At 41.0% G+C, this 61772-nt stretch overlaps 1 protein-coding gene across 2 annotated transcripts; it reads right to left on the bottom strand.

Moving 5' to 3' along the window:
* Window positions 1-34497: 34497 nt before the first annotated feature.
* Window positions 34498-58984, bottom strand: dgke.S (diacylglycerol kinase epsilon S homeolog). 2 transcript variants are annotated; one of them, XM_041577810.1, is made up of 11 exons: window positions 58851-58984; window positions 55218-55377; window positions 45247-45366; window positions 42655-42798; window positions 40620-40777; window positions 40475-40523; window positions 40223-40336; window positions 39889-39960; window positions 39445-39572; window positions 37059-37170; window positions 34498-36017 (listed from the first exon to the last, which is right to left on the bottom strand). In XM_041577810.1, exons 1-11 carry the CDS (start codon window positions 58967-58969, stop codon window positions 35820-35822), a joined length of 1374 nt encoding a protein of 457 aa, XP_041433744.1. In that variant the 5' UTR covers window positions 58970-58984; the 3' UTR covers window positions 34498-35819.
* Window positions 58985-61772: the final 2788 nt, after the last annotated feature.

The following is a 61772-nucleotide window of genomic DNA, read 5'->3' as shown; positions in this document are numbered from 1 at the left end:
TTGCCATCGAGTCCTAGTCCATAGCAACCATCATAATTTTACCAAAAATTTCACATAAATTTATCTCTCTTTACAATCGTCCTATGGCGTCGCTACATAGACGATATAATAATCGTCTGGAAGGGCCCCACTGACCTACTGATTGAGTTTGTCACAGGATTAAACAATAATGACTTAAATATAGAGCTATCTCTTACCTATAGTCATAAAGAAATTAATTTTCTAGACTTGACCATTTACCCAATAAACACACAACTGATATCTACACCTCTTTACTGCGCAGTATCCGTTAAACGTTCGTGAGTACCCCTCTATACAAATCCGTATGAACTAAAGTCTTGGATAGTGGATAATACGTTGGAGTGGATACAAGGGACACTTTTATTTATTGTATATGCTAATCACATAAAGGTGTGTGTACACATTTGGAAAATGCTACACCATATTGGCAGAAATCTCTCTTTTCTCTTTTATTCTTTCTCTTTTTTTCGTGGATCTGACCTCGTGCTGTGAGCGCTGGTTTTCCTTTTGAAACTTTGGATCCTTACAGGTGATACCAGCCTGCCTTCACCCTGCATACTCAAGTTAAAATCTGAGTATGGAAGTCGAACAAAAATTTAACAAAATCCCTCCAGTTTCTTCGTGTGATCAGCACAACATAATTTGCAGCTGTGCTTTTACTTGGATGGCCTTCAATGCCATTAGACCTGCGACTTTTGACACATGACCTTCATGACAGCCATCATGGGGTTTTCTTATCAGCTGTGGGGGCTCTTGCAGCCATCTGCTTTGATGGAGTGCCCTCTGACCTATGACCTTTGACCCATGACCATTGACCGTCATCATGAGGCACACTCATCTGCCATGTGGGTTCTTGCAGCCTTCTGCTTTGGTGGAGTGGCTTACGTTTCTTCTTTGGCACTCTTGCAGCCTTCTGCTTTGTCAGAGTCCCCTCTGACCCATGACCTTGCCGCCATCTGCTTTGAGGGAGTTACCCCTGATTCATGACCTTTTAACCATGACCTTTGACCACCATCATGGGGTTCGATATCTGCAGCCATATGCTTTGGTGGACTGCCCTCTGACCCAAACATTTGACCAATGCCATTTGACCCATGACCTTTGTCCCATGCCATTTGACACATGATCTTTGACCCATGAACATTGACCATCATCACGGTGGTCGGCTGCCATTGTTTTATGGGAACTCTCTATACAGGTTATGAGTAAACTTAGGCTCTGTTCCTGCTGAATTGTGCTTAGTACAGGGGAATTCCTATGCTGCCATATTTTTTTGAGATCTCTCTGTACAGGCTATGAGCAAAGTTTGGGAATGTTCCTGCTGAATTGTGCTTATTACAGGGGAATGCCTATGCTGCCATAGTTATGGGAACTCTGTTCAGGCTGTGAGCGAACTTATGTACTGTTCCTGCTGAATTGTGCTTCCCTATTTTTTGAGATCTCTCTGTACAGTCTATAAGCAAACATTGGAATACCTGAGCTGCCTGTTTTCATTGTTGTCCAGTTTGGATGCCAGGGTTGGGTTTTGGCTTTGTAGAGTGTGCACTTGTACCTCCAGGGGGTTGCACATGTCCTCTAATCTTTAGATCCTTCTCTCCGCTCCAGTTGTCCTCTCTATCAGTGTCTGGAGGTCAGCTTGTAGGAGGGAGAGGTCGGTCTTAACCTCCTATATTTTTTCAGATAGAGCTGGCCAGCAATCATTTATTGCGGTGCATAGCAGCTGTACTGCCTGGTCTTAAAGCATTGTGCCGCCATCTTGTGGAGCAGTCCAGTCATAGTGTTCCAGCCTGGAGGCTGCATCTGAGCATTCTCTCTGGGTCTTGTTGCCACCCATAGTGTGTAGTGGTGTCGGGGTATTTGGGATTCGGCCAAATCCCAGAATCCTTCATTAAAGATTCAGCTGAATAACATATCGAATCGGAATCTTAATTTGCATATGAACAGTGACAGGAATGTAAAAAGTGGAAAAAACATTTTTACTTCCTTGTTTTGTGACAAATAGTTACATGATTTCCCTTCCCACCCCTAATTTGAATATGCAAATCCTAGATTCAGTGCATAAAGCTTAGTTCAAAGGAATACCTATACTTTTTAAAAATGACTGCCTTTTTCTCTAATAATAAAACAGTGTCTTGTACTTGATGGTAACTAAGTTAAAGTTTATATGTTTTTAGCAGAATTAAGAGATGGAGATCAAAATCCCTTCTAGGGCTGGACAAGATTATACAGAAAATAGAATTTATGCAAAGCTCTCTCAAAATGTTTTCCCTGCTGGTAATAAAAAGTTCCTTAAGTTACCTGAAGTTGCATTTTGGGAACAAAGTGCCGAGTATGTTTTGCGACTGGCGATTTACTTTATTGCCGGTGGCAGAACAACCCGGATGCACCCAAAGAAGGAGAGAGCAATGGAGGGGAGGAGAATGCGACGAAGGGTGGGTAGAGAAAGCAACGGAGGGGAGGGTGACGAGGGAGGGGAGAGCAAAGGGGAGTAAGGGGTGGGAACCCGGCTAGGGGAAGGCAGAAGACATTTTTAAAGGTAGCTCCCAGCGCCCCCCTTTCATTGCGTCGTAGGACCTGCCTCTTCTGCCTGCTCCTAGTTCTGGCCCTGGCCAGTGGAAAAACATTTCAGGGATATGTTTCACCCATGGTTGCACAAATTGAAACGTGGGCATCATATCTCCCAGTGTGCCATTAGTCTTTAAAGGCATTCACAAGTTATTGCAGTGTAATTACCAACTTCTGCTCCTAGATGGCAGTGTAGAGTTGGGTTGGATCTATGTTAACTGTATATATAGTGTTTGGCCACTAGAGGGAGTGAGAGTAGTGAAACACATAGAAAGGGGTGGAGTTTAGAAGAGAATTGGAGACAAGCCACAGGGACAGATGTGCATCACAGGATGAACATCTACTGAAGAAGCCACCTTGCAGGAGAACCACAACCAGGACCCAAGTGAGTAGGAAGTGTGAGGCTCAGTTAGCATAGGTTTAGTTTTCTTATAGTGCACTGTAGCAGTGTAATGAGTCAGGTCAGGACAGTGAGCCAGAGGTTTTTGTGTGGGCTAAAGGGTTATGGGCTCATATTGGTGGTTGTGTGTATTTTGCAGAAAAAAAGTCTATGATTCTGTAGAGTGAACCTACAGTTAGTGGGAGTTTTGGACTTGGAACCTAAAGTATGTTGGTTTCTAAAGTGACCTTCAATTTGATCTTTTTAGCCTTCATTTTTTTAGTCTATATCTTGTTACAGAAATGGAATTGTACAAAAATTACGGCAGATTTGAAAGGTGTATGTTGTCAAAAAAAACCATAATATAGGTTTTTTTAATGGATTTTTTTACATACATTTGTCTTTATCAGGAATATACAAATAAGAAGGATATAGCAGAAGGGATAGAAGAGAGATCAGAAGACAGAGGAAGACGTTTGCCTGGGACACTCTCATGGTAAGTATTATGGCTTTGGTCGGTACAGAACATGTTTGTATTTAGTCCAGCATTGCTGTGGGAGATATTGGGGGGTTGATATTGTGGGTTATTTTTAGCATAGTGCCTATTTTTTAGGTTTTGAGTGTGATGTGGTTGGTGTGAAATTCTACAGAAGGTTGTTTTCATGTTATATATATATATATTGTGGTAGTTCTAGGATCATTTGCTTGAATTTTGTTTTACAGGTATGGGATCTGTAATCCAGAAAGCTCTGAATTTCAAGAAGGTTTTCTCCCATAGACTCCATTTTATTCTGAAGATAATATGGATTATCTTCAGAGCGGCTGGGAGGATTATCTTCAGAGTGCCTGGATTATTTTTTGAGCCTTTTGAGGATTATTTTCAGAGCACCTGGGAGGATTATCTTCAGAGCATCAGGGAGGATTATCTTCAGAGCATCTGGGAGAATTATCTTCAGAGCAGCTGTGAGGATTGTTTTCAGAGTGGCTTGATTATTTTACGAGAGTTGGATTATCTTCAAGTCGGATGGGAGGATTACCTTCAGAACGGCTGGGAGGTGTATCTTCAGGCTATTGACACGTGTGGATTTTCACAAAGGTTCGCGACGCGTTTTTTTTTAAAAAAAAAACAAGATTGAAACTGCTAGCGTATTTTTGCAGAGGTCAGCTTTTTTTAAAAACTGCACTGAAACTGCGCCGAACATCCGCACGTGTATCCATAGCCTCAGAGCTGCTGGGAGAATTATATTCGAAACGGTTGTGAGGATTATTTTCAGATTGGATGGGAGGATTATCTCCAGAGCGGTTTTTTTGGATTATCTTCAGAACGGCTGGGAGGATTATATTCAGGTCGGATGGGAGGATTTTCTTCATTGCGACTGAGAGGATTATCTTCATATGGACCGCAGTGCAGATTGGAGGATTATCTTCAGAGCAGCTGGGAGGATCATCTTCAGAGTGATTGAGAGGATTTTTTTTAAGAGAAATTGAGGATTACTTCACAGCTTCCGGGAGGATTATCTTCAGGTTGGATGGGAGGATTTTCATTGTTGTGATTGAGCGGATGATCTTCATATGGATTGAGTGAATTATCCGCAGTGCAGATGGGAGGATTATTTCCAGAGCGGTTGTGTGGATTATCTTCATAGCGGCTGGGAGGATTATCTGCAAAGTGTCTAGAACGATTCATTTAGGAGCGGCTGGGAGGATTATCTTCAGAGTGGCTGTAGAGGTAGGCAATTTTGGTGCTTTTTTTAAATTGGCACTTCCGAGGGGCCCAGCGCACAACCCAGCCTCCCTTTACAGAGGTGGTTTACCTTCAAACAACTAGTTGTTTTCCGATAGATCACCAGAAATAATGACATTTTCCAATGACTTTCTATTTTCTATGTGTCACAGTTTTTCTAATATTGAAGTATTTTTCACCTTCTGAAACAGCCCTGAGGGTCGCCGACCCTGTAAACTGTTCTAAATGGATACATTTAGTTGATACATTTCTTATCTTTGTCCCTGCTGAGCAGAATCTCTGGGTTTCATTACAGGCAGCTGTTAGAATTGATACAATAGTTGCTAATACTCCAGAGATGCTGCTGAGAAATATATCAACTTAATGTTGCAAAATTGTAACAGTTCAGAGTCTGCACCTGATTTACTGAGCTGCTAGAATCAAACACCAGAGACAGGAACATTCAACTTTCAACAGTAAAAAATAAATAATGGAATGTAATTCAAAAAGTTTTCATTTCCGGGGAACAATCTAAAGACAACTGAATTGAAAAAAGTGTTTGGAAGGTGAACAACCCCTTTACAGAGGGTCCAGTATATCCATTTAGCTGTAAATCTAGTGACATATTCAGGGGCTGTAGCTGAGATTTCCTCAGAATGGTATAATTCACTCATTTTGTTTATCCAGTCCTGGATTATTGGGGGCTGCAGCGATTTCTATCATGTGGGGATCAGCAGTTTTGCCACATTGAATAGATGAGGTGCTATAGTAGAGAGGGACGGTGAAACATTTCTGGGACCATATAAAGGAACAAGGATACAGGCTGAGTTATACAGGGAACAATGAGTATATTTTGTGTATTATAATGCGTAATGTACCCCTACTGTAAATTATAAGGATTTGAGAATCCATATAAAGGCACACGGCTGCGGGTGAGTTATACAGGGAACTATCACTGTATAACTCATGTATTATGTATTATAACAGAGACTGTGCACCCTATACTGTCTGTCATTCATAAGGATATTAGAAGTCATTGAGGGGTTCTGTGACAATATAAATGCACAAGACTGCAGGTTGAGTTACACTGGGGAATGTTACAAATGTATTATAGGGGATAATAAACCCCCATTGTAAATTATAAGGCTATAGACATCACATATAAATGCACAAGGCCACAGGCTGAGTTATACAGGGAACTCTGAGTATTGTGTATTATAAGGGATATTGTACCCCCACTGTAGATGATAAGGATATTTGTAGTAGGGCCCCTTGCCACAATTGTTTTTAGCTCTTTATGCCCCAGGTCACCAATGTTTTTAATTTTTAGGGCCCCTTTGTCACCAATGTTTTTACCTCTTAGGGCCCCAGGCGACCAATGTCTTCAACTCTTATGGTCCCAAGATATCAAAGTTTTTACCCTTAGGGCCCCAGGCCGCCAATGTTTTAACTCTTATGACCCCGGGTCACCAATGTTTTTAACTCTTAGGGCGCTAGGCCACCAATGTTTTTAGCTCTTAGGGCCACATGCCACCAATGTTTTTAACTCTTAAGGCCCTAGGCCACCAATGTTTTTTTAACATTTAAGATTTAAAGGAGGGGAAAGTATTTTCATGAGAATTGTCACCTGACAGTAGCACAGATTTCCCATAGGCAACACATTTCCTCGTTTACCATTGCCTTTATTCGGACCGTCGAGTGTTTGACCAAAGTATTTAACCCACTGCCTCATATTTACACATCAGAAATGCGGAAAAGTTCTACTAATAAATTTGATTTAGGTTGAGTTAGGTAACTGTTTAAAGAGTCTACCTTGACCAAAAGTTACTGTTCCAGGTTCATGTCCATGTGAACTTTGGTACTGAGTGGGGGGGGGGGGTTCGTGGATCCAGGGGCAGGGTTGGCCCAACTTGCCCCAATCCTTCCTTATTACCTCATCAAAGGGCTTCCTCGCCTAGCAAACAATGGAGTGTGTCATTGTGGGGGCAGGAAGAAATATAATACTCCTCCATCGCTTTAGCAGGAATCCCCCACCCCAAAAGGATTTCTCATAACCTGGAGAGAGTGGTAACCAAAAAACAAATCCAGCACAGGCATTCCCTAATATCAAGCACCTTCATATACTAAATGTCTGGTATAGTATAAATAGGCTTGTGGGAAGTGGATGGAATTCCAATATTGAGAGGGCAATGGACTTGAATGGAAATGCTTACATTGTGGCCTATGGAGTAAAGCAATTTTGTAGTTCCTTTCAATCATTTGAGATCAATATGTGTCCCTATGTCTTTCATCCCCATCAATGTACATATGAAGCAAATAACCCTGCAGAGAAATTAACCCATTCCCTTCATCAAATAACCCACTGTATCAGCACCACAACCCAGTTTTACCCTTACACTGCCATTTTGAGCAGCTCCCAGCAGTATTAATTGCCCTGTCACCCAACCGGTAGAATGAGGCACAGGAGCCCCTTCCCTCAATATACACCATAGGGATTAAAGAAAAACACAGAGACTTTTTTATGGGGAAACCTGTCGGAGAGCACAGGATTTATTAAAATGAACAGCTAATTTATATTTGGGCATCCCTAACGACCAATGATCCAGAGGAAGGCGAAAAACCCTAGAGTACTATGGGAACCAATCTGCACTGTAGGTAAAAATTCCTTCCTGACTCCTAGAAACGGCAGTCGGTTTTACACCCTGGATCATTTAGGATTCAGGCCATGGTGTTGGGTCGGCGGCAGCAGCAGCAGCAGGTGAGTCTTTGGGTGGAATGCTGAAAAGAAAAGATATAGAAAGTGTTGACATAAGAATAAAGACATACTTGTTTCCTTATGATATTAAAGGCTATAGGTCTAGCATCTCTAGATAATGGGTAATTGTCAGTAAATTGATACATTACCCAAACTCTCCGAAGCATCTTCATGATGGCCTTCCTGAACTGTTTTCGGAGGGTCGGCCTCTCCACCACCAGAGGGTCTTTTATGATTTCTTCCACCTCAGGAGCTTCTTCTTCTCCATCAACTCCCTCCTCTTTCTCCTCCACTGCAGGAGATTGCTCTTCCGTTGTCTTCTTCTCCACTCTAGGGGTTTGCTGTTCATCTGCAGAACCTCCTACTTCTGCTCCCTCTTCTTTCTCCTCCTCTTCAGGAATTTGCTGTTGTTCAGCGGGAGGAGCTGTTTCTTCATTTGTTGGAGCATCCTCCTCTTCTTTATCTTCAGCTCCTTCTTCTTTCTCCTGAGAGGCAAGAGCTTCCTCTTCTGCTGCTCCAGGAGCTGCTTCTTCCTCTGCTTGCTCCTCCATCATCTTCTCCTCCACTGCAGGGTCTTCAGCGGGAGCTCCTTCCGCTTCCTCTTCCTTGTCCTCTGTATCAAGGGCTTCCTCATCTGCTGCTGCAGGGGCTCCATCCTCCTCTTCTTCAGCTGCAGGACTGTGTGCTTGTTTCTTACTAGGTTTAAAGGGAAGAAAATGAAAAAAATGGGTCATTGTTGTAATTTGTTTCCAAAGTATTGCAACTACAATTGTGATCACTGGATGATTAAAATAGCCAGATAGCCTTGTACCTAAGAAATATCATTATACCTGCTACACACCTGTCCCTACTGTAACACATTGGGCAGTTACTGAGCTGAGTAAGTTCCATGCTAGACTTCCCCCAGTGATACATGCTGAGATACATGCTATGGTTGTAGGGACCTAAAAAAGTTCAACAAGTTTCTGTGCTATCAGTATGGCCAAAAGCACCCAGAGGTACGAGAAAACATCTATTTTTTTTTTTTTTAATATGTTATGTGCCAGTAAGTGTAATTGAAAGTGTTAATTGCAGAATACATACCCAGCCGCTTTCTTTAGCTTCAGCTCCCTCAAGAACTCATGGTGAAGCTGGGTCAGATGTTGGTTGATAGTCTGTGAGCGCAGGGGAGGCACAAGGATAGGAGCAAAGGGGAAAGAAAGGAGACAATTAGGATTATGCCTGTATATGTGCTGCTAATAGTACCTTTATATGCTGAGGGCAGTGAGGGTGTGGGATTCCCTGCCGGCAGCTGATGTTGTGATATTGTAATTTTGAGCATCAGCCTTTTCTCATCATAGGGAGAAAAAACCCCAAATTACCCCTTGTGCCGTTGTCCCGATTGCAATAGACCAATCAAAGTTCATTATCTAGCGGTTAAACACCCAAGAAAAGCATCAGGGACAGTGATCCCAGGTGAACTTACATTCTCCAGCCGCAGATACTCAAGCTGCTTCCTCCGGTTTCGCACTCGAGTTGGATGATCCTGTGGAAGAAGAGAGTCAATGTTAAGCGCTTCTTTGTACCAATGCCATTATTGTGGCCATGTGAACGCTTGTGATAAAACCATTTTTGTTTCTGGTGAAAATGGCACTTGGATGGGAGACTTTAGATGCCCCCAGGGGAGCAGGAGATACAATGAATGATAATGTTCTAGATTATTATAGAGACTCAAAGTGAATAATAACCTCTCCTATAATAATAATTATACTAGTGACACTTACAGGAGGCAGCTTGGCAGATTTCCTGAGGGCGGCATATTCCCTCTTGATCACTTCCTGTAACATAAAGAAAGAAGCAGCGTGAGATAAGAGCTGGCAATCTAATATCATTTGTTCCCTATTCATCTAAACATCTATTCTGCATTACATACCAGTGAGTGGAGCATTTTCCAGTAATGCATAATGTTCTCTTTGGCCCTCATCCTCGGGTCCACATCACATGTTAGAAGGAAGTGCTTTCTGAAAAAGAAAGATCACTGAATGTTAATAAAACATTTTCCAGCAGTATTGCCCTTGCAGTTACCCCTGGGGCAATAGCAAATGATTCCCAACATGTAACAAGTCCATTTATGTTTTACTTACAGGACGATGTTCTCGCCGAATTCGACCCGTAGTGATGTTCTGCAGGGAAAACACAATTCAGTTAAATACTGAGCTAAAGGGGGAAAGGAATTCACAAATAATAAAACAATGGCACAACCTTAGGAACTGATAAATAATAGAGGATTTTACCATAATAAGAAGCGAGGGCCTCAAAGTCCGTAAATTCCGCCCTGAAGTCCTTCAGGACGGAGTACAGCGTCTGTAAGTAAAAAGAAAAAGCATTAGGGACAGAATACTAAGTGGCTCTGGCTCTGAGGAGAATAGAGACAGAAAGGGGTTTGGGTTTTTATGGGGCAAACATGCCAGGAATAAGGGCATTTTATTCTGAAAATTTAATAAAAGTAGTGATTGGATTCCCTGGATGTCAGTTCTACCTGAGGCAAATTGTTTGGCAGCTCCAACACATATCTATATCTATATCTATATCTATATCTATATCTATATCTATATCTATATCTATATATATATATATATATATATATATATATATATATATATATATATATATATATATATACATATATATATATATATATGTATGAACAAACAAGCCGCACTCCAAGGACTTCATTTTGAAAAATAAAGGTGAAGTTTTATTTCAACGTTTTGGCTCCTTATCTGGGGCCGTCTTCAGGAGAGTCTCCTGAAGACGGCCCCACTTAAGCAGCCGAAGTGTTGAGAATAAAACTTCAACTTTATTTTTCAAAATGAAGACCTTGGAGTGTGGCTTGTTTGTTCACTGCATACTAATGTGTTGACCAGCACCCAGGAAGCGGTGGATTGTTAAGCGTGCAATATATATATATATATATATATATATATATATATATATATATATATATATATATATATATATATATATATATATATATTATATATATATATATATATTATATATATATATATATATATATATATAGAAGCAGACAGACAGCTGCTTAAGGAGAGCTTATATAGAAGAGTGAAAGGGAAACACCAGTTCAGATGAGAGAGGATTGTTTAACACTGAGGCATTACCAGAAGAGATGGATTTCTCTGCTTCTTGTCCATCGTTGAAACCTAGAGGGACAAATAGACATAATCAGCCAAAATGAAGTCAAGAGTTGTTCCCCTTTAAATGAACTCTTTGTATGATGCAGAGAATGATGTTCTAAGACAATTTGCACTTGGTTTGCCTTTTTTATTATTTGTGGGTTTTGAGTTAATGAGCTTTTTCTTCAGCAGCTCTCCAGTTTGCAATTAAAACCATCTGGTTGCTAAGGTCCAAATTACTCTAGCAACCATGTGCTGATTTGAAGAAAAGTAGCAATAACAATAAATGTGTAGCCTTACAGACCATTTGTTTTTTGATGGGGTCAGTGACCCCCATTTGAAAGCTGGAAAGAGTCAGAAAACTATCGAAAACATTTAATGAAGACTAATGGAAAAGTTGCTTAGAAGTAGCCATCCTGTTTTATACTAAAATATACATTAAAGGTGAACCACCCATTTAATTATTTCCTTATCTATATTCTCCCATTTGTATGAAACATTGTTCCAGTCAATGATTAAAGCCCATTATTAATGCTGTTGATGGATTGGCTTCTTATAAATACAATATACAGTAGCCGTATGGGCTCATATGCACAAAGCCACGTGGGACCCCCCAAGTGAATTGATGACAGACTCTCTGAAGAAGAAATCATGTGCTGAATCAGTTGAATTTGCAAGATTACCTGTTAATGAAGATTCTCCGATGGGAAAAAAAGTAGGGGGCGGCACAAGGCCGGGCCACCCCAAGGGGGGTCTCCCTAAGGAACCCCTGGCTCTCTTACACTGTTCAGATAAAGATGTAATTATATGAACAATGGAGAAGCCAGAAAAAAACTCCCAGGTGTTAATGGGCAGGTGTGAATCACTGAAGTTGCGGTCCAAAAATGCAGGAAAGGCACTGTAGCAATCTGTATAGAAAAGAGAATATAAAGGCAAGTTAAGAAATTTAGCGCTTAATATTTCCTATTTAATACAGAGGAAAGCAGAAATGTATTTTCCCCTAAACCTTGAGCTTTGTATCAGTTCCAGCAGGTACTGAGCCTCAGTCTCTAGAATGCTGGAAGTTTCCTCACACAGTCAATTAGCAGAGAGCCCTAAATAACTGCCAAAGTCTGTGTCTCCCAACCAGCACTAACATTAAAGGCTTCTCCCAAGCACATTTTAGGGGAAAAATCTCCAAATTCACTAAAATCAGGGAGAGGAGCAACATCTGCTAGTCTGAGGGGGCGTCACCCAACCTTTTCCCCTCTTGTTTTTAATATAGTAAAGGTTATTTGACAAAATATCTCTCAGAGGGAATATACACTTAACCAACGGACTAAACCAACTGTCAAACCCTAGGTATAAAGTCTCCTCTCTTCTATGGGACCTGCTGTATGTCCCCCACTCATCACCCCCAACTGTCCCCATGGCACGTGCCTCTGCTTCCCACCCCTAGTTCCAGACTTGGATAAAGGGAACATGTATTTAGCTACACTGTTGGTACATAAGAACAGGGCACATACCCAGGGGGCAAAGGGACAAATCTCTAAGGAGCCTGTCAGTACTGGGAACATACATTAAAGTGGACCCGTCACCCAGACACAAAAATCTGTATAATAAAAGTCCTTTTCAAATTAAACATGAAATCCAATTTCGATTTTTTATTAAAGCATTCATAACTGTTGTAAACTCATTTAAAAATCTCAGCTGTCAATCAAATATTGTCTGCCCCACCTCTATGCCTAGGCATAGAGGCGGGGCAGACAACTGCTTTCACTTTCCATTCAGCACTTTCTAGATGTCACTGCTCTCCCCACATTCCCCCGTTCTCTTCACCGTTTAATTTTGTAGCCAGGGCATGGGGATGGACTTCAGGTCCCCTATTCTGGTGCACAAACAAGATTCTGAGATGATACAAGGCTTGTCTTAATAACAGTGTCCACCTGCTTGTTATAATTATGAATTCCCAGACTGAAGGAAACAAGATTCTAATAATTTATATAGTGTAATTAAAGTTCATTTTGCTTGACTAATGTGATAAAATAGGATTTTGAATAATTTTTTTGGGTGACGGGTCCACTTTAAGTATCTTATGGTGTGCTACAGGGTCCCCAAAACTTTCCTTCTGTAGATAACTGCCAAATCCACAAAAAGTCTGTGTCTCCCAACCAGCACTAAGATTAAAGGCATCTCCCAAGCACATTTTAGGGGAAAAATAACCAAATTCACTAAAATCAGGGAGAGGCACAACACCTGCTCATCTCTGTGGGACATTGCCCAAATTCCCTCCTCTTTTTCCACTAAAATAAAGGTTTTTTGGCAAAAAATCTCCCAGAGGGAAAGTACTCTTACCTCTCACCACAGGGCCAACCAACGGACTGAACCAACTGTCACATTTCCAGGTGGAAGTCACCTCTGTCCCCTGCTCTTAAAGGGGAAGTGTCCCCTGTTGATGAGTGAGGATTATATGACATTTATTTCTAATTAGATGTGCAGCACATACACAGACTATTAAGTACACAGAGCATTGCTTTGTATGTGTGGCCTATTGAGTCAGTGCAGTTACTGCGCTGCCATATCTGTTGGGTCCATTCATTCATCAGCCATGGTTCCAATCAGTGCTGCTGCTGTTGCTCAGTCTGGTAGAACCGGGGGGTCCTTGGCTTGTAGGGGGTCCCTTCCTTAGCTTTAATAGTGGGTAGAGATGGTGGATCTCATTGTTCTTTTTATTTATTGCTTACTGAGCATTTTGTGATTATTTGGAATGTGTCCAGCCAATCTTGCTCAGGGATTGAGGTTTAAGTCTGTTTCCGAAGACTTAGTATAGTCCGGTAAGTTGGGGTGTTTGTGTTCCAGCATGACCTTGTACGTTAGAGAGAGTCCGTGTTGGTGTATTTATAGAGCTTTATGTTTCAAAGCTGGTTAGTGGTCTACACACAGTATTTCCTATTGATATAGACGTCATGTAATGTTTCAGCTGTCTGTACCTCCACTTGTCCCCAACTCACCGCTTTTCTTTGTTTTTTAGGAGCATGGGGATCTGGTGTTTTTCCATGCCTAGAAGGTGCCTCGATTGAAGATTCTGGAGCCCAAAAGCAGTTTTGTATCCCTTATGTTCAATCCCAGGTAAGTAGTCAGTGTTGTTTCTTATTGGGGTCAGTGGTGATGGATATGGAGCCAGTGAACAGTTTTTGTTTAGCTGGTGCCATATACTTAAAGGGGTTGTTTACCTTCCAAATTTTCAGTTCAATTGTTTTCAGATTGTTCCCCAGAAATAAAAACTTTTTGCAATTGCTTTCCACATTATATGAACAACATATGTCAGATTAAAAGCCATCTACATGTTCTTCTCTTCAGCTACCACCTAGCATCTGCAGTGGTCTCTGCAAATATTGGGGTCCTTGCAACACATTTGGGAAGGGAGTGTGGCTTTGGGATAGCAGCTATAGTAGGTAGAGATGGTGCCATAGTTTTATGGGATCTCTCTGTACAGGCTATGAGCAAACATAGGGGCTGTTCCTGCTGAATTTTGCCAAGTACACTGGAATACCTTTAATAATTGAATAATCAGCCAGTTGATTGGGTCAGTTTCTTAGGTGGCTATCAGTCTGTCTCCGTTTCATTAGGATAAGGGCCTTTGCAGTATCAACTGGAAGGAATCATTTTCTGTACAGGCTAGCAGACAGGGAGGAATCATTGTGACTGTGATTGAAGTGTCCGGGATATCTGTATCAGTAATTCCCTTGTAGTTGTCGAAGTCTAGGTGAGGAGAGAAAGTAGGATTGCCAAAGACTGGGATATGGAGAGCGGGGGCGTTAATCCACTTCCCAGTTTTAGAAAGAGTGTCCAGTAACGTCCCTGAACTAGTTGGCTTGTTACATTGTAGGTATGGTGGTGACCTCATCACCTCACTATACTTTGTATCACAGTGTTGGTCTCTAATTAGTTTCTATTTTGTCCCAACTTGCGGGGAAAGAAGTGTAGATTACACTGTCTAGTTCCATGTATCAATATATGTTTTATCTTGTTACCTAATAGTATGTAGCAGGTAAGATGCTGCAAGGTAGAAGTTATCTCCAAAATCGCCAAATTTAGTTAAGGCTCGCAGCTTGGTGCTTCAGAGTAGAAAGACATGCACACCCAATTTGGATTCAGGGGAATGTCTATTTTCTGAAAATATATTTTTTTGGGTGAATGTACATTTTTCTATCTTTGCCCCACAAATTAATGCTGTAAATGTGTTGATTTTGCAGTACCTGAAATGACAGACCATGTGGGGGGGTCTTCAAAGCTGCGAAAAGACCTGACGTCACGAAAAGACCCGAAGTTGAAGTCCTGAAGCCTCGAAAGGACCCAAAGCCAGGTAAGGAGTAAGGTCTACTGAACAGTGTGTTTTTTATTTTATTAAACCCCTGTATTATGTTAATACTATATAGGCCCCTGACCACCAATGTTTCTTTTAAACTTTTAAGAGGGGGCCATGGCCACCAATGTTTTTAGAAATGTTTTTGGGGAACCAGGTGCAAAGGTTTTTTTTTTTTTTTTAACTTATAGCGGGAGGGCCCTGGCCACCAATGATTTTTTTAACTTGTAGGGGGGTCCTCACCACCAATTTTCTTTTGAAAAAACAAACAAAAAAAATTGTTTTGGGGGGCCCTTGCACCAATATATTTTTTTATCTTATGGGGCCCTGACCACCAATGATTTTTTAAAAACTTGTATATGGGACCGTGGCCAACAATGTTTTTGTTTTAACCACCAATGGCTTTTTATAAATTATGTGTGGGGGTTAGTTTTAGCACTGATGTCTATGTGGGCTTTTTACTGTGGTGTGGGCTTGGCTGAATCTGGGGTGGGCTTTGGGCACTGGGCTGGGGTTCTATAACCATATAAAGGCTGCAGGCTGAGTTATACAGGGGACTGTCACTCATTGATTATAAGGGATAATGCACCCCCTTCTTTAAATGATAAGGTTGTTAGATGTCACTGACTGGCTCTGTGACCATATAAAGGCACAAGGCTGCAGACTAAGTTATACATTGGACCCCGAGTATTACACAGGTATTATATGGTATTGTGTCCCCTACCGTAAATGATAAGAATATTAGCTGTCACTGAGGGGTTCTGTCACCATATAAAGGCACAAGGCTGCAGGTTTAGTTATACAGGGATCTCTCTGTACAGGCTTTGAGCAAACTTACGGACTGTTCCAGCTAAACTGTGCTTAGTACAGGGGAATACATATGCTGCTGGGCCCGAGCCTGAAGGGGGGCTGGCAGTGCTGAACTTTTCGAAAGAGCCGGGCCCCCCTTGCCAGTGCCGAAGCCGTGCCGCCTCATCCCGAAGTCGCGAACAGCCGAAATGCGGAAGTGCGAAAGTTATGAGCGAAAAGACCTAAAGTAGCCAAAAATAGCCAAAATTGGAGTCCTGAAGCAGCGAAAAGACCTGAAGTCACGAAAGGAGGCAAAGTTGAAGTCCTGAAGCCATGAGTTCAATTCCAACACCAATATCTATGAACAAACTTTGGGGACCGTTCCTGCTGAATTGTGCTTAGTACACAGGAATACCTATGCTGCCATTGTTTATGGGATGTCTCTGTACAGGCTGAGAGTAAACTTACGGACTGTTCCTGCTGAATTGTGCTTAGTACAGGTGAATTCCTATGCTGCCATATTTTTTGAGATCTCTCTGTTAAGGCTATGCGCAAACTTAGATAATGTTCCTGCTGAATTATGCTTAGTACAGGGGAATACCTATGCTGCCATCATTTTATGGGATCTTTCTATACAAGATTTAATCCAACGTCCGTGCTTTTCCTGCTGAATTGTTCTTAGTACAGAGGAATTCCTTTGCTTACATAGTTATATGGGATCTCTCTGTACAGGCTAAGAGCAAAGTTAGGGACTGTTTCTGCCGAATTGTGCTTATTACAGAGGAATTCCTATGCTTCCAAAGTTTATGGGATCTCTCTGTGCAGGCAATGAGCAAAAGTAGGGGACTGTTCCTGCTGCTTGTACTTAGTTCAAGGGAATACCCATAGTTGAATGGGATCTCTCTGTACAGTATATTTAGGGGATTGTTCCTGCTGAATTGTGCTTAGTACAGAGGAATGCATATGCTGCCATAGTTTTTTGGGATCACTCTGTAGCTGTTATGAGCAAACTTAGGGACTACTCCTGCTGATTTGTGCTTAGTACAGGGGACTACATATGCTGCAATAGTTTTATGGGATGTCTCTGTAGAGGACAGTGATCGGAGTTCCCTCTGACCCATGCAATTTGACACTTAACCTTTGACCCATGACATTTGACTACCATAGTTGTAGTCACTTATTTGCCTTGGTGGCTCTTGCCACCATCTGCTTTGATCGGAGTTCCATCTGACCCATGCCATATGACAAATACCATTTGACCCATGGCCTTTGACCTATGTCATTTGACCCATGATGTTTGACCACCATAATGGTTGTCACTTGTCTGCCTTGGTGGCTCTTGCAGCCATCTGCTTTGACAGTCTCCTCTGACCCATGACCTTTGTCCTCCACAGTGGTTGTCATTCGTCTGCCTTGGTGGCTCTTGCTGCCATCTGCTTTGAGGGAGTTACCTTTGACCCCTGACCTTTGACCCATGCCATTTGACCCATGAACAGTGCCCTCTGACCCAAGACATTTGACCAGTGACATTTGACTCATGACCTTTGACCCATGACTTTGACTACCATCATTTGGTTCGCTTATCTGCCTTGGGGACTATTGCAGCCATGTTCTTTGGTGGAGTGCCGTCTGATCAATGACCTTTGACCCATGACCATTGACTACTATCATAGTGGTCGCTTGTCTACCTTGGGGCTTTTGCAGCCATCTGCATTGGTGGAGTGACCTTTGACCCATGTCATTTAAACCATCATCTTTGATACATGAACTTTGACCACCATCGTGTGGACCTATTATCTGCCTGATGGATCTTCCAGCCTCCTGCTTTGATTGATTACCTTTTAACCCATGCCCTTTGACCCATGCAATTTACCTATCTGCTTTGGTGGAGTACACTTTTTGACCCATGACCTTTGACCCATGACCTTTGACCACCATAATGGTTGTCACTTGCCTGCTGTGGTGGCTCTTGCAGCCATCTGCTTTGTCAGAGTCCCCTCTGACCCATGCCATTTTACACATGACCTTTGACCCATGACAGTTGACCATTATCATGAGGTATGCTCATCTGCCCTGTGGGCTCTTGCAGCCATCTGCTTTGGCGGAGTGCCTTTTGACCCGTTACCTATGACCCATACAATTTGACCACCACAATGGTTATCACTTGTTTGCCTTAGTGGCTGTTGGCACCATCTGCTTTGACGGAGTTCCCTCTGATCCATGACCTTTGACCCATGCAATTTAGCCTCCATCATGGGGTTTGCTTATTCCTGTGCTAGACCATCCAGTCAGACCCCTAGCTTACTCTAATGGAGTGCTTTTTGAGTAAACGCCAATCTAAATTCTAGGTATCTTACCCATGACCTTTAGCCCATGCTCTTTATTGCTACATGTGATACCAGATATGAGAGTCGATGAACAAAAATTTAACAAAATCCCTCCAGTTTCTTCTTCTGATCAGCACAACAAAATTTGCAACTGTGCCTTTACTTGGCAGCCTTCAATACCATTGGACCTTCCACATTTGACACGTGACCTTTGACAGCCATCATGGGGTTTTCTTATCGGCCGTCGGGGCTCTTGCATCCATCTGCTTTGGTGGAGTGTCCTCTGACCTACGAACTTTGACCCATGACCATTGACCGTTATCATGAGGTACGCTCATCTGCCATGTGGGTTCTTGCAGACTTCTGCTTTGGCGGAGAGGCTTACTCTGATCATACTCACTTCATCCCCTCTTCCTGGTTAACCTAACCCTCAACCCTAGTTGCGGGTTAGGTTGTGTCCAGAGTCTAGTGCCTGTTGTGTGCGGGCACTAGACTCTGAGGCCGAGCCGTAATAGCTGACAGACGCTGTGCGCGTGTTGTGTTGGGGAGGCCCATCTCGCACCTTTCTCACCTCCCAAATTGGAACACCAGGGATTAGCTGATCCCTGGATTGCCTAGGCAGAGTAAGGGCGCCTAGTGTTGGAGCACGGTCCGGTCGCACTCGATGTGAAGCGGCTAAGCCTCGTGGTTGCCAGGGGTTTGCCGTGGTTGATCATCCTGATGGAGGCCTAGTTTGCAGTGGCACAGTAAGCCCCCAGTGTGGGAGTTGCGTCTCACCCAACACTTACTGGCTGGATAGCAAAGCCAATATGGGGAAAACCCAAAGACAAAGGGGGGACAAAGCAGCGAAGGTGAAGGAGACGCAGGCTAAAAGCAAATCGCTACCGGCAATAAATGCCGAGGAGGAGAGAGCACTCAGACACAGACAGCGAATCAGGGGAAGATCACGAAGAGCAAGACCTACAGTCCTATATTGCACAACTACCCTCTAAATCGGATTTAAAGACATGCTCCACGAGATGACAAGATCTATTAAAGAGGATATCCAGGATATTGAAAGAGACATCAGTGCCCTTGCCATACGGACGGACAACCTGGAAACAAATATTGATAAGGTTTCCGCCCACCAAAGGTCAATGCATAAACACATCACAGATCAAGATAATAAAATATCTGAATTGCAAAGACAACTGGAAGACCAGGAGAACAGGAGTAGAAGGAAAGATATCAGAATAAGAGATGTTCCTGAGGTGTTGTTAAATGGTATCACTATTAGTACAAGCAGTGGTTAAGAGGGTAGAGTTCTAATTGGTTCCCCGTTGCTCATGGTATGTGCACGGCATGAGGGGAAGTGGATTGTTGTGTGCATTATTTACTATGGCCCCTGTATTTTGTACACTTGCGGAGTATTCTTCCCAGATTTGCCATGTTTTTATGTATTGTTGTGCAGTGTTGCTGATTCTGGCTGTCATATCTTCAAACCTTTTGTTATTTTCAACCCTGGAGACAAACCTCCTTTATGGTTGGAATCGTTGAAGATTTCCATTTAGAGGTTAATGCTATACGAGCAGCAGTAGTGATTTGGTTAACTATTCTTTGGGCGGGCTTTGTAAGCTTTGTGATTGGAAGGGCTAATAACAAGTGAGGCATTTCAATCTCCACTGTGATGTTCAGAACTTTACAGATCAGTTTGGAGATCTCGTCCCAGAAGCCTGCTATTTTGGGGCAAGTCCATAATATATGGTTCAGTGTACCGGTCTGTGCATCCCCTCCAGCAAGTAGGACTCGTCCGTGGGAATATTTTGACTAATCTATCTGGGGTCAGGTACCATCTCATCATAACTTTGTAAATATTTTCCTTCTGCTGGATGCATGTAACCATTTTGCGTGCGTTTTCCCAAACCGTATACCATTGTTGCATGGACCATTCTTGACCCGGAATTATTTCCCAATATTTCATATATGAATGTTTCTGAAATGGGTCCTCTGACAAAGTGTTCATCAGTGCATATAAATGAGAGTTCAGACCCCTATAGGGATACGGGCTGCTTAAAATTTTTTCAAAGGGAGTGAGCGTTCTATTGGTTCGTTGCTCATTGTACTCTCTATAAAGTGTTTAATTTGGTTATAGTCCATTATCTTATCCGTTTCCCATTTGCATTTGTCCCGTAGTTTTTCGTAGGGATATGGTTAGCCTGTCAAAGGCTTTCTCAGCATCTAACCCTAGTATTACCGAGGGGATGCCTTGTGTTTGCATTATGTCCATTAAGTCTATTGTCCTGCGCGTGTTGTCACCCGCTTGTCTGCCATAGACAAAGCCTACTTGATCTTCATCAATTAGGCGAGGTAGAATAGGTGTCAATCTATTTGCCAGAAGTTTGGTAAAAATTTTCAGGTCACAGTTGAGTAAAGCTGTGTGGGGTCTTTTCCGGACTTAGGTAGGACAGTGATATAAGAGGAAAGCATATGTTGTGGTATAGGTTTTTTGTCTTGCAAAAAGTTATTGAAGAGGTCTGCCAGTATTGGTGAAAAATATTCTTTGTAGGCCTTGTAATATGAATTGGGGAATCCGTCAGGTCCTGGTGATTTATGAAGGGGAAGATGTTTTATAGTATCGAGGACCTCTTCCGTGGTGACTTCTTTATTGAGTTCCTCAGTTTCCTCTATAGATTACAGTTTTCTAGGAATTGACTTAGCCGTGAGGAATCGCCTTCCTGTGAGGTCACATGTGAAGAGGGTAGGTTGTATAGTATGAATGGAAGGTGTCAGTAATCTGTGATGGGTTATGTGTAACCTGGCCATTCGGCATATTTATAGTTAAAATCTGGGATTGTGTAATTCGGTTTCGGAGTTGGTTGGCTAACAAAGTATGGGCTTTGTTTCCCATCTGATAATACTTCCGTTTGGACCAAATTATAGATTTTTCTGCCTCTCGGGTAGCGATTTGCTTCAATAGGGTACGTGTGTCTTGTATAGCCTGATATGTGAGGGGGTTGGGATGTTGTTGATTCATAGTTTATATAGGCAGCTAGAACTTGGGACTTCTCCACCTCTAACAATTTTCCTATTCCTCCTTTCTCTTTCAATGCTGGTCTCCTTTGAATAATTTTATGCAAACGTTTTTTAACACCCTATAACTTTAACGGGGGTGTATGGATTAATTATTACTCACCAATTTTTATGCAGTCTTCAAAGATTACCTTAATTGATTTGCAGCAATTTTAATGAATTTAGTAAAGTTTACTTTTTAACAGTTAATCAGTTATTTACAATCTTCTATAATGAATGGATTTTAATGTGTGATATATAATAATGAATTAATTTTAATCTCACCTGGGTCAATTTAATCCTGGTTATTTAAGTTAACTTCTTAATTTCATTTGAAGCACTAGCACTTTATAGCACAATATTAATTAATCCTGTTACATGATTTTTAATTGCTAATGAATTATTAGCACCTAGCACATAGCACTTTATTGGGTAACCCAGCAATGGCTGCCCAATAATTGAAGCAACACTGGGTTAGTAACCGTTAACGAAACTGTTAATAAACTCTGACACTGCTGCACTAATATTTGAATTTTCTTTAATTGGTGGTCAATTGAATAGAGAGGGGTTTTACTTCTTTTCATTTCTATAACAATTTATTAAAAATCTTGTCATGCAGTGCAGAATATAACTTGGTAATTAGGCCCTTGGAGGAGCCGAGCATTATGTCATCTAACATTGAGTGCTGTGACAGGCAAATAGCAGATTTGTTGTGCTGTGTAGACAGGGATCTACATATTTGCATGTGATGGAGCCATTGACTATTGGGAATAGACAATTCACGTTTGAGACAGGGAAAGCTAGCCATTTCACCTTGTCGCCAAATATCCCCAATCGTGAGTATTACAATGTTCCCAAACCAGATTCCTTCCCAATTGTACACTAGGACAACATTTTTAATGTGATCCCTTGACAAGTCTTCAAATAATTTGCCCACCACAGATGTCAAACTTACAGGCCTATAATTGCCAGGCTGAGATCGTAATCCCTTTTTAAATATTGGAATGACATCAGCTTTTCTCCAATCCATAGGTACCATACCAGATAAAAGCAAATCTGAGAAAATATGGATTAGGGCTGGTCTAAAACTGAACTAAGCTCTCTTTGAACCGGGGTGTATGCCATCAGGCCCTGGAGCCTTGTTTACATTCATTTTTATTAAAGCTTTATGAAACATATCCTGAGTCAGCCACTGACTAGATTGAGCTGAGCCATCAGTGCAGCTATGAAGTGAGCCTGGGAACTCAGACTCCTCTATTGCATACGCTGAAGAAAAGAACTGATTTAGCACATTTGCCTTTTCTGTATCTGTGACAACCATTCTGGTACCATTATTTAATGGAGCAACACTCTCAACTCTCAAGTGCTCTTCTCTGATATAGATTGAAAAATATATAGCCAAGCCAGGTGCTGAACTAGAACTTCCAGCATTCCCTGAAGGCCAACATTTTTTGGGAGTTTTATTTCAGCTACAACTGGAGGAACTCCTTTACCCTCACTTGCTTATATACTGTTGTTTGTTACATACATACCCAACCATGCCAACAGTCCCCCACCTGCAGTATAAATACAGATGACTCCTGGAAAATCAGGGTGAATTGACAGGTTTGCCAAAGTGCTGTTAAACTGGTTTCATATAGTGGGTTGGATATTTATTATACCGTGCGATGGAGGGCGGGTTATAAACCAGTTTTTATGGGGCCATAAAAATCTTTGGAGGGCAACATTCACCCTGTTGTCCTCCAGCTGGACAGATCTGCTTTAGACTATACTAAACTAGCAGCCTGAACCTAAATACATTCTAATGGACACTATTTCTATATTACATGAGTGATACTCAGCCTTCCCTGCAGCCTTGTGCCTTTATATAGTCACAGAACCCCTCAGTGCTTTCTAATATTCTTATAATTTACAGTATGGCGTACATATCCCTTATAATACTAGAGTTATACTGAGAGTTCCATATGGTGCCTTTTTATAGTCATCCCTAAGTGACTTTTATTATTCTTAGTACAGTAGGGGGTACATTATCCCTTATAATACATGAGTGATGCTCAGAGTTCGCTGTATAACTCAGCCTGCAGCCTTGTGCTACATTTACCCTGCTGTCCTTCAACTGGACAGATCTGCTTTAAACTAAAGTGAACTAGCAGCCTGCATCTAAAATAGATTCTAAGGAGAGTAAGCTACTACTATAATACAGTGTTTTCTTCTTTTACTCCCTGAGAACTCCTACATCTTATGTGATACAGCATCAATGACTGGTCAGGCTAATTTCCCTTTAAACCTGTCCTTCTGCAGGGCCAAGAAGTCTGATGATTTGACCCACCAAGTGGAAAATTCCCATTTAAAGGCCCCATTCTCCCAGGGGCATTAGGCCAAAATTACAAAGAGCAGGTAGTGGTCCCCCTGCCAAGAAACTGCATCTGGTATTTTCGATTCTCTGCATTGCTGGTGTCGAATACTCAGACCATTGTAAGAAATGGTGTCTTGGATGCAGGATATTTAATTGCTGTTATTTATTCATTATGCAATGTTTATATTTGTTTACAAACTATTTAATGCAAATTAGACTGGCTTCCATGGAGAGTGATCAAGTCTGGTTATACTGACCAACCACCATAAGCTTGGAATAGAGTTTCAGCAGATGCTTGTGGTTTCATTGGTCCTCTTGGGCAGATATTCTGCTCTGCTGATGCTTCAGAAGGCACTGGACAACCCCAAGTGACTGGGGCCGCACCTACAAGCTGATGACTAGAGATTCGGCTCCTTGTTATTGCTGCCATTATTGCGCTGTCCATGCAAAGGGTAATTTTCATATGTGTAAATAGATGCATACTTGGAGCAACTATATGTGGGTGCTAGCAACCTGTTTGGATGCAGGTACCTTTGATGAAAGGCCACAATAAACATAACACTTGAGTAACTATTCCATTTTTTTATCCCATCCAGTGTCTTCCAATATCTCAGTCATGGTCAGTAATGTCCACCTAGAGGCCTTTCATCTGTGGTTCCATCAGCCAAAAACTGACCAGGGATGCAGAGAGTGTCAGGATAATGACAACAAAAGTCTATGTAATGTGCTGCTCTGTGACTTTGTTTTGAGTTTATACTTTCCCACTGCTTTCATATTTTTCCGTTACATATACGCAGCAATTCCTGGTGCTTCCACAATGGAAAAGTGGCCAGAATGTTCCTCTGGATCCCTCTTGGGGATTAAAGCTCCAAGGTATTGAGGTATAATTTGGAAGCTGATACAGTGTTATATAGACTTGGCCACGTCAGCTCTGAAATTTGTGTGGCTTTTTGGAAATCCCACTGATTGCTGTGATTGGCTATTAGGTGGCTCCTATGTGGACTGGCGGCCTACAGGAGGCTCTACCTGGCACTATACATAGTTTTTATGCAATTAAAACTTGCTTCCAAGCTTGGAATTCAAAAATAAGTCCCTGCTTTGAGGCCACTGGGAGCAATATCCAAGGGGTTGGAGAGCAACCTGTTGCTCACGAGCTACTGGTTGGGGATCACTGGACTAGAGGGTTGAGTTCTATGGTGTATGAGCAGTTAGCACCTCTATGTTGAAGTGCTTGAGTTCTTAGTTCAATTCCTGTGTTTGTATGGATTGACTGCACACTCTATGTGACTGTGTTAATATTATATAGATAAAGGATAGGGGCTAAATGCTACAAAGCTTGGTGGCGCATTGGTTAGTGCTGCTGCGTAGCAGTACCTGAGTCCTGAGCTCAATTCCTGTATTTGCGTGGATTGACTGCACACTTTATTTTCTAAGTGACCATGATGATACTATATAGATAACAGATATGGGGGCAAAAGCTGCGCCTCTTGGTGGTGCATTGGTCAGCGGTACTTGAGTCTGGAGTACAATTCCACTGAGCACTATCTGCAAGTTGAATGGTGGTTGAATGTTCAGTAAGTGGATTAGCACTGCTGGGTAGCAGTATAAGAGTTTGTTCCAAGGAAAACAACAGCTGGACGCTGTGTGATGCTGTCCCTCAATCATGTAGTGGCTTGAGTTCCAACTTGGTACCTACCCTGACCTGTTATCGGTGTGTGTGGGCTCTGTCCCACCCTGCAAAAACATGCTTAATTAATTGGCGCTGCCATATTGTGTGTTGAGTGAATGTTATGAGTTACGATCCCTTGCAGATCATGCTGAGGTTAGAATTGAACTCAGGACCAAGGGATGCAATTGGAATAATGGGGGGGGGGGGGTGACACCACTGGCCCTAGTATCATCTTGAGCAATACTACCAACACTAGAATGCTTTCTAGATCAGACTTTTCTAGATTAGATTCTTTTTTTTTTAGATTAGATTCCTATTCGATTCTTATTTTAGATTACCTTCTTTTTTCTAGACTATATATTTATTAGATTCTTTTTCTAGATTAGATTTATTTTCTAGATTATATTCTATCATATTATTTTTCTGGATTTTGTTCCTAGATTTTTTTTCTAGATTAGATTTTTAGATTCTTTTTTTTCTAGATTAGATTCTTTTTCTAGGTTAGATTTTTAGATTACTTTTTCTAGATTAGATTTTTTATTAGATTTTTCTAGATTGGTTTCTTGGAATTTTTTTTCTACATTAGATTCTAATTTAGAAAAATGCATCTAATAAGAATCTAATCTAGAAAAAAAATCTGATCTAGAAAACAGCATCTAATAAGAATCTAATCTAGAATACATAATTTATAAAAAATCTAAGAATCTAATGTAGAAAAAATATTCTAATAGGAATCTGAGAAAAAGAATCGAAGCTAGAAAAATATTATCTATTAGGAATCTAATCTAGAAAAATAATCTAATAAAAATCGAATCTAGAAAACAAAGGTCACCCATTTTGATTACTAAACACAACATCTTCTGTCCCTGAGAGAAGAGGATAATTACGGTACAAAGTGACAAGTATGAGAAACAAACACTTGTGAGATAGAAATGTTAAGATGATGTTAAAGAGGAGGAGGAGTTTTGAAAAGGAATGGAAATTCTGGTCTTCAATTTCTGTCAGAGATTAAAGGCAAAATATACCCCCATGACATAATTCAGTTGGGCTTATGTACAGCCTAAAAAGTGATAGTCTGTCTTTGCTTGCAGTGACAATTTCCTACTCCCCTAAGGCTCACAGTCCCAAGCAACTCCTCCATTACCTTGTTATACTTGGTTGAAAACCCTTTGCTGGCAATGACAGCCTGAAGTCTTTAACTCATGGACATAACCAGATTCTGGGTTTCCTCCTTTTTAATGCTCTGTCAGGTCTTTACTGCAGCGGCTTTCAGTTGCCGTTTGTTTGTGGGCCGTTCTGTCCAAAGTTTAGTCTTCAACAAGTGAAATGCAGCTCAATTGGGTTCAGATCAGTTGACTGACTTGGCCATTCAAGAATATTCCACTTCTTTGCTTTAATAAACTCCTGGGTTGCTTTGGCTGTATGTTTTCAGTTATTGTCCATCTGTATTATGAAACGCCTCCCAATAAATTTGACTGCATTTAGCTGGATTTGAGCAGACAGTGTCTCTGAACACCTCAGAATTCATTTGGCTGCTTCTGTCCTGTGTCACATCATGGATAAACACTAGTGTCCCAGTGCCACTGGCAGCCATGCACGCCCAAGCCATCACACTGCCTCCTCCATGTTTTATAGATGATGTGGTATGCTTTGGATCATGAGCAGTTCCACGCCTTCTTCATACTTTTTTCTTGCCATCATTGTGGTAGAGGTTGATCTTGGTTTCATCTGTCCAAAGAATGTTTTTCCAGAACTGTGCTGGCTTTTTTAGATTTTTTTTTTTTATCAAAGTCCAATCTAGCCTTTCTATTCTTGATGCTTATGAGTGGCGTGCACCTTGCAGTGCACACTCTGTATTTACTTTCATGCAGTCTTCTCTTTATGCTAGACTTGGATATCAATACGCCTACCTCTTGGAGAGTGATGTTCACTTGTTTGGCTGTTGGGAAGGGGTTTCTCATCACCATGGAAATGTTTCTGCCATCATCCACCACTGTTGTCTTCCGTGGACGTCCAGGTCTTTTTGCGTTGCTGAGTTCACCAGTGCATTCTTTCTGTCTTTCTCAGGATGTACCAAACTGTAGATTTTTTTTTGTTCAACCCACTGAATTAAAGCTGAAAGTCTGCAGTTCAACTGCATCTGAGTTGTTTCATTTAAAATTCATTGTGGTAATGTACAGAACCAAAATTAGAAAAAAGTTGTCTCTGTCCAAATATTTATGGGCCTAACTGTACATCACATCAAAGAAGGTTACTGATTCAGTTGAGGAATATGGGCCCCATACACACTTACTTTATTTGTGCCTGGATAGAGTATTGGCTAATGTTAGATTAGATCAGAGTGATAATGATGGGAACATTTTTTAAAACGTTGCTTCTATGTGCCCAAATTCTGAATTAATGTATTTTACTATATTGGTCTCAGAAGATCTTTGTCTACATCATATTTAAAGTAAACATAAATCAAATAATACAGGAACAATGTTAAATATTATGTGGACCAATGCTGTCTAACCTATTATATGTAGTGGGCTGGCTAATTCTCATATGGGGGCGAAGTGGCTAACGCTGGAGAAGGAGATAGACTCTAGCGCAACTTCGCAAGCGTTCAGCGCCGGCGACGAAACTTCGCAACTAAGTGAATTAGCATTGTCTGAGCGAAGTTGCGACTGGTGAAGTGAGGCGAAGGTGACGAATTTTCACCCGTGAATTTGCCCCATAGACTGTTTGAGGGGCAGATTTAATTAAAATTATGATGTCATATAGTGAAGTCTATGGATCCTTGAGGGCTATAAAAAATCCACCCAGACTGTAGGTCTCCAATTGGACAGCCCTGATGTAGCCAATAATATTTTGTGATCAATTTTAATGCATTTATTTCAGAATTTGGGCATCTTTATCACACTTCATGCAATTGCCAGTCCCTATATATGTCCTAACCAACAGTGGCATCTACTGGTTATATTGTACCAATAAAAGCAAGTAAAAATACAAGACATCATGGGGCTCTCCTATCCAATCCTGTTCTAAACTTTAGAAATTCTGATTTAGCACCTGCTTTCCATATAGGTGATACACTTACTTGTCATGAGGTTCCAGCCTATGTGAACCTTCCCTTTTCGTGTTTCATTGACGTAGAATAGTGGCATTTGTCCCAAACTTCTCTGAATGATTTTTTTTTTAACAATTCTTTTTATTGTATAACTGTATCCATAAAACCATAACGCTTACCACAATAATTATTGAATTGCATTTTCCCAATAAACCAAACTTAACCAAAATGGTGTCATTTTTACATTCAGGTTATAAGTACAGAGCAACAGGTTTATTTCAGCTACAGATTTTTCAAATACAATTTGTACAGATGCTTAACACCCCCTATTGTGCATGTTTTTTAACATGTCATTAGTAACCCTTTGGTCTGGTGAGATATATACTTGGAGGGCATCCCCTAAGAGGAGCCACCATATTGTGTTTAGGCTCAGACCTCATAAAATTTCTCCGGACAACCCCTTCTAATATGTGTTCGTTTATATAATGGGAGTGCGTTGTTAATAATCTGAATGATTAGATAGTCTAGTTCAAACCCTACTGTGCCTTCTTGAAGGACTCCTCCACCCAGACCCGTCTTTAGGGATTTCCCTGATAGAAAGGTCTGGTCCGCATGGTATGTTTATCTGGCCCCTCCACTTTGGCAGGAGTTCTCTCATCTGTTTATTTACCACGCAGGTCTGGACTGAGAATTAAAATAGGCCCTGGCATTTCAGCCCACACAGAGGCCCAAACAGCAGCCCCTCTGGCATTTGCCAGAACCAACAGATTGTCAGTCCAGGCCTGTTACCTTGTATGTGTTTATAAATAAAGAATAATGTATGGCTACCCACAGTAGTATATTTATGGCCATTCCAGCAAATTTCCAATCCTCCTAAAGAAAATCCAACAGTTTAATTCATAGCCTGGTGATCAAGTGTCTGAGATCATGATCTTTCTGCTGGAGGTGAAGCTTGCTCCTGGGCTGAAGATTTATATTTTACTCTGTTAACTTTTGGTTTCTTCCTGTTTGTTCTGCAGAGAAACTATGTTTTGGATTTATCCAGTGGCAGCTAAGCATATGCCACATCAGTGAGACAGACGCACAGTTTATGACCAGTAAAGATCCTTTTGGTAGGCAGATCAGTAATGAACTGTATTGTTTTCCATAACCGTGGCATTTGCATCATCAAGAAATAATTCTGCACATTATTGGTAATTTCCTGTCAATAACAGGAAGTGAAGCCATAGTATGCACCTTGTTTAAGATTGCAGCTAAAAAGCTCAGTTTCCCTCACTGCGAGAAGTCCACAGGTTGCATGGAAACTCGGCTAAAAGGTACCCCTGTGGTTTTTTAAAGTTTTTTTCCCTTTTACCCAGCTGTTCTGACGCTGTAGTGATGGCACTTCCAGGACACAATATCGGCAACTACAGTACAAAAAGAAATCACCCCGTGTGTCCTTATTAGTGTAGCTCCATTCTTTAGTTGTAATAGTCCGGGTGCTCTGCCATCAGCGTCCCCACTGGAATTATAATTGTAGCCTATGATTAAGGGAGTTACCCCCGAAACGCGTCAGGTGATGTTGGCCAGTGACCTGTTGAATAAACCACCTTTCTATCTTACCGGAGTGCCGCCTTTTCATCCTCTGAGCAATTGGCAACTACAGTTTCATAGGTACCAGGTCAGAAGGTAAGTAGGTATTTATGATCGGGTCAGGTATTGGTTCTGGGTAGGGGGACATAATTGTTGGCAGTTGCAGGTCAGAGTCAGGCCCGACCAGACCCATGCAGGGCTCAACAGTTGGGGTTCTATGACAAGTACACAGTTTGTCCTCACTACAACATTTCTATGGCACCTCCCTTCTCTTTACCTTTGAAGTTTGGCTACTTGTACCCACTTCTATTTGCCATGACATGCAGGTGACTAGATGAGCACATATGTACATGAAATGCAGCCAGTCACCCTGAGCAGCACAGCTTTATTGCCCTTGGCACAAAGGAGGAATGGCAATATTGTTGTTGAAGAGGCAGCTGATACTTTTAAGTAGCCAAAGGACTGGCCATCATGAAAGTTTTTCTGGTGCGTTATTTACTACGTTTGGAGCAATGTACCAAGATGTACGTTGGCAATAAGATGCATAGACCTTTGTATGAAAGAGATACTTTATTTCACATTTCTGTCAGCAGTGCAGTAACAATAACAGGTTTAACTAAAAAATAACATGGTGAAGATAGGGAACCCAAAAGAGGCCACTTTAGCCAGCTGAAAAGACAATTTTATAAGCATACAATGCATTTTTATGGTTTATATATATTCCATGTACACAATTCATTAAACCACAAATAAACAAAATCTCTCATCCCCCCTCACCACTATGCCACTTCATTTAAACACAGGTCAGCGTTAATTTAAAGCAAATGCATCGATCAGCCATATTGTTCGGTATGACAATGTATAAGTCAAAATCCCTGGGGTGCAGATTTGTCAGCCCATTATTCTGATAAGAACCTTGGACACCAGGCCGGTGCTTCCCCCTTCACTGAAAAAAATAACCTGCATTGAGTATATCCGTATCAGCAGCACTCAGCCATGTTCAGGCACAACGGTCACTTTTAGCTCTCTGGGATTCTGCACATTATTGTAAAAATCAGACAACTGACTACCAATTGTGCATGGTCAGACACCCCCCAGTGATATTCACACTGAAATCTTTAAAGAATTCACGTGCCTCCTTATATATCATGTAAAATTGATCAGGTTGCCAGGGTCATTGACCTGGAAAACCAAACCATAATTATTTTGATATGTTCTCTTCTGTCCTTAAAACTGCTACCTTGTTGCTATGGTAATTGAATCCAAGACAGAGAACTGAACAACAAAAAGTGTAAATAATTCAATACACCCCTTCATAAAGCAGAATAAATGCATGTGTGGCCCAGCAGTCCATTTGCAGAATCTGCTGTTCCTCAGCAAGAGCATCTGGCTGTGTATCTTATTTACAAGATAAATAAACCTTTGCTCTAAAGGGATAAAAATTTAAATTAAAATATAGGGACAGAGAGATGTACCAATTTACAAATATAAAAATTGGCAGAAAAATCCCAGACAGATCTACTCCTTTGTAAACATTTTGCCATTTGCTGCCTGCCAGGCGGATGACAAAACGCTTATATAATCCTCCTGAATAGTAATGTCCTAGACCCTACACTCATGGATCTGCACTCACTTCTGTGCTTTCAAATGGTAATTGCCTAAACCCTGCTGCTGCATGCATGATGCATGTCTGGCGATCCTCCAGTGATCCAGACAGTGTTTGCTGTCCACCTGCCAGTCAGGAGGAAGAAATTTAAAATACTATAAACCATAAAACAGCTTAGCAAAAAAATCAGATAGGTGAGGCCCTGCTAATCAAACGGAATAAAGATGTGATAAATAAACAGATATATATCAACCTTTCTTTGTAAAGTGCATTCAGATATAAAGCCAACAGTATTTTATAGCAATCCTGAATGTAACTATACAACTCTATTAATACTCAACTAGAGACAACAGTTCACTAAAGCGGAAGGGCATAGAATGAGTGGTTTTTAACGGCGTATATTGAGCTTAGAAAGGTGGCCAGGACTACAATTCCTTACAAAATTAGTGACCATGTTTAGTAAATACATGGCAGCATGCTCAGCCCTTTTATGGAAAATGAGAAAGTATGCTGTACAACATCATTTAAACCAATCAAGTTTTCAGAAACACAATTTCTTCATCCACACAATGTAGCAGCAATACAAAAGTAAAGAAATAAAATAAAACCCTTGCACCTTAGTGCTTAATATATAGAATAAGACCCGCTTCAGTTGGGCAGCTTTTCCCGACCGCCCCATATTTTAGGCACCATCCAGTGATTATGATCACTTATCTGATACACTGGACCAGTGTCCTGGCCGCTGAAAACTGCACTGCGCAGGAGAGAGAAAAAATGGGCTTTTCAGTGTGTACTGCGCTGGCCCAGGTCACCTAAAAATGAACAAGAGGATGATTGCTCCGTGGTTCTCCTACAGAAATAGCTTGGGCAGTTCTCATCGACCAGGAGCACAGGCTCGGAGTATCTTTGCTTCTTCATTAAAAAGAAACACAATAAATAACGTGAGTTTAGTCTGTGTAGCCTGCAGGTGAATGCACATAAACTGAACGCAGGGGAGCGCAGGAAAAAACTGCAAGTATGAGGCCTTACATTACCCAAAGCCAGATTTTAAAACATACCCCTTATTACAGATTATTTAGCTCCTAAACTTTTTTTGCTAGGGATGCATCGAATCCATTATTTTTGATTCTGCCGAACCCCCGAATCCTTCACGAAAGATTTGGCCGAATACCGAACCAAATCCGCATATGCAAATTAGGGCTGGGAAGGGGAAAACATGGTTTACTTCCTTGTTTTGTGACAAAAAGTCACAAGATTTCCCTCCCGGGCCAGGCAGAAAGATTCGGCCGAATCTGAACAAAAAAGCGCCAGCACTCCCCCGCTCCTACCCCGTGCGTCCGGCAACCCTGGTGCTTCAACGTGTATCATGTCCCCGACTCCAGACAGGCTTCATGCAATTGTACAACATAGGTACGGAGCACACAGTGGCCAGACTGATTAAAATCTTCTGAGGAAGTGGCAAGTTGCCACGAAATGCGTCAAGCGTTGGTGGTGATGCTATACCCATACCATATGTTGATTTTAATGGATTTTCAATAAACCTTTAAAGTTTTAATCCGTCTGGCCACTGTGTGCTCCTTACCTATGTTGTACAATCGGCCAAATCCGAATCCTGCTGAAAAAGTCAGAATCCTGGCCGAATCCCGAACCGAATCCTATATTCGGTGCATCCCTACTTTCTGCAGATTAAACAACTCAGCAGTAAAAATGACAAAATAAAACGGATTAACTAGTAAACAAAAGTAATGGAGTATAAACTGCACTGGTACACATAAAAGAAGCCTTAAAATGCAATGAACTTGCAGAGCATGTGTCAAAAATATTTGCAATTTGCCATCAGTGCCATACATGGGCAGATTTAAGCTACTGTTTTGGTAAATTTTGACTGAAGTTGGCAGCTTGTCTCCCCCCATATGTGGCCCTTCAACAGGCCTGTCGGGGTGATATCTGGCCAGAAGTCGATTGTAAAGGCTGATCCATTCCTATGTGTCCCAACTTGTATATGCACCAAACATGTCAGTTTCCATTTGTGGTGGATTTAAATGCGGAATCCTTAAATAATGCCTTTTTCTGCATTAACAAGAAGGATCAAACAAGAGTGGATTGCGATTTTCTCTGCTGGTGTATCTACAGCAGAGGACGTAACACCAAGAGTGACATTGATAATACAACTATACCTTTATCTTAGGCATAGGGATCACTGCTCTCTGATACCTACATTTTAAGGCTAAGGGCAGACCGGCAGCTTTGGGGAGATTTAGTTGCCTAAGGACTAAAGCTGGCCATAGACTCAAAGATATGATCGTATGAATCGAGGATTCGTACGATTTTCGGACCGTGTGTGAAGAGTCCCGACATTTTTTCGTCCGGCGGAGATCGGTCATTTGGTCGATCGAAAAGGTTAAAAGATTTCTGTCGGCTGCCGATAATATCTCTGCATGTATTGCCGATCGTACGATTTTCAGAGTGAGACTGTCACAAGCTTTTGTCGGACATAACTTTCGTCAATCTTCCCGAACTGCCTTCTTCCTGCCTTCTGTCTGCTTGAATGAGAAAACACTAGCGCAATGTACTCGCGGCGCTTCGATTTCTGAAATCACCCGAAAGTTGCCTCACGAGGAAATCGAAGCGCAGTGAGAGCATTGCGCTGGCGTTTTCTCATTCAAGCAGACAGAAGGCAGGAAGAAGGCAGTTCGGGAAGATTGTCGCAGAAGAGGCGGTTAGTCGCCAGGCGACTAAATCGCCCCGAATCTGCCAGTCTGCCCTTAGTATAAGCCTGTTTTCAAAATAATTATTTAAAGCCATAACAACTGCTAAACTTGCTACTTTAACAATTTACAGTTATTTTTGTTTTCTTGAGTTTTCATTGTATTAGCAGGTTTACACTTCTAATATCACAAATTTGTTACATGCGCACCCACTGAACTGAGCAAAGAAGCATCAGAAGACCCTTCATGCATATGTTATCCATATTAAAAGGCTAATATACATAAGATATGCAAATTTTTCTATTTCCATATAACTGCATAACTTAATGGTCAAAAAAATCCATTGGTTTAAGTTCCAGTGCTAATCTTAATGCAAATAAAACAATAGATATGTAAAATTACCTGCTTAAACTTTGCAGGGGTTTCATAATCAGGTAATAAACTAATGGTACAGGTTCACACATACAAACACTCCAAAAGCATCTCTCCACAATAGTATCAACGGTTAGGAATGCTTGGCTGTATGCTCAGCCGAGTCAAAACCAATTAGCACTGCTCCTAAGGAGACAACACTTAGCTTATTCTGTAACAAAGCATTACTCTACTAAGTAACATAGCTTAGTATATACATCACATACAAAAATAACTAGTCATCTGAAGCAATTTTATCATATACACATTACTCGGAATAGTATATTTTTTTCTGGTAAACAATACTCAAATGTAAAACAAAATGTACATCGGGCAACTTAATAGGGAAATGTTGTCCCATTATTGTTTTGTTTTAATCTTCCATAAACAGAAGCCATAGCATAACTTATGGAGTGCACAGAACACAGCTTCTCTGCTTGATTACATGAGCACACTGCCTATATTAATTGCTTTGGCCAGAGCATTTAATGTCAGAGGAATTGCACAATACAGTGCTGAATTGTAAATGGTTCTGTTAAGCTGAAGTCTATGGAGAATAATTCACTTGGTAATACGGTATCTCCCCCTCATGTCCAAAATATGTTCCCCCAGACTAAGGAACATGCAAAATGTTACAGGGACGTTGAAATTTACACTGTGAATTCATGGAAATGACTAAAAAGATAGCAGTAATGAGCTTGTGCTTTTGTTGCCTGCAAGTAGTTTTGGCACAAATGGGATCCAATCAAAGGTGGGTTACTTGCCTTGTCTGTTTATCATTATTTACTTACACTTGTGTCTTTTTTCAACCTAACTTAAAACAGATAAAATGATCATTTCTTCTTCTTAAAGAGACTACTATTAGCTCACTACTGTGAGAATCACAGATGAACTCCAGCGCATTGTGATACAATAATAAAAAGCCAAGGCCCTTAAAACAGGTGGGTAGAATCCAGTGCAAAACACTAATAAGTGCTGCTCCACTGCACTCACTTGAATGCCCTTTTTGATGTAATGCAGGCAATTTTGAACTTTGAATTCTAATAGAACTTTATATATATATTTTGGGACCAGTAAAGTGCTATTGGAGGCTGAATGATATGCATTCATAAACATAAGTAGACATCTATTGAAACAATCTAGTTAAATGGCTTGTTATTGGAAAAGGACACTTACAGTCTGGCACTGCTGTGAAACTAGTGCTTCAACCTTACACAAATACTTGAAAGGTTTAAAATTGACAGGTTTAAAATTCACAGACAATTGAAATCATCCTGATACAGCAGTGAAATAGATATGGAGATTGTGGTTAGAAGACTACATATCCTCATCGCTCTGTTCATGCTTCTCATGGTCCGATTCACTGGAAGCATCATCATCATCATCATCAGTCTGTTCTCCTGAGTGATACAACATCAGTGCATGTGTCTTGTGAGTAATGGTGACTGTGCACGGACCTTGGGCCCAGGGCTCTCCATCCACCTGCATTGGCATTTTTGAACTTTTCAAGGTAAGCTGTTAAAAACAAACACAGTGGATGTGAGCAGCAACTCATAGCTAGGAAAGGTCATTGTTTGATATAGTGGAGAGGTACAGTTGGTCAGATTTATTATACTGTAGGTCAAATGCTTTTTTCAACAAAAATGTAAAGGTCTAGTTCATTTACTCCCACTTTCATCACATCATTCCTTTATAGCAGAAGGAGAAAGAAGAAAGGAATACAGACATTGATATTTGTGGTCACTAGGAGAGATGTTATTATCCATTCGGTGGTGAATATTAAGTAATTCTTATCTATGTTCAGATTATAAAAGAGGTTTATGCTAAATTTGGTTCAGTTCACTATATATTTACGAAAAGTGAACGCCGCTAATTAAGGCACCAAAAGTCCATATACAATAAGCCTGCCATTAAAGTGCCCTTTTACTACTCTAGCGGCCAATTACAAAAGTTGCATAAGAACAGCTCACCCAAAAAAGGTGGTGACCGGCTTGTAAAAACCCCAGGTCCCGCTCCTGGGTTCACAAATACCCAAGACAATATCAAGGGTAATATACCAGAAGGAACTCACCAGATCAAACGAGTGGTCTGGGTGCATCGCCCCAAGCCTGTAGCTGTAGGTGAGTCACGATCAGAAGAAAGTAATGGACAAGCACTCCAAACACCCGTGGAATTAAAAGAAGTGAACTTTTATTTTCAACATGTTTAAAACATCAATTCCCTGACGCGTTTCATATCAACCGATTCGTAGTAATAGGTCATTGATACAAAATGCGTCAGGGAATTGATGTATTAAACATGTTGAAAATAAAAGTTCACTTCTTTTAATTCCACGAGTGTTTGGAGTGCTCGTCCATTACTGTCTCCTAATTCTTATTTAGCCAAATATAAAAGATCTTTGTAGGGGTGATTTCAGTTAAATGATGAAAAAGTTTTGTTTTTTTTGGTCAACACAGCTCTCACTCAGCACAAGCCTTCATCCGGACAGTCCAGGACTACACCATGACATTTGGCATTCTCCCAGAATTAAAGGCTATGCAAACAAAAGATACATACTCGTACAGTGTGCGCCTGTCCAAGTCGTACAGGATTCGCCAACTTTACTTGCATCTGTGCACAGTGAAAGGATCCATAAACTCCAACAACCTCCAGCAGCCCATCATCATGTCTGCAAAACAAAAAGGGATTAAAAATGATAAAGAGCACATGTCATAATAGAAGATACTTACATAGCACAGCAAGATATGAAATCATGCCATTATGCAAAACAATAGCATGTTTTAGGCAATGCACTTTTTTTCTCGTTAATTTAACCCTTTAACTGACAGCAGAAGTATTTCATTTACACCCAGTGACAGATGTTTTTTTTTTTTGTTTTTTTTAACATTTTCCACTTCTGCAAAAGGATTTAATATGCTAAATTCAAAAAATTTTTAACATTTCTATATATTATGATGAAGGGATTTAAATCAGAAAAATATATTTTATGAACCAAAAGCCAACTAATTTGGAAAACCTCATGTCTTTCAAATGTGACAATACCAGATATGTATTGTTTTAAGGAGCTTTCTGGCTTCTATAGATCACCATACATAGCCAAAAAAATGCATAAAGGTAGCTTTAACCCAGGAAACCATATCTTTTTCAAACATAAACATTGTGCTGAATCCAAAATGGATTATCATAATTTATTTATATAGCGCCAACATGTTACGGAGTGCTTTGCCTTATTTAAATATGTCTTTCTTCTCCTAATTACCAAGCTTTAAAGCATTTAATTTTTTTTTCTATAAAAATGTATGAAAATTAAGAAAAATCACTTTTTAAAATTCCACTTTGCATATCTCCCACATAGCAATAGGTACAAAGTTAAAACATCCTAAATATAAAGTCCAGGGGTCCAGCAAACAGTCCCACATTCAACATATTTACTGCAGTTTATATGGGGTCACCAAAAAATAATTTTTACCCCACGTGTTAATGAAGTCATTTGCACATGGATAGGAAACTGGCTACAGGATCGGGAACAAAGGGTGGTTGTTAATGGTACATTCTCTACTTGGAGTAAGGTTCTTAGTGGGGTCCCTCAGGGCTCGGTATTGGGACCACTTTTATTTAACTTGTTTATTAATGACTTAGGGGAGGGTGTTGTAAGTAATGTATCAGTTTTTTCAGATGACACAAAACTATCCAGCCCAATTAATTCCATCCAGGATGTGGCATCCTTGCAACAGGATCTTGACAAACTGGCAATTTGGGCAGCTAAGTGGCAAATGAGATTCAATGTTGATAAATGTAAAGTCATGCACGTGGGATATAAATATATCCAAGCCACTTGTACACTTAATGGGACTGCACTAGGCAAATCCATAAAGGAAAAGAGTCCTTGTAGATGATAAACTTGGCTGTAGCTAGCAATGCCAGTCAGCAGCATCAAGGGCAAATAAGGTATTGAGCTGTATTAAAAGGGGCATTAATTCACGTCAGGAAGCGGTCGTTCTTCCACTTTATAGAGCACTGGTAAGGCCCCATCTAGAATATGCTGTACAGTTTTGGTCTCCATCACTCAAACAGGACATTATTGTATTAGAGAGGATACAGAGAAGGGCAACTAAGCTGGTAAAAGGTATGCAAAAAAGCCCAAATTGGGAATGTTCACGCTGGAGAAGAGGCGATTAAGGGGTGATATGATAACTATGCATAAATATATAAGGGGATCATATAATAATCTCTCTAATGCTTTATTTACCAGTAGGTCTTTCCAGCTGACACAAGGTCACCCATTCAGTTTAGAAGAAAAGTGGTTCTGCCTATATATTCGGAAGGGTTGTTATTTTTTACAGTGAGCTGTGAAGATGTGGAATTCTCTCCGTGAATCAGTCATACAGGCTGATACATTAGATAGCTTTAAGAAGGGGTTGGATGGCTTTTTAGCAAGTGAGGGAATGCAGGGTTATGGGAGATAGCTCATAGTACAAGTTGATCCAGGGACTAATCCAATTGCCATTTTGGAATCAGGAAGGAGTTTTTCCCCCTCTGAGGCAAATTGGAGAGGCTTCAGATGTTTTTTTTTTGCCTTCCTCTGGATCAACTGGCAGTTAGGCAGGTTAAAAAAGTTAAAAGGTTGAACTTGATGGACGTGTGGGTTAAAAACTACTCCTCCACTCCCCACCCCCCAGATGTTCTGTAGAAAATTCAATTAAAAAAAAAGTATTAATAACCCAGCAAATACTGTATAAAATTACATTTTAGGGTTTATGAGCTTGTAAGACATTCTGTCATGGATGTAAAAGGCATAGCAAAAAGTGTTGTTATTGCAAATAATAATGAGGAATATTCTGTGGCACTTAAAAAGTTACAAAAAAATTATTGAATCTTAGTTTCAAATGAATGACCAAGGTAACATTTTACAAGAACAAGACAGACAGATTAACACACAAACCTTGATAAGGGATATGGTTCATCCCCCATTCCTTCCCACAGTCGACAGCCTCCTCCCCAGTAACCAATGTTCAGCACTACAATTCCTTCCAAATTTGGTAAGTCGATTCTCTCTCCATCTAACTCCAGCTACAATTACGAAGTATAAAACATTAATATGATCACTCTTGGGGGGCTAGTGATCAGTAGATCTCAAGACTCATTCAGATATTTATTATGTTAAGGTTACATGAGAAATAGATGTTTAAATATAACAATATACATTTTCTTATTAATCAATATTTAAGTAACATTTCCATGGAACAGAATACTACCTGCTTTTATGGATGTAGATCATAATGGGACAACATCACTAAAAGCAGACCTCACATTAGTAAAGTACGGGCACTCCTGAGCTACAGTATACAATCAGATATTGGTAAGAGTTAACTGTAATTTCTTTTACCTCTACTTTCTTGTTGAGATCTTTGCATTCCTGAACCAAACAATCCTTTGTCCCATAAAACAGGTAAACTGCCTAAAAAATAAAAATGTGATTAGAAATATATATATATATATATATATATATATATATATATATATATATATATATATATACGAATATATATATATATATATATATATATATATATATATATATATATACGAATGACAGCTATGATGCATTTATTTTTGCAAGCAGCTGCTTTGTGGTTGGTGTGGTCGGAAAGCCGTCAAACTTTTATCTAAGGTATATCGGGAGGAACAAGCTTAGAATCAATAACCCTGATGCAACCTACCTTATTAACAAGTCTACTAGAGAACAGGGAAGGAGTCTTCTCACGGTGGGTATGAAAATTTAAAGCCATTAATGCGTCTGGCCCTACTGAAAAGTAGTTATTCATCGATAAGACCTGCAAACGATAACATATAAAGATAATTACTCTACTATTTGTGTCTGGTTTCTGAAATACTACAGAAAAGTTGAATGGTGGTGGGGCTACTGCCTGTATGACGTATTTACACCAGTAAAAGAGCATAATTTCTAATACCTTTGGTTTCCTCAAACTGTAACCCTTGTTTGTTACTTGAACTTTCCACCTGCAAAAACATCATTGGCAATAAAATGTTCTTTTATTCAGTATTCTGCACAGCATTTGTGTTGCTTTCTGTAGCAGTTTTTATATACACACTCACCTGTCAAGTTTGATACTATCAGCATCCATTATGTTCCGAAGTATTTGCTCAACAGGTACATCACCAGCATAGCCTGCTCCCCAACCCAACGTGTTAGCCAGGTCATTGCCTGTCCCGAGAGGTAAAACTGCTACTTGTGGAACACAACCCTCAAGACCCTTTAAAAAGAAAATAAACAAAAAAACTGCATTAAACTAACCTGACACTTGCTCAGAAACATTAACTTTTTTGTAAAATTGGTTATACGAGTAAGAACAATACACTTAAAGCAAAAATAAAACAGGTATTAATTTTTTCAAAAGACTCAAGGTAGGCAGACGGCACTTCTGGAAGAGATTTATTGGGGTGGCTGCTGTAAATCCTAACGCGTTTCGTGTGGATACTGCTTGATAGAGCACCTGGACGAGTACAAGTGGTGAGCAGTAGCGGTCTTTACCCCTTTTTTTCGATCTATTAATTTTTTCATGTGTATCATGAAGTTGTTGTGGACATGTTAATTTGTGCCCCAGAGTTCAGAAGCTATAAAAAGTTGAGTGTTCTTTATGCTTCCATAATGGTGGGTAGAGTTAACCTTGTCTGAATTAATAAATTAAGAATTGCATAAGAGAGGTCTAATTTGGCATAATGAAAGCAATGATAAGTTATAAAAGTAAGATGCTAATGTAGAAATATGGACAGAGCTTGACATGGTCTAGTGTAGCAGCCAATAAGATGTTTGCAGGCTGTTAGAATGCTTAATGCTCTCAGCCGGTAACCCTGAGCAATCAGCAATATTTCCCATGTTATAAAAAAAAACTACATAACAAAGAGACCAAAACATGGGTGTCGGTTAAGTGTGCCTTTTTTTTTTTTTTTTAGTGCAATTGGATTACATTAAAAGCGGCTTAGCCTTTTGTACCCAGTGTAGCATCAGGCTACTGCCAATTGGGGTTGATTCTTGGCCTGTGAATAAATGCTGGCCAGGAAACGGTCCCTAAGCTGGCATCAATCAGCCTTCTTTTGTGACTGCACCAAGAGCCACAGAGTAGGTGCAGACACAAAGAAAAGCAGTTGTGAGCAGAGGGACTGTTTCTTGGCCTACACTTATAGAAGGAAAGGCATATTTACTTGGGGGTGCCAAAAGTTAGGCACCCCCAAGTGATTGTATATACTTACCTGAAACCCTGGGCCAGTGCTCCTTTCAGGAGAAAACTGCACCAGTCCAGGAGTTCTTCCAGCAAGTAGCATGGAGCGATCCTTTTTATTCTTTCTTCAAATTTCCCAGGGCAGACTCATGCACAGTAGAGCGAAATAGCCGACTTCTTCGTAAAATTTTGGCTTTTCGCGATACTGCACATGCACACCTGCGCGAAGAAAGAAACCGATCGATTCATGGTACTTTCTGGAATACCCTGTGCCAGTGAAGTTTTCTGCTGATAGGAGCACTGGCCCTGGGTGTCAGGTAAGTTTATACAATCACTTGGGGGTGACTAACTTTTGGCACCCCTAAGTAAAGAGCGCCTTTCCTTCTCCTTTAAATGCAGGCTGGTCTGGAATTAGATTTATGAACAAACTAAACATTTACATTTTTTTTTATTTTAATTTAAGAGAAATACAGCTGCTTCTGCTTCCTGGAAAACACAACTGTCCTTTATTATTGTTTGTCTGCAATATGAGCAAATAAAATCTTATAGGGAAACTCTAGATATTCTAGTGTAGTGTAGTTTGGTAAAGACTTCAGAGGTGCTGGCAGAATCAAAAGACTAAGGCATATAACAGAATTAAAAAAGATATAAATGAAATACAATAATGCATACACAATGCTTAGGTTATGGCATTTGTTGGTTCAGACTATTGGAACCAAGCTAATACGAACTGCAGTTGTCGAAAAACTTTATTTTGTAGAAGTGTATTTTTTGCATTTTAGACAACAAAGATATATAAAGGTTGTAGAACTGTAGTAGTTTATATTTCTTTTCATGAATAAACACAGCAACTGCATCAAAGTAATAAAAAATTAACCAAACGTATTTTCAACACCAGGTCAGGATCTCACCTTAATCTTCATTTCATCCACAGCATCTAGAACCCAGCCAACAGTGCCATCCCCACCACAAACTAGCACCTTGACTGATTTGTCTGGCAATAATGTACACAACTGAAGTGCTTGAAATGGGGAGACTTTGCTCAGGTCAAATACCTGAAAAACAAAAAATGTGAATAGTCTGCTAAATGAACGGACTGGTACAAACATAATTATAAACTTCTGCTAGAAGTAATTCAACAACTGGACTTGCTGAGCAATCAGCAGTGTACGACCTTTACAGAACACATTAACTCAGTGGACAATAACACCAAGTTCACAAGGGAAGATGTCCAGGGGAAAAAACTTGCCTTGTTGGACTGTTTGATATGCATCCAAGAGGGGGGTAACTTGAAAATGGAAGTATACAGGAAACCCACTCATATGGATCAATATCTATTGCTTGATTCCCACCATCTGCTGGAACACAAACTGGGCGTCATAAGAACTCTGCACCACAGGGCGGAATGTGTGGCAACTGATACAGAGTCCAAGTACAAGTAGCATAAACATCTCAGAGGAGCTTTGAAAGCGTGTGGCTACCCAGACTGGGCCTTTGTCAAATCAGCAGCAACCAAGCCCAACAGGAACACCAAAAGTAATAACCACCTGGAGACACATAGTAGGCGAAACATCCCATATGTAGCTGGAGTGTCTGAGAAACTCAGGAGGATTTTCAACAAACACCACGTCCCTGTGTTTTTTAAACCTAGAAACACACTGAGACAAAAACTGGTACACCCAAAGGATCCAACACAGAAAAAAACCAAAGCAATGTGGTATACGCAGTCCGGTGTAGTGAGGAGTGCAATGATTTATATATTGGGGAGACAAAACAACTGCTCACCAAGCGAATGTCTCAGCATAGGAGGACCAACTCTACAGGGCAAAACTCAGCTGTCTTTCTACACCTAAAAGACAAAGGACACTCCTTTGAAGATAGCAATGTCCAAATCTTGGATAAAGAAGACCACTGGTTTGAAAGAGGTGTGAAAGAGGGAATTCATGTCAAGGTGGAGAAACCATCCCTGAACAGAGGCAGGGGCCTTCGACACCACCTGTCTGCTACATACAATGCTGTTCTCACATCTGTACCCCAGGCAGTTTCAGAACACTTCACACATCCATTCATGCAACTCTTCTCTGAAGAGTTACAATATGCCATTGTGATTGGATTAGTGGAAGAGTTTATATGCCGAGGATTTCCCACACCAGTCAGTTGAACTGAAGAAGCTGCTCGGATGACTTCAATGATTACTCAGCAAGTCCAGTTGTTTTAGAATTACTTATATCAGATATAACATGACCAAGATGAATGAAAATCTTCATAGTAATAATTATAAACGTTGTACATCTTAAAGAAACCCTTTTTTACATCTATCATAACATTGTGTTTGCATACTATTTATAATTTTGCTATAAAAATATTTGCCTGATGTTTTTACATTACCAATCTGATCCGCCCTCTATGAGGGGGCTGTGATATTTGTTCACCAGTAGCCGGTTAGCATTAAACATTCTAACTAACAGGTTGAGAAGGGACAGTGAAATTGGCAATAAAGTCAGGTTTAGGAACAATAATTTACAAAAAGCAGACCTATCTGAAAAAAAAAATTATCAATATGACCTAAAGATGACTTTTCCATTAATATTTTGAGGAGTAGTTAGAGTGCCTGTATCACTTTAAAGGAGAACTAAAGTTAAACTAAAGAAGTGGGCTAGAAATGTTGTACATTATATTTTGTGCTTCTGTAACAGCCCAAGGCAACCACAGTCCTTTAACAGGGAAAATCTGTGTCTCCAAAGATGCCCCAGTAGCTCCCCATCTTCTTTTCTGCCGCTTCACTGCACATGCTCTGTGCTGCTGTCACTTACTGAGCTTAGGGACAAACTCACAATAAACACTACAGATAAAATATAAATGTCAAAATATAAGGCGGATTAGTGATGCCTTATGGGAGAATGGCATGAGACAAGTAAATATCTTTCAGAAGGTTTCACTTTGCATGTAAATGCTTGTGAAGGGCTTTTTGGCTCCTTTTAGCCCTTCTCACCATAACGAGGTTCGGTTTTCCATTTCGATGTAGTTATAGTGCCTGTATCACTTTAATTAATGAATTAATTTTTTTCCAGGACAATAATGTTGCTGAGCTCTTTTGTCTAACTAAAATTAGGAACTCACCAAATCATGGAAATATTTTATTCAAAATCTACCCAATTTTAAACATGAACAGTTTCGCTGTGACGCAAACTGAACCTGGTGGTGCGGTTATGTTCCTACCTATGGAAAAGTAGCCTGCCAGAAAAAAAACAGGTGGGAAGTGGAACCACCATTGATAAACCCTTTACATGTATTTTTCTACAGAAGCAACATTTGAACAAAAGATATCCTATGGATGGCAGACAGTTGAGGTCAATGACATTTTTGTTTTGACAAGAAAATCATTTTCAGAAGAGGTTTGCAATGCCTATAAATGTATATAAATACAATCTACAGAACATAAATACTTTATGCAAACAACACTACAGAACGGATTACTTTATACAGAAAAAAGGTACACTTACCTGGATGGGATTCAGGAGACCTTTAAATTCACTGACTAGGGCTTCCCCCATGTTATTGCCACTACGAGTGTTAGCCAAGACTATTAAGGGAGTCCATTGTTTTCCCATGGAAGATGCTAACTGGTAAAAGCAGAAAATAAAATGACACACTTTTCTCTATATTCCAATAAGAACATGTGGGATAATGAAAACCTCTAATGCTGCCTTTACATAGACACTTTAAAGGGGACCTGTCGCTCTAAGAAATAATTCCAAATTATTTTCGATCATGTTAATTGAGCAAAATAAAATTTACTTACACTACATTTATTTACATTTTGTTTCCTTCAGTCTTGGAATTACACAATCAAAGCAAGCAGACAGGAGCCATTTTCTGGACACTGTTATTAAGTATCAGCTCAAAATCTTATGTATGCAGCAGAATGGGGGACCTAATGCCTATGCACAGTACCCTACCAATTTATAGAGTGTTAGGAGGGAGGGGGAATGTGTGGAGGGCAGTGACATCTAGGAAGTGCTGAAAATAAAGTAATAGATTGCTCCACCTCTATGGATAGGTATGGATGCTTTAATGAAAAAAAGAATTTGGGTTCCATGTTTAATTTGCAAATTACTTTTATTATACAGTTTTATTTATGTGTAGGTGACAGGTCCACTTTAACAACAGCTGACCAGTTTGCATTAGATATCAGTACAATGTGAAAATAGTTAAGTATGCTTGTAGAATAAAGCTTTTAGACTGTTTTCATCAATAGAGTCTGGGCATCTTGGTAAAATACAACAACAAATGGTTAATACAAAACATAGGGAAATGCTTAAAAAGAACATGTTTACGTCTTCTACAAAACAAAATATTGGGAGAAGGTTCATCTTTCAGCACAGCAATAACCCCAAGCACAAGAGTTTTAAGACTAAAAGCTGAATGCCGTGCAATGGCCCAGTCAAAGCCCTGGTCTCAGTGCTGCGTATACAAGTGCCACCTGACTAATCTGAATAAGATAGAGAAAAAAATTACTCCCAAACAGATTGCAAAAATAAAAAAAAAATAAAAAAAAAGAATTGCAAGCGGTCTTCAGAGGTTGTCTCAAGTTGTAAAGGTGAACTACCCCTTTAACAGCCAAAATCAAATACAGGAAACACAGGACTAGTTGCTCGTGAATTGCATATGTTTTGACCCTGGATTGGGGTCTAGTCCCATCTGACAAAGAGCTCCACTCGTGTGCAATGAATACTTACTAAACAGCTAGTCTTGGTTTCCAGTCTTTTTCTTGTATTATTTGACTTATTTGGTACTATACTTGTGGCATGGGTGTTCAAAAGAAGAAACCTCTCATTTTGTGGTCCTGGTGCTCAGTCTGTCATTATCCAAACATTCAGCCTTGCATTTATCAGTGTTAATCCTCATCTACACATGTTCTGCCCATTCCTCCAAATTATTCATATCACACCACAAAGTGGACAGGTACTACAGGTATGGGACAGTTATCCAGAAACCTGGTATCCAGAAAGCTCCAAATTACGGACACCGTTTTATCAAAATAATTTTTTTAAATGATTTCCTTTTTCTCTGTAATAATAAAACAGTACCTTGTACTTGTACCTTGTACTTGATACAAATGAAGATGTAATTAATCCTTATTGATAGCAAAGCCAGCCTGTTGAATTTATTTAATACTTACACGATTCTCTAGTAGACTTAAGGCATGAAGATCCAAATTACATAAAGATCTATTATCCGGGATACCCCAAGTCCCGACCATAATAAAGACCAAAATCAGGTTAACACCTCAACACCAGCTTCTTTTTGATTGATATTATGTAACAAGATCTGCCCGGGGCAGAGGCGGGGGAAGCGACGGACAGACTCAGAATCACCTTTATGCGCCACCTGCAACTGAATCTTTTTAAAGGAAAACTATACCCCCCAAACAATGTAGGTCTCTATAAAAAGATATTGCATAAAACAGCTCATATGTAAAACCCTGCTTCATGCAAACAAACCATCCTCATAATAATATACTTTTCTAGTAGTATGTGCCAAAAAATAAGGTATGCCCCTGGGATCGTACGATTCACTGTGCACACAAACATACCAACAAACATACTTGTTAGGTCAATTAACAGAGAGCTTTCTGTCTTTTGCTTCAACACTTCTTCCAGCTAGAGTTGTAGTATTTCTGGTCAGGTGATCTCTGAGGCAAAGGGGTTTTATTCCCCGAAACGTTGCATTTGCACTCCACTTTGAAATAAAAATTGGAAGATTTCCTGCAGCCCTGTGTGCCATCGGATTTTTTCTCGTTGTACCTTGCTGTGAGGTGGCCGAGCCTCTACCCTTGTGCAACAGGCTCTGAGGCAGCACACAGACCACCACGAAATGGTGGCTCACGGCAAGAGATGTAAAAGGGCAATATTTACTTAAATATATATACCTGTTTGGTAAGATTCTTTTTTTTTTTTTTTTTAAAAGTTTTTATTTTTCATTTTTCAAGAACACACATTTGAGAAAGAGAAGAGAGAAAAAGGAGGAAAGAAAGAAGACAGAGAAGCCGACATTGCAAGCCAATAAAATACAAATGCTGTATCAATAAATTTATCTTGTTATCACCTTAGTCTACCTGCGTTTTACTTCCGCGCTCTTGTGCCAAGGGTGATCACATTACACTGTAGGATCCTTTCTAGAGTCCTCCAAGGTCAGCCACTGAGCCCAAACCTTCTCAAATTTTTGGGGGCATCCCCGGGCAATGTACGTCAGTTTTTGCTTTGGGAGGGTGTCATTAACCAGTCTACGCCAAAAGGCTAGTGTTGGGGGAGCCGTGGACTTCCATTGAAGCAAAATGGCTTTCTTTGCATAGTATAGCAATTGTAGATAGCATAGTTTGATTCCCACTTGCAGCCCTAGATCGTCCACCACCCCCAAGAGGCATATCAGTGGGTTTTTAATACATGGGACACCCAATGCATCAGATATGTATTGTAAAACCTCCCCCCAATACCTCTGGATATGCGGGCATGTCCAGAATACATGCAAAAATGTGCCAACCTCTTGTGTACATTTAACACAGTGGTCTGGGGTCGAAGGATATATCCTAGCAAGTCTGTGGGGGGTAAGATAAACTCTGTTAAGGAATTTGGCCTGGATATATCTGTCTCTAATTGACATTGTAATGTCCGGAATCTGCTTCAGTGCATCCTCCCACATTTCGTCCTCCAGTTCCGGAATATCCCCAACCCATTTCTCTTTTGCCTTAGCTAGGGGGTCTGGGGAGGCTTGGCACAATATTGTATAGAACCATGATGTCGGTTTTTTGAGATCCACCTTTCGTAGGTATTTCTCCAGTGTAGTGACCACCATTTCAATGGGTTGTATGGGAAATTGCATTCTGAATGCATGTCTTAGCTGCAAATATCTAAAGAGCATGGAGTTGGGTAACTGGAATTCCTCTTTTAGGCACTGAAACCCCTTTATGTCACCATTCTCTACAATATCCCCTAGCGTCTTTACTCCCTTAATAGCCCAGGCGTTAATATCAGGTATAGAACTTAGGTGCGGGAGAGTACCATTACCCCATAATGGGGTCCAGGGGGACCACACTGGCCTCCCCTTGCGAGCATGTTTGAGACCTCGCTTAAATGCCTCAGCCACTGTGGCCATCGGTGTTGTTAGTTTGTAATACTCCGTGGGACCCCTATATGGCAGCTTGGACAGCGCTTCCCAAGACCCCATGCCAGCGGCCTCCAGTGTAGTGGAGAGATTATCAATTTGAGGTACAAACCACCAATGCGCATACGTTAATTGGCTGGCCAGAAAATATAACTTGAGGTTGGGGAGTGCTAGCCCCCCACCAGTCACTGGGGCCTGCAATGTATTAAAATTCAAACGTGGGTGCTCCCCCGCCCATATGAACCTCCTCAATATTGCATCAATATATTTAAACCATTGGTTTCGTGGTAAAATAGGCGAGTTGTGGAATACATACAAGAATTTGGGCAGGAACACCATTTTGAACAGGTTGATCCTGCCCGGGGGTGAAAGGGGCAACTGCTGCCAGACCTCGGTCTTGGCCTTCAAGGCATCCACAATAGGGGTCAAGTTATGTTCTTCAAATTTCTTATAGTTAATGTGAATTTTTATTCCCAAGTATGTAAAAGACTGTACTACTTGTAAGTGGTGAATTTGCAATGGTGAGCCAGTGGGCAACGGATCTATTGGAAATATCACTGATTTCGCTCTATTGACACAAAGACCAGAGAACTTCCCAAATTCCTCTATGAGGTTCAGGGCTGTCTCTAAGGCTTTGTCAGGGTTAGCCAGATATAGGAGCATGTCATCAGCATACAATGACAACTTTTCAATAATATTACCTACTGCCAGCCCTTCCACCTCTTGGGCTTCCCTTAATTTCACCGCCAGCGGCTCTATTGCTAGGGCGAACAACAGTGGGGAGAGGGGGCAACCCTGTCTCGTTCCCCGCTCCAGCCGTATTACATCCGTGAGTAGGCCGTTCACTAACACTCTCCCGGCTTATAATATATTGCCTTTATCCACCCTAGAAAACGTTGTCCAAAACCGAACCTGCTTAAGACTTCCCAAAGGTACTCCCAGGACACCGTATCAAACGCCTTTGCCGTGTCCAAGGACACCACTATTCTGGTCTTGCTATTAGTGTGGTCAAGAGCCAAATTATTAAGCAGTCTCCGAATATTTATGTCCGTGGCCTTGTTCGGCATGAACCCCGTTTGATCTGGGTGCACCAATTTAGTAATTATATTTTTGACCCTGTTTGCCAACACCTTTGCAAAAATTTTAATGTCGCAATTCAGCAAAGAGATGGGACGGTAAGAATCACACCTATCAAGTGGTTTGCCAGCTTTGGGGATCAGAGTTATGTGGGCCAAATAACAAGAGTCTGGTAGCGGGGTGTCTAGCGACGTCCTATTAAAGAGTGTGCAAAGTTTAGGGGCCAGAATCTCAACATGACGTTTATACCATTCTGCTGGAATACCATCTGGTCCAGGTGACCTGCCAGCGGGCATGTCAGCAATAGCCTTAGTTATTTCCTCCTCAGACATGTCCAGTTCTAACTCCCCTACCTGTGGTTGGTCAAGGCGTGGAAGCATTATCCTGTCTATGTATTCATTAAGGTTCTGGAATGAGGGTGGTGGAGGGGCAGCATAACTACTTTGAAAATATTGATGGAACCTATTAACCACCTGGGGTCTATCAGTGATCAATACATCATCTTCCCCTTTGATTCCCTGAACAACGGTATGTGGGACATCTCCCTTTGCTAACAGGGCAAGCAGTTTCCCATTCTTATCCCCCTTATCAAACCACATTGCTTTCCTGTAAGTTTCTCTCTGGGAGGCTTTATCAATGAGCAGTAGATTTACACGTCTTTGGGCTGCTGCATGCTCCTGTTTGGTACTTTCTGAGGGATGGGCTATTAGATCAGACTCAAGGGTTTCTAGTTCCGCCCTGGCCAGGTCAAGGCTGGCATCCTGCTCCCTCCTTACAGATGATATAAGAGAAATATAGGTACCTCTTGTGTGGGCTTTACGTGCGTCCCAGACAATATTCGCAGAGGCACTACCTAGATTGTTCTGCCAGTAGGCCTCCAGCGTTGGGACGTACATCTCCCCCACTTTAGCGTTGGAGATCCACTTAGGGGGGAGTCTCCAGTTTCTAGTAGCCCCAGAATCCCTTCCTGCCAATGTCAGTATCACTGGGGAGTGGTCAGAGCACACTCGTGTGGAAAAATAAACATGTTCCAGGGCCTGTAACACTTCGGCACTGACCAGGATGATGTCGATCCTGGACAGCGCCGAAGAGGAAGTAGTGTAACACGAAAATTGTTGGAGATGTGGATTTCTCCATCTCCAGGCATCAGTGAGGCCAGTTGTTTCTATCCAGTTTGCAAAGTTTCGGTTGTCACTCGCAACAGGCCTCAATCTGTCCATCCCTGGGTCTGGAACCATGTTAAAGTCCCCTGCCCATATCATAGGGAAGCTTCCCATGCCAGCTACCTTTTGTAGGATCGCGTTAAGAATCTGTAGATCTGCAGGTGGCGGAAGGTAGACATTAACGAATATAAACGTGGTGCCGTCTACTAGGCCTTTCAATATTATAAACCTCCCCAATCTATCCGTTATGATCCTATCAAATGTAAAGTTAAGAGTTTTTCTAATCAATATGGCCACACCCCTTGAGTAATTGGAAAACTCTGCATGGTATACAGTTGCAACCCAGAACCTCTTTAGGGCCTTAACCTTCTGACCCACCAGATGGGTTTCCTGCAACATAGTAAGGTCTGCCTTTGCTTTCTTTATTTGTTCCAACACCACCGACCTTTTGATCTTATCATTTAAACCCCTGACATTCCATGACATCACGTTAAATTTTTGTTGTACTGCCATTACCCTTGTTTAACATATGTATGAGGGGGGTGGCCACTGGCCACCTCCCAAAAGGTGTAAGGCCCAGTATTTTCTCAACACAGTAGACATATAAAAAGCGCATAAAACCAGCACATATGTGGCTCCCATTTAGCACAGAAAGAAAGGAAAGAAAAGTCAGAATAGAAAGACACAGAATAGAGATAACATTTCCCAACATATTCCCCCCTCCCGGTATCCCCACCCTGTAACTTAGGAGATACATCTTTCCCGAAACACCTTTATAGAGCAAGAGCTCACAACTTGAACCAAAAAAAAAAAAAACTAGTCCATCCGCAGTCACTGAGTTCAAAAAAACTATTGAGTATCAATTCCTCCTCTTTATCTCACGAAGAGTATGAAATGTCACAATGCTATCACGTAGCAGCCCGGGGCCAGCTCCGCAAAGCAGAGAAAAGTAAAGTTAACTGACCCTGTATGTGGGGGGTATGTAGAGTAGGGGTATAGATTGTGTACAGCCTTTGTCATTAGGACATGTCCGGCCCATTTTAAGCACCCAAATTGCTCCAAACACTCCTAGTAGCCAGAATGTAATCAATGGGCTGTCCCTGCACAGTACCCGTCGGACTCCAGCCCTTTCTATAAAGTGGGGGTCATCAAGGTATGGTAGTTCCAGTATCTCTTGATCAGGCTGAACAGTCCCATTGTGTATTAGCTCTGTGTATATCAATTAACATTAGGACCTAGTTTGCCCAGCTGAAACACAAAACCGGTTGCAGTACCCCGGGAGGTCAAAATACAAATAAAGGGCCAACCCAGCCCGGTGTAAGTCCGCAGGACTCCAAAACTTCCTATTAAATGGGGGTTTTCAAGGTGTAGTACTTACGGCACCCCTAGATCAGGCTGAATCCTCGCTTCTTCACACCTGGCGGGGCGGGCTTCTTTGCTGCCGAGGAGGGCTACGCATCTGTGCACTTGGACGGGTATCCAGCCAATGTTGGACGTTCCCCGGTTGGTCAAAAAATTGTACTCTCCCACCTTCCATGATCCGCAGCTTGGCAGGGTAGATCATACTGTATGCAATCCCCATCTCACGTAGGCGCTTCTTGACACCGATGAATGTACTACGCTGGCGTTGCAGGGCTGCTGAGTAGTCCGGATAAAATGATACACGGGCCCCTTGGTAGTAGATGTCACCTTTGCCCCGTGCAGCTTTGAGCGCTGTGTCTCTGTCCCGGTAGTTTAACAGCTTTATGAGGAAAGGTCTTGGAGGGGCTCCAGGAGGAAGGGCGCGTGTAGGCACCCTGTGGGCCCTCTCAACCACAAACTGCTGTGAAAATATCTCTTTCCCAAGCATTTCTTTCATCCACTGCTCCGTGAAAAGTTCTGGGTTTTGACCTTCACATTTCTCAGGTAGACCCACCACTCTGACATTGGAGCGTCTTTGTCGGTTTTCCATGTCTTCCATACGGTCAGTCGCCTGTTTCATGAGTTTGCACAGCTCGGTCATTTCACTAGGCAGCGGGGCAGTACGATCTTCCAGGGCACTCACCCTTTCTTCCACAGCTCCTGTTCGTTCTCGAATAACCTGCACATCCTGCTTCAGTAGCGACAGTTCCACCTTCACTTCCTCGATTTTGGTGGTAAAAGTTGCTGTCAGCGAAGCCTGGCAGGTAGTTATTGCTGCAAGGACATCTTGTATAGTTGGGGCAGCTGTGATCTGAGTTTCTTCCCCGATCGGTTGGAGCTGTTCGGGAGGGGTGGGGGGGGGTGCAGGCGCCATCTTTATTCAGGCCCCCAGTACTCATCTCTGGCTCCAGTATAGTCCCCAGCCTTGTTTTCGGGGCGTTTCGCCCCCCTGCCCCTTTCTGTGTAGCAGGGTTATTTGTGCAGCTTACACTGCTGCGCTCCGGTGCGGGCGGGTATTCCTGTGGAGGGGAGGAAGTAGCAGCCGCACGGGCGCCATCTTGCCTGGGGCTGCGCACATACTGTTCTAGTTTTGCAGCGGTGTCAGCACGGACCCGCTGACTTTGCTGTTGACTGCTCCTCCTCATAGTAGCGCCTGTGTCTGCCACCAAGTCCGCAACCCTTCCTGGCTTCAGGTAAGTATCCTGTTGTGGGTCAGTTATGGGCTTACAGGATTATTTTTGCGGAGCTCGCCTCACACGCTGCCTACCCGCTCGGCATGCGGCTCCGCCCCCCTTGGTAAGATTCTTTAATATTTCACTTAATATGATGCAAACTGTTGCTTAAGTGTTCATTTTGGGTGTATAGTTTTCCTTTAAAACAGAACTCATATTTCCTCCAAGAGCCACCCCATCCCTCAGATCCAATTCACATTTAATTACATCCCCTATCATTCAAACACACAGGCACAGCCTAGGAGCACTTAGACTCTCATTTGTCTTTTTAACACACATCCAAACATTCTCAAAATCTTGTCGGATTCAGCTGGGCAACATTGCCTGAACACAACCGTATCTAAGTTCAGATACAACCAAACACTTATTCAGTCTCTTATTATCTCCTGCCTTGACTACTACAACCTACTCCTTGCACGCATTCCAACAAGTCAGCTTTCACAACTCCAATTAATGCTGCTCAAGATCAGCTGCCCCATGCATTTCCCTTCACTGGTTCCCAGTCTCCTCTAGAATCAAATCCAAACTATTAGCGCTCACTTTCAAGGCCTTAACAATGAAGCCCCTCTCTATATCTCATCTATGGTCTCAAAATACACTCCTTCACGCAACCTTCGCCTCTCGTCCCCTCTAATCACTTTCAACCCATTTTCTTCCACAAGACTTCTATCAGGCTTCTGCTTTTCTATGGAATTCTCTGCCTCAAGCTGTCAGACTCTGTCCGTCCTTCCAAACGCTCCCTAAAGACCCACCTGTTTAGAGAAGCGTATTCACTGTACCTAACTTAATCAGTCATAAAGGTATTATAAATCACAAATTTGTTTAAATCCTTGTCTTAGTGGTATCCTAACCCTTTAGTATATAAACTCTTGCAAGTAGGGGCCTCTGATCCTATTGTACTCTGTAAACTCTGGTTTGTTATTTACCGTTTGTTTCCTGCTTGTTATCTAATAAAAAGCACTGTGTAACCTGAGGGCTATACAAGTAAATGATGATGAGCAAAATACATACATGATGATAATTAATGGGCATTTTCAATTGCTGAATAGATCAACTTACCAATGTTTTGGGGCCTTAACCTACATTTAACCTGAATAACAATGTCATTCCACTCTGTCTAGCATTTACCAATTGTACAATGTGCCATTGTATTCTATAGTGAGTGCATTTTGCAGTACTAATAAAAAGCCTAATACCATTTTCTAGGAAAATGAACTGGGCCTGAATAGCAATTTTCTTGTACTGCCTGCAATTTCTATCTACTAAATTAAAGAATCAGACTTACTTTATTCATCTCAAAAATGATTATGAATTCAATTCAAAGAGAAAACATTCAGCACAGTAACTGACAAACTATAGTTCAGATATTATGGGTAATGCTCAAAGGTAAGGCATTTGGGGAATCTAGCCAATACATGGCAATGAGGAACTTGTTACCTTTTCATAATCAGTAGTTTTGCCTTTCTTCAACTGAGTGACAGCCGAAAGGTAACTTGGAGGAATGATAAGATTTTTAAATTCACCAAAATCACAGTCTTCGGTTTTTAAGTTGTTCTGCATGCAGTCATCGTGCACAGTCCGTTGACACCAAATACACCTTGACAAAAGCAGCAAAACAGAATATATTTAGCAAAGATAATAGTCACAACTACGTTTACTGCACATTACTGATATACAAGAAGTCATAACTAAAATGCAATTTTAGTGTTTTAAAACATTTACCAGAACTAGGGCTGCGTAAACCGCTGTAGAAATGGATGAACAGACATCTACTGGGCAGTTTTAGAATAGGTTTACATCTTGTGGTGTTCTTTTCCTAGCATTACAGTAGTTAAGTAGATTGCCGATTACTAAAAGCTTTTCAGCTATGCTGCAGATTTCCAGAAGTAGTAAGCCTGCTTAATTTCTGTTCAGATGATTGCTCTAATTACAGTAAAAATGATTCTTGCCATTTTAAGCTGCTGGCCACTTTGCTTGCTTTTACAATGTTGCTACCATATGCTCACATTTTACCAGGCTTGCATTATGTTGCATTCTATTTACAGTTCTGCAACTATACAGTGCTATAAAGCTATATGACTTATATAAAACTAATTAAAACTATACTTTTATAAAACTATAAGTAAAGATTGCACTTACTTTTATTTATTTTTTACTTTTCATTACCTTTTTTCTATTTAGGCTCATTTGGACAGGAGGCCCACCATCAATATTTTTATGTGTCTTTCTTTTTTGTTTTTTAAAGCACCACCTACAAATGTCAGTCACTTTTTTAATCAACATTACTTATTTTTTTAGCACTTTTCTTTAGTAGATACATAGACTTTATTGCCTGCAGTCACAGAGCTTTGGTTGACACATACTGTTATTTAGTATTAATGGTGTATATAATGTTGTATACTACCTGAAGTCACAGAGCTTGGGCTGACATGCAGTTACACAGTTGTGTTCACAATAATAGCAGTGTTTTTTTTTTTTTTTAAAAGTGAATGAACGTCAAAATCCTAACAGCTTTTATTTCCATACACACAGGTGCACTGCACATTCTATTCCAAATCAAAACATGAAAAAAAAAAAAGATAAAATGTATGTTATTCCTTTACAGAAAGCGAAGAAAAGGGAATAACAGTCTGCATTCTTCTTTACAAACTCAGACATATGCTGTATAAACTGAAAAATGTTTCATGAACTAATACTTAGTTGTATAAGCACGGTTTCTGAGAACTGCTGGACATCTGTGTTGCATGGAGTCGACCAACTTCTGGCACCTGTTACATTCCACAATTCTGCATTTCTTGGTTTTCACTCAAAAACAGCATTTTTGATGTCACCCCACAAGTTTTCTATTGGATTAAGGTTGGGGATTGGACTGGCCTCTCCATAATGTCAATCTTGTTGGTCTGGAACCAAGATTTTGCTCGTTCACTTGTGTGTTTGGGATGTTGTCTTAATTAAAACCATTTCAAGGACATTTCCTCTTTGGCATAAGGCCAGGGCCGGATTACTTCCCCGGCCGCCCCTAGGCCGCGTGGTCCAACCAGCGCCCGCCTTCCCAGCGCGCCGGCGAAGAAACGCCGGCGCAGCTGGTGTAGTTGAATGGGGACGTGAACGTCCCCATAATGCGGCTGGGCGGCATGCCGCCCCTATTTTTTGCCGCCCTAGGCCCGGGCCTATGCGGCCTTGCCGCAAATCCGGGCCTGCATAAGGCAACATGACCTTTCCATGTATTTGATGTATTGAAACGGATCCATGATTCCTGGTATGTGAAAAATAGCCCCAGTACCATAGTATGAGAAACATCTCCATATCATAATGCTTGCACCACCATGCTTCACTAACTTCACAGTATACTGTGACTTGAATTCAGTGTTTGGGGTCATCTGACAAACTGTCTGTGGCTCCTATACCCCAAAAGAACAATCTTGCTTTCATCAGTCCACAAAATTTTGTGCAATTTCTCTTTAGGCCAGTCAATGTGCAAATTGTACCCTCTTCAGCACTTTTTTTCAACAATGGGACTTTGCGGGGGCTTCTTGCCAATAACTTGGCTTCACATAGGCGTCTTTTAATTGTAACAGTGCTCAGAGATAACTTTAGACCTGCTTTAAACCTCCTGAAGCTGATCATTGGCTGAGTCTTTGCCTTTTTGGCTATTTGTCCATCTATTCTTTTGGTTGCCATTTTATAGCATTTGAGATAATTTTAGCTGAGCAGCCTATCATTTTCTGCACTTCTTTATATGTTTTCCCCTCTCCAATTAACTATTTAATCAAAGTACGTTTTTCTGCTGATCAATGTCTGGAATAACCCATCTTCCTAAATTTGCTGCCTTCTTCACATTGTTATTTGGAGCAAACTAATATTATTTTGAACACTGCTATTATTTGTAACAAGCCTCAACTAATGATTCAATGACACAGCATCAGCAGAAGCATGTGGTGACTGTTGCTTTTCTATTACTCTACTAGTAAATTATTTGCGATGTATAAAAATAATTTCTACCAAAAACAATGATTGATCAGGGTAGTGATGTCGGGCTGCTATTATTCTGAACACAACTGTATAGTATTTACAGTGTACATAATGTTTATTACCTGTAGTTACAGAGCTTGGACTGACATGCATTTATAGAGTATCTATGGTGTATATTATGTTTATTACCTGTAGTCACAGAATTTGGGCTGACATGCATTTATAAAGTTTGATCACAAACAAAAATATAGTTCACTTGTAATTAATGTTCACTCACTTGTATTACCCAATTTCAGGCTGTGTAGAGGTATGTATTTATAGAGTATTAATGGTGTATATGTTTATTACCTGTAGTCACAGAGCTTGGACTGACATGTAGTTATAGAGTATTAATGGTGTATATCATGTGTATTACCTGTAGTCAAAGAAGCTTGGACTGACATGTATTTATAGAGTATTACTGGTGTATATCATGTGTATTACCTGTAGTACCAGAGCTTGGACTGGCATGTATTTATAGAGTATTAATGGTGTATATCATGTGTATTACCTGTAGTCACAGAGCTTGGGCTGACATCCACACTGCTGGCCACACACTGAGCACAGGCTGCACAGCGGAACATTTCCCCGCACCCAGTGGTGGCCCCTGCCCTCAGCCCGCAGAACTATTTCCTTGCAGGGAAAGCGCCTATTAGCTCTTCGGACACAGGCTCCATCCGCGCACAGGCCACATGAGCGACAGTATACCCCACGCAGTATATGCTGCCCGCACACCGAACAATACGTGGGTTTCCCGAAGAGGCCGGTGTCCTGCCAGCCGTGCTTCCCTGTCCGGGGGATGTTCCTCCTCCGAGACTTGCGAACACTGCACCAAAAAGTGAGTAGGACCGGCAGCAGCACCGCGCACACTGTCCATGCAGCCAGGCTCCATCCCTTCTCCTCCGCACCCTCCATTGCTACGGTGTGTCTTTTAGGACATCGATGCACTAAATTCTATTAAGTGCTGACTCTCTAAAACCTCCGTATTGCTAAGAAATTGTTATGTCATCCCCCACTACTATTAACAGTTATCTCTTGCTTTGTACTGCCAGCTCCCACCTGCCCCATTCATCCTCTTCTCTCTTCCCTTCTGTATACGATCTTCTCTTCCTTTTCCTGACAGGTCGCAGTATGCAATTCACCCTCCCCTCCGTTATCATCAGACGGCCCGCCCCCATTTACGTCATGCCACAGCTTTCCTCCATTGTTTCTAAGGGCTGCAGAATCCTTCCGCCCTGCTTTCTCAATTCCCTTACTTCCTCCCTCTCCACTGCAAAGTTTGCTAGTAAAGCAGATAGGACTATCATTAAAAAAATATTAGCCTGATACAAGTATTGACGTGCTCTGGGACAAATATTGGTCTTGCAGTATTTGTTGTTATAATTCCCAGTTAATAACATTTGCAAGAGTCATTTTATTACTGTTTTACTGTGCAGGAAAATGCAACAGAATATAGGGGCCCAAACAACCTTCTTGCTAGTGCAACGCAGGTACAGGACTTTTCCCTCAGGGCCCTTACCTTAGTAAGCCTTTACCTTAGTAGGCCCTTTGTCCTTTCTGGATTACAATTACAGAGCATTAACTATTTTCTACCATTTCCTGCTTCTTTTTGTTTCATGTATTGTCAGCAGTGAGAAATATAGTAAAGAGTAAGGCTAGGGCCAAACGGGCGGCCAAATCAGCTATCTGAAATACACTGGCTAATTTCAGCTCTACTGTTGGCAGTATCCTCCTCTATTCCACATTGAATAGACTCTTCATGAACAGACTTCAGTGTATTTCAGATATCTGATTTTGGCCCCAGTGTGGCCCTTGGTTTAGTTTGGGAGTATGTGATGGGGTCAGGGAAATGTCAAAGCTTGTGTAGAAAAACGGAGCACCGTAGAGCCAAGATATAAAGTTAAAAAGTACAAAATGTATTATGTATCAATTTAAAAATCACAGCAGCATATCTCCCATGAGGGCTGCGGGAGGGTTGCCACCTGGCCGGTATTTTACCAGCCTGGCCGGTAAAAATGATGATTGATCCCAATGTTATTAATAGGGAAAAAAGATAAATATATATAGGAAGGCGGGTATTTTTTTTCAAAAAAGGTGGCAACCCTACTCATGGGAGAAATGCTGGTGTGATTTCAAAATGGATATATAATACATTTTGAACTTTTGAACTTTATATCTTGGCTCTACGGTGTTCCGTTTTTCTACACAAGCTTTGATATGGATTGACCACATGGGTAAGCGGTTTGACATACAGCACGCAGAAGCCTGGTCGTGGTCCAGTAAGTGCTCCCACTGTTATATTTGTTGCTGGTCAGGGAAATGACAATGTCCAAATTTATTGTTGCAGATAAGCGGGAGAATCCAGACAGGCTCTTTATTTTTATAGAACTGGCTAGGGGCATTTTGCAAGAGGAATATCTCTTATGTATAAAATGGTTTCCATAAGTTTCAGTGAACTGGCATCTAGTAGGCGGAAACAGTGCTTTCTGCTAGGCTATATTAATCAGTTACATTTGAACAATTTAACATGAGGATACCAGGTTTTTTCTCAATAAGATGAAATATTTTAGGGCTCTGGCTTTTGGGCCTTATATATCAGGTTCTCTGGTGGGGCCTTGGTGTCCCAGTCTGACACTGCTAACACCAAAGGCCCTCTGGAAAGCTAAGTGGTAGTATGGATTTAAAATTGGATCCCTAAATTAATAGAACAAGTGAATGTGAAGGGCAATAACTATTTTTAAACAATGTTATAACATGCTGATCTACAGTTAGGCCCATAAATCTTTGGACAGAGACAACATTTTTCTAATTTTGGTTCTGTACATTACCACAATGAATTTTAAAACAACTCAGATGCAGTTAAACTGCAGACCTTCAGAATTGATTCAGTAGATCGAACAAAAATATTGCATAAAATGTGTGGAAGGGGTTTCTCTTCACCATGGAAATGATTCTGCGATCATCCACCACTGTTGTCTTCCGTGGATGTCCAGGTGTTTATGCGTTGCTGAGTTAACCAGTGCTTTCTTTCTTTCTCAGGATGTACCAAACTGTAGATTTTGCCACTCCTAATATTGTAGCAATTTCTCAGATGGCTTGTTTCACCTGCACGGAGAGCTCAAATTAACTCCAGGGCTTTTATCTGCTTCATTGATAATGACATAACAAAGGAATTGCCCACACCTGCCCACTTTTTCACAAATGTCATTACAAAGCTCTAACTCACAGGACTGTTCAATCTTCGCATATACAGATGCGGATGCCGCACGTATTTTGAACTATGAATCAGGCAATAACGCCTTCTTAACCGTATCCATGGGGAGTAATTTAGCCCGAGAATTAGAAAGGGAAAATAAACATTTAACGGGGATGCAATTGCTTTCCATAACCCTAAGTGAATATTACAAGGCAAGACGGATTCCACGTGGCCTGCGGGTACATCTTGAGACCCACCATCTTTATGGACAATGTGGACTTCACCAAATGGTATAAACAAATAATTAATAAATGTTCATTTGACATTTTATTATTGAACATTGAATACCTGCAATTAGCTATTCCTCAGATACAGGAGATTATTGATGCGAATCATGCGATCGAAAAGAAGCTCCGTGATTCCATCAGCAGAGAAGAACTGGAGACTTTGTTAAATCGCACAGGAGGCAGTCACAAAACATTGCAGATCTATCGAAGAAAGAAAGTGCATAAAGTTTCTTAAAGACGCGGAAGATTACAGATTGGGCACTGTCTATCAGTGGAACGCAGAAACCAGATATTACAGCCCTACAAGACGGCGTGGAAGACTCACAAAAGACGTTAGTATATAATATTTCAAATGCTCTTCTGAACAATTTACTGTCTTACAGAAAGGTTTGTCTTATTGCCCAACAAATACAGGTGATATGTTTCAACCTGATGTAGACTTACACAGGTTTTTTCAAAACCTTCGTTTAAAATGCCATTTTTCCAAGATACCTGACA

This window comes from Xenopus laevis, chromosome 9_10S (genome assembly GCF_017654675.1).
Source record: "Xenopus laevis strain J_2021 chromosome 9_10S, Xenopus_laevis_v10.1, whole genome shotgun sequence".
NCBI lineage: Eukaryota > Metazoa > Chordata > Amphibia > Anura > Pipidae > Xenopus > Xenopus laevis.
The sequence above is the reverse complement of the archived record's forward strand: the minus strand, read 5'-3'. Positions and strand labels throughout refer to the sequence as shown.

Coding starts and splice junctions, on each gene's coding strand:
- dgke.S (XM_041577810.1), bottom strand. CDS start 58,969: ATGGGGGCGGGCCGTCTGATGATAACGGAGGGGAGGGTGAATTGCATA. Junction 39,573..39,888: donor ATCTCAACAAGAAAGTAGAG/GTAAAAGAAATT, acceptor TCGTAATTGTAG/CTGGAGTTAGATGGAGAGAG. Junction 36,018..37,058: donor GACAGGCGCACACTGTACGA/GTATGTATCTTT, acceptor TGTTTTTAACAG/CTTACCTTGAAAAGTTCAAA.